The sequence below is a fragment of the Nelumbo nucifera genome, chromosome 4 (genome assembly GCF_055504915.1).
Source record: "Nelumbo nucifera cultivar China Antique chromosome 4, China Antique-T2T, whole genome shotgun sequence".
NCBI classification, from domain to species: domain Eukaryota; kingdom Viridiplantae; phylum Streptophyta; class Magnoliopsida; order Proteales; family Nelumbonaceae; genus Nelumbo; species Nelumbo nucifera.
Window position 1 is genome coordinate 38,750,244 of NC_142652.1, and position 72,089 is coordinate 38,822,332.

At 39.4% G+C, this 72,089-nt stretch overlaps 1 protein-coding gene across 7 annotated transcripts; it reads left to right on the forward strand.

The window, feature by feature from the left end:
- Window positions 1–8,147: 8,147 nt before the first annotated feature.
- LOC104607258 (uncharacterized) lies at window positions 8,148–52,370 on the forward strand. 7 transcript variants are annotated; one of them, XM_088902843.1, is made up of 6 exons: window positions 8,148–8,563; window positions 11,081–12,655; window positions 13,635–13,734; window positions 13,837–15,095; window positions 51,969–52,000; window positions 52,165–52,370. In XM_088902843.1, exons 1-2 carry the CDS (start codon window positions 8,395–8,397, stop codon window positions 11,677–11,679), a joined length of 768 nt encoding a protein of 255 aa, XP_088758969.1. In that variant the 5' UTR covers window positions 8,148–8,394; the 3' UTR covers window positions 11,680–12,655; window positions 13,635–13,734; window positions 13,837–15,095; window positions 51,969–52,000; window positions 52,165–52,370. The 7 variants fall into 7 exon arrangements, 3 of the variants coding, with proteins under 3 accessions (XP_088758969.1, XP_088758968.1, XP_088758970.1); XR_016085316.1 differs by lacking the exon at window positions 13,837–15,095 and adding an exon at window positions 9,899–11,002 and having other exon boundaries at window positions 8,153–8,563; XM_088902842.1 differs by lacking the exon at window positions 13,837–15,095.
- The last annotated feature ends 19,719 nt before the right edge of the window (window positions 52,371–72,089 follow it).

Genomic DNA, 72,089 nt, shown 5'->3' on the forward strand with positions numbered 1-72,089 from the left:
ATGGAAGTGAGGATATGGGAGGAGCTGAGGAGGTAGAGAATGAGAGGGAAGAAGGTAACAAAGGAAGAAGCGGGAAAGGGTGAGTGGGAGAGCGAAAAAGCGTTGGTGGTGGTTGCAAAGGGGAAGAAGAGGATGGAAAGTAAGGCCTAAGAGATGACAGAGGACACAAAGCCTACCAACGCCCTGGGATGCATCTTTTGATGGTTGCTCATTTTGTATCTGGGTCTGTTTTGAAAGATGTGCTTTTATCTTCTTCTTCTTCTTCTTCAGTCATTACTTATTGTCGGGAATCAGATTTCATTTGGCACCCCACCAAGCACCGACGATCAAGCACACGTAACTGATATAATTTCTCCTCATTTCTCACTTTTCTTCTTCGTTGAGTTGAATGCCAGGAAGGGAAGCAGTGGTGTAGCAGCGGTGGTGGTTAGCAGCAGTGGCAGTTGTTACCAAATGGGAAGGAAAAAGTGAAGGTGGTGGCGGCAGAAGGTAGAAGGGCAAACCCAGCAGCGATGGTGGTGGTGATTACAAGCAGCAGTGGTGTGGTGATTACAAGCAGCGATGGTGCAGTAGCAGCGAAGCAGAGAATGAAGATGAAGAAACTCGAGTTTTCTCAGGTTTTTCCATTGGGATTGCATTGTTTTGATGCAACCCAAATTGCACACTTTTGGGATCCCACATCTGACTTTTTTCTCATCCCATCCCCTATTTCTGTTGAAATAAATGAGAGAAAAAATAATATTTTTAGAATATTCTCTTTTTCTCATCCCCATCCCACAAACTAAACGGAGCCTAAGAGTTCAAATCATCAAAATCTTCGGTGCTCAGCTTATTGGTATTGTGTAGGACCTTTAGGTTTCTGCTCAGAAAAATCAAATTTAGAGAGTTTATTAATGAATCATTTCCGGTGATTGGACCTAACAAAAAGCTGCCCAAACCTGATTCAACTCTTTACCTGCAAATGCAATTTACTCTTGTCAAGAGTAATCCTTTGTATCAAGATGGCATTGTAGAAAATCTAGATCATTTGGATGTTCGACACACTTACTTTCCTTAGAAAAAAGGAGGGTCAGTGACTCTTTATCAATTGGAGGTACCTCCCTTGCCTATTTGGTAGTAAAAAATATAATAAGAATAAATAAGTGAAAATGAGACAGTGACGAGAAAGCATATTTCTCATCACCTGAGAAATCGTCAGATGGTGTAACCACCTAAATCAGTTGTTTGACGCTAGAGAGGAAGCATGGAGTCCAAGTTCAGTTCTAGACTTCTGGCTGAGATGAGACGAGGGTGATAAAGAAAACATAGTCGAAGGAGGAGAGCGGGAATGAAGATTTTATGGCCTTTTAGTCTTTTGGCTTGGGAGCTATGAGCTAACGTCCGTTCCGTTCAGTCGGATGAGCCGGAGACAAAATAATACACATTCGGATGAACTATTCTCACAGTTGAACACACCAATACACATTCGGATGAACTAATCCGCTCCCCATTCCGTTAGTTCTAAATATGCAGATCCACCAAAGAGCAGACAAGTGGTAATTTACTATTTTGTGGGGAGCCATCAAGTGGAATCCGGATTTTCTGCACAATCTTTTGAAGACATTTCTGTACATCAAATCAAAGAGCTCTCATACTAAAATTTCACATGTGCGAATTAGAATACGTTTTTTTTATTTTTAATATATTAAAATTTTAAAATAAATAAATAATACGGGTTAGGGTTTTTTTTTCCTATTTCATTCAAATAAAAACAAAAAAATCAAATAATTGAGAATAAGAATTCCGCCTTGACTTCCAATTTCCAAGAATTAAATGCATGAACGCTCTATTACTGAGAACCAACTGGAATCAACGAGGTAAAGTATTCAATTAACCATTCTCTATTGATTTTAGCAACGTGAGAGAGCCATCATCTTAACAAATCTCATGCATGTAGCTAGTGTATTCTATTTTGATGATGAACGCATTGTAATTTATTAATCATCTAAACCCATTACTTCTAAAATAAAATGGGAATCTAGTCAACGAATGGGCTCACTAGCCCAATGGCTGGAAATGGAATCGTCACTACTTCCGAAAAAAATATTAAAATCATTTTGGTTTAATAGTGACTCCGTTAGGCACCCCTCTCCAGGTCCAATAGGCAGGGCCCACATGGGATATCAGCCAACACAAATAACTGTTCTATGAACCAAGGAACAAAACATCACAAAGAATAGGAAGATGTATTCAACATCTTTAAATATTCTACCTAAAAGAATTTTAAACTTCAATGAAGTTTATAGAACCAAAGAGAAGGAATTAATGATAACTAGTAAGGGAAAAACCGAAAACAACCTATTCAATTAAAACAAATAAAGCCTAAGAAAAACTAAATATTAAGAACATAAGAAGAAACAAACTAATTCAACTGAAACCTTTACAACAAGCAACGAATAAGCAAATCTGGGCTGGTACCGAGAGTTACTAGGGCTGAATCAGCCCAGTCTCTCTCCTCCCAGTTGCAGATGCAAAAAATTTATGAATCACACGACAAAACTAAGAAGCGGCAAGAAGTAGAGCAAGAACAGGCGTTACCTAAATTGAGATTTGGCCTGAGAGTGAAATCGATTTCTACAAAGAGAAACCTAGCCGAATTCGATTTATTCGACATCTGAATGAACGATGAGGAGAGCAAACACGAATTAATCAGATATGAAAGGAGACTTGCTTCGAATAGAGAGGACAATTGGGGTAGCTTCTTGTGCTACTTCTAATTCCTCAAACAGATGAGGGAATTGACTTTAGTAGTGAAAACAGGGATGTGCTGCCATGTGAGATCATCATGAGTTCGGTCGCAGTGATAATGGCTGTGATCGACGGCAGTTGTGTGAAACTGAGAAAAGAGAGGGAGACCGACACCGAGACTGGCTGCGCTCTAATATGCCACTGCTGTGATAAATTGTAGGTTGCAGCGGTGATGAAACACCGTTGTTGCCTCTATTCGTTCGCAGGGAAGAAACGGTGAATCGGGGGGTTTTCCGAGAAGAAGAAGAAGAAGAAGAAGAAGAAGAAGAAGAAGAAGAAGGAGAAGAGGAAAGAAGAAAGAGAAGGAGCGCGGGCGGGCGGAAAGACCGCCGCTGCAACTTCGGGCACTTACTATTTAAAGTGAAACAAAGGGGGGAGGAGGAGGAGGAGGAGGAGGAGGAAGAAGAAGAAGAAGAAGAAAGAAAGATAGAGATAGGGAGAGAAAATCCGAAGATGAGGATTGTTTTGGACTCGTCGCCGCTTGTGCTCTGTTCTAGGTTCGGAGGAGAACGAGGGTGAATAGTGTCTATTCTTTTTTGAATTGGAAACTTTAGGTTTAACTTAAATGGCATTTTCGTAATTATGGGGACTCCGGGTGGCATCTTTCAAAGTTTGGTCAAACCGGGGTTCAGGATGAATGGTTGAGATTTTGGGTAAAAATGGAAGGTTGAGATGGGTCTGACTATAAAGGGGGGGGTTTGTCTATGGGCTAGTAAGATTGGCCAAAATGGAATCTTTTTTAATAGAATGGTTAATGAAGGTATTTTTGGCTGAAATTTGGCAAGGTGGGGTTTTTGGGCATTTAGGGTTGATTGGTGGGATCAGATTGACCCAACTAGGCCTGAATTGGGTAGATCTAGAAAGGGTTCGATTTAGTTAATTTGAGGTTTCAAAGTGAAATCTTTGTGTGGTCAAAGGGAAAACAAAGGAAGTTTTGGATGAAATTTCACAGGCTAGGATTTTCAGGTAGTTTGAGGTGATTGGTAAGGCTGGATTGGGCCAACTGGGCCCAGATCGGGTGGACTTGGAATCCGGTCAATCTGGGACCTTAAAATAGAATCTTGGTGCAATTGAAGGGTAAACGAAGGTATTTTGTGGTTGGGATTTCACAAGTGGGTATTTGGGGTGACTGGGATCATGCTCTGTTTGGTAAGAAGGTAAATTTGTTAGTGCAAAAACTAACCCAACTTTACAATTTATATGAACTGTTTTACACTCTACATATTTGCATTCACACTTATTTGCACCGTTTCCAAATGCAGCCTTATGTCACATAACAGTGTTTTCAAAATCAGACCGGAAAAACTGGGAATCAATCATCTGACTAGTTCCATTTCACCCCAAAACCACTTTTGGCCAAAAACCGTTGATTTGGTCAGCAAACTACTGACCCAGGCAGTCAAGCCGTCGAACCATCAACCTGAACAGCCGTTTTTAGACATTCTTTTTTTGATTTTTAGTCAAAACAATTCATCCATTCGGACCAGATGGTCGGACCATTCGACCCAATAACCTGCAGTCTCAGAACAATTCCCTGTTCGATCTGGTTTTAAAAACCTTACCACATGGTGAAAAGTAGAAAATTGAGGGGCAGTAAGAAAAATCAAGGGTGCTTAAAAAAAAACGTCACAATTATGTTGGGATTTCACAAGTGGGTATTCCGAATGCAGCCTTTGGTGTGGGATCGTGCTCATGTTGGGGAATTGTTAAAATTTAAATGGGCCCAACTCAAAAGCCCAAGACAATGCAGTATAAGTTCATCTAATTGGATACACAATTTCCACCCCCTAGCGCTAAGAAGATGAGGGGTAGTGCAGTCCCAAAAGTCCTCCCTCAAAATTCTAGTAAAATTGAAATATCTATGTTCTTAGTCATGGCCATCAGCATTTTTGGGTTCTTCCTACTAGGTTTGCTTGCTAGAAAATAAGCAACTTGATTGCTTTTAGGGATGGCAATTTTCCCCATCCCCGATGGAGACCCGACTTCCCTGACCCGATGGAGTTGGGGATGGGGATTGTTTTGGCAGGGTGGGGATGGAGATGGGGATTAATAGGAATTCCCATTCGGGGTCGAAGTCGGGATGGGGATCGAAGTCTCTGCCCCGCCCTGACCCCAATTATTTATATTATTTATATATGTGTATATATATATATCAAGACATATTTTATAATTTAAAATTTTTATTTATTTTAAGTAAAATTATTTTTCAAAAAAATACTATTGTCTAAAAAAATTTTGGGAAACCCATCTCGTTGAGAATTGGAAATATATGATCTCTGCCCTGAACCTGCCCCATTGCCATTCCTAATTACTTTCCCTATGTGCATTTTTAAACTTGATTCTCCACATGCTCTCTATAGTTTTGAATGTTTTCAATAGTCTTTGATTTTCCACAAAGGATTAATTGCTTTATTGATGCTATTAATGTTTAACTATTCTATAATATTCTTAAATGATAACATGTTAAAGAGATTTTCTTTAGAATATATTACACCATCATTGGAATTATTATTATTTTCATCCTTCTTATCTTTTATCCTTTTTTTTGAAGGCTGTAGTAGGAGTGTTGAACCCCGTACTTTGAACTCTGCAAAACGGAGGATATATTATAATTAATTGGCGCCAAACTTGATGACGGCTTAAAGTCTTTTGTATTTAAACCATTTATCGAAAGTTCTCATTCTTTTTCAGTACTAAACTTGTTTATTCATTAAAGCATGACATTGTCGAGCTCTAATGGCACCGCGCAAGCACCAATGGCATATATGCTAACCCTACTGAGCACTAACGACATTGGGCACTAACCTTAACTAAGAGACCAACTTAGGTTAGGCACGACAGGAATGGTGTTCTAGCCACCCATGGCCCGAGGGAAAAAGTTTAGCTGTTGGAGGTCAACAGTTTATGTTATTGAGAGAATTTCTAGGAATGTCACATTACCCTGAGAAAGGATAAATTAATAATTATATATTAATTTATTTTTATTAAAAACCAAAGCATGGGTTTAAATTGATGAATTGCTCAGAATGTGCCCAACCTAGAAATTGTCTCAACAGTCTATACTATTGAGCCCCAACAGCCAAAGTAAACCCTGGCCCGAGGACAACCAATTCGGACTTCCAAGTACTAGGATCAACGAGATAGGCTGCCCAACTTAGAGCTGTGGACAATTTGCACATGTGAGCTCTTACGCACTTGGATAAAAATGAATTGCTTCACAAACTCTGAAATATGATGACCCGTCACTATGGTTGTGTTTGATTTGAAGGAAAAAGTAGGAAAAAGAAAGAAAAGATAGAAAAACCTTTACAAACCTTAAATAGATTTTCATATCTTTTCTTTACTTTTCCTATTTTTTCCTTCAAACCAAACATATATAAGAAAAATGAAGAAAGTCGGCGGTTTTAAAAGCCACCGGCTCAGGCATGCCTAAGGTGGCGGTGTTTCCTGACCCGCGGGTAGAAGTTTGAAGCAAGAAAAATGAAATGTAAAGCGGCAATTTATTTGATTTAGTGCGCGGTAGTATATTGGGGTTAATCTGGTATAACCAATTCAAATTAGAATCTCAGTTTTATTATTTTTTATTTACTATTAGATTCTTTTCTTCATGAAAGACGGTAGATTTTAACTTTTGCCGTCAAGCCACTACTAAGAGATTTAACTTTTGTTGTCGTCGGAGTTAGGGCCCGTTTGACAAGTTTTTTCAAGATCTTCTTGTAGTTTTGACAGTCAATAGACGTATTGGGCTTTTGACATAAGATCTGGGCAGTCCAAAGATCGTTTGGCAAATGTGCATCTTTCCGTGCATCTTTTCGGGTCTTTTCGCATGAGATTAAAATGCAAAAGATGCAGCTCGAAATGAGCTTCTCACATCTTTTCGGTGCTGTCTTTTGGCGGCTAGATCTTTTGTGTGCTAAATGGGAATAGACCGATTTTTAGTCTTCTTGACTTATAAACAGCCGAAAGACCGTGCAAAAAGATGCACCAAGTGGCGCCTTAATAAACGATCTCTCTCTCACTCTCACTTCGGTCAAGCATTACAACAATATATCTAAGAGAAAATTCCCTATTAGTACCATGTACTTTGGCTCAAGTGACAATTTGATCCCCAAACTTTAAAATATGACAATCCAGTACTCGAACTTTCAATTGTGACAACCCAGTACTCAAACTTTCATTTTGTGACAATCTGGTACCTAGCGTTAACTCAATGTCAATCACATGAGATCAGATGCATTTTAAATAATTTCATAATGCCAAAACTAACTTTTATGATAATATTCAGACCATTTTACCCTTTTCTTTTTTTTTTACCGTATTCCCCTTTCTCTTAATCTAGGTTGAAGCTTGAAGGAACAAGATGAGAGGTGGCATTAACTGATCATTCTTCCTTCTTTAGATTTAAAATAGGCCTAAAAGAGAGATTCCCATGCCTTCTCTCTCATTTGGGCACGAGTCTTTTTGTACCTGAAAAACCACAAAAATGAACAAAATATAATAACTCCACATATTCCTATGATTACAAGAACCCACTTGAATGCTTCCGGTTCGCTAAACAATGATATTGAGAAGTTCATCCCAAAGACCCCATCCACCAATCCAAAGATTGCAACGACCAATGCTGCAGAACTAAGCAGGTCAATCTTTTAGTATGTTCTTAAGTTAAGAACTTAACTGTAATCCTTCGTCGTTGGGACAGGGCTTAATTGATCACTTTCAGGTCAATCTTATGGTAAATCTCTAAACCCCAATTGTATGAGGGGGTGGGGACCAAGCATCAAATATAGGCCCATCAAAACGCGAATAGCAAGAGAGAGAGAGAGAAACCATGTCTTCCAGATTCTTCACCAGTGAGGGAGTCCTATGTCCTAACAGAAGAAGGTTGAGCCAAACTAGGTAAAATCTATTCAAACCTCTTGTCTCTCTCTCTCTAATTGTGGGGCTTTGTTCTTCTGTTCTATCTATGTCGATAGGGTTACTCAAATCAGACACTTTGTCAACACTCTGGTGGAGGAACTTGATAGCTTCTTCCCCGCTCCCCACAAAGCTCGATCTCCCACCGGTGTTGAACTCAAGCTTTTCTAATGGTGAAAAGTTGTCGTCATTGCCCAAAAAGAATAATGTTGTTAATAGTAATTGGTTTGTGATTGATTGGGTTACTTTTGATATGGTATAAATTTATTATACAGGTTTATAAAATAAAACTTTCACATAAAATATTCATTTAGGCCAAAAAGATAATTTTGACAATAGTGTAACATATTAGCTTCTTATTCAGAAAAGTTGGTGTGCATAACTTGAAATGTAAAATTTATAGCTAAATAAACTTTTCGAACGCAAGAAACACTTTACCCATGTAAGTGTGATAGCGCTACACGAAACGAGGCATTACAATCAAGATTTATACATCCTCGATTCTGATTTTATCTGGACCCCATCCACGCCCGATCCGTTGATAATCCTACTATTTTGTTCTGAGATCCGGCCCCATTCCCCCACGCCACGAGAATTCAACATAAATATATGGGAGATATTCCGAATTCTACGTGATCTGAAAGTTTTTATTTGAAGGAGATCCGGACTCTCGCTCATAGTCCGATCTCTCATATGTCTTTAAACACCGCATCCAACCGTACATCACGAATATCTCCTGTGCGTCAGATTTTCCCACCACCCGGATCTCCTGCAAGCAAAAGCTCAGCACACACCGCTCAAGTGGAGGGACAATTCCTCCGTTTGGATGTGGCGCCTGCATTCGCTTCGTCTCAGTCCTACGGTGAGTGTTCTCTCTCATTCGTGACGTTTTCGTTTTTCCTTGAATTGGATGCTTAAATGTCTCCTTAGAGCTCTTGATTGGCTACCATCCGGTGAAGAGTTCAATGCCTTTTATGTCGGTTTTTTCTCCCTCTTTTGCTTTGTCTTTCCCTTCTGGATTTGATCGTTTTTGAAGTTTGGAGCAGAGTGGCTTATCAAAATCTGCTGATTAAATTACTTCATGCGTACAAACACTGAAGGGTCAGTGAGCATGCTTTGTTCTCTGGAACTGTTTTCCATTTGAGGCATTTTGTCGAAAAGAATTGGGCGAGCATATTTGATTTGCTGCCCTCATGTGGTTTTAGGTGTCTCCACTGATTTGATCCTGTAATATAAAGATTATGCTTGCTAGAGTGACCGATTCTTTGGTATAAAAGAAAAGAAAAATATAAAATTGAGGAAAATATTTGAAAATTATTTGTGATTTTGGATTGAGAGCCAAAGGGAAGTTCAGAGCTGGGCAATGTACTTCATTGGCTATGTTGCAGGTTCAGTGCGTGAGCGACCACTCTCCAGTAACTAATTTCTAATTTGGTTTCAATTCCGATTGTTAGTCTAGTAGTATATTGATACATACCTCTTCCCCTTACTGACAGGAGAGGAGGGTTCCTTTGAGCTATAATGCCAAAGCACCTCTCACAGAGGGCAGGTTACCTACTCAACGAGAAGGAGACCAGGGATAATGAAGGATAATTCTAATAATGATCCATTAGGTTCAGGGATTACATATATATAGTCACTCTGAGAGTGTTATATCAGTAATGGTTACAATGATTGCCATGATTGGTCGAATAATAACCACCTAACAGTCTACTGAATCCCATAACCACCCACTTGAGTCACAAATGCCTGTATTAGCTGAGTTGGCATGATCAGATGGTTGCCTCTCGGGTCTTCTGATAAATGACCCATAACATTCCCACCCCCTTAAGTTGAGCCTTGTCCTCAAGGCATATAATAATGTATTTTGGGTTAGTACAGTCTCCTGAGTAGCACATGTTGCTAATGAGCACAGTTGGTAGAGGAACCAGGCAGCAATAGTAGTGCCTCCTTCACCTTTGTTCAATCCAACAATAATACTCTCTTCCTTGTTGATCATCATTTTATGAAACCTTGTTGATACCTTCGTTAAAACCACATGATTAACAGAATGCTTCATCAATAGATATGAGTTGCTTGCTTCTCGCAGGTCCTTCTCAATCGCAAGAGTTAGGATTAATGTTGTTGCTTGCTTCAGATTCATTAATTCCAGTGCTGATTGCCAATCTTCCATCAAATTTGCGTGGTTGTAATGTAGGGCAGTACCAGCACCCATATGAGTTAGCCATCCAGAATCCGCAACTGCCGGTGTCAACAACAATGAGAGACAACACTTCTAGCCCCTACCATGATTGACACCCCATGCACACTGTAATGTTGATGGTTTATATATGGTTGTCCAATGAGATCACCGGCATTCAGAGGTTCATTAATTCTGACTAGAAATAGGAGATCACACTACTTCTCCTGAGGACAACAAAACCTTGGGTTGGCCACCTAATGGACATCTGTTGTTTAAAAGGATAGCCTGAGTATTGGTGGTGTCAACATCTGTCATTGGGTGGCATGCAACAAGATGATCATTCCATGTAGCTTCCTTGAATTGCCAAAAAGGCAAGATCTTTTACTGGAATAAAAGAAGAGTTAGCCTTGGGCTTGTTGACTCCATTCTCATGCAATTTGTTGAAACCCGTTGTCTCTCCTTTAAGCCAATATTTGGTGCTAATAGGTTGGATGGTGAACGACAAAATGTTAGAGTGTCTTAACAATTCAAGAGCTCCCCACTTGATTTCCTTTGCTACGTGGGACTGGAGCCAAAACCAGAATTCTAGAGATGCTGTATAAGCCGCAACCATCACACAAACTGCATCACCAAGAAAGGCTGCACCAGGGTATCCAACTTCAGTCAAACTGCTCACGTTCAATCCTGTTGAGACATGAACTGGGTAGTATTTCCCTTGGTAGAAAAATGCAGCACTATCATACCTCATAAAATCCACAATGCGGGAATTTTGACGAGTAACAATCGCAGTAAGTACGTCACAAAAGAGAGTTTGTATCAGAAGTGGATGCTTTCTTGATAACTGGGATGCTAATTGCGCCCTCGACGTTGTACAGACCATGAGCTTCTTTGACTGCACGACCCAAGCAATGGATAGAGTGGGGTCCTCAGTTTGTGTAGGCTCCAAATTAATTTCTATTCCCACATTGATACTATGCAAAATTGCATAAAAGGGTTTCTCAGAATTCTTAAGAGTGAGCTTCAACATGGTTCAGTAAATTGATTTTTCGAACACACAAGACCTTCCCAAACAAACCCATGCTAAATGGAGTGAAAAGAGTGTTGATATCAGTATCAACGGTAATGGTCTCATGTTTGTTTAAATTGGGTACTAATTTCGGATTATGGTCCAACAGTGTCATGGCATTTTTGTTGTAGGTGATGACTTGGAAGTTGGATTTGTCAACAAAGGCCATGCAACCCAAGGGCTGTATATTGCCACTGCATTGAACTTTGGACAAGATGACAGTGATTTGCTGTTCGGAAATAGATTGATTGGTGTTTTTAATGGATTGGAAGTAACTGAAAGACGTACCAGACTCTCCCAATTGTTTGAAGATGGCATGGAGATGGGTATCAATTGTATCCTTGGCAATAGCTTTGTTCACGGAGTCTACTTGGTGGTGGGATTTGATATTTCTGGCGTCAGGGAAATGAGTTTGGTGGGTGGAATTTACCTTGCCGCCAGAAGCCAGGAATCGGTCTTCTCCGCTTCCCTGTTGTGGTTCTACTATTCTATTTCTTATTTTCCTCGCATCTTCTTCAACAATGAACTGCTTCATCTCATTCTTGTCAGCGACCATGAGGATAGGCTGGTTACCAGGGCCAGGATCTACCTCGAGGAGCAAGAGCTCCATATTGCTTCGAACAGATGGGTTAGAAGGCCTCTGACCAATGATCCGGCTAGTGTCCAAGATTGTATTAAACAAGTTCACAGAGCCCTGGTTCTTGACTTCATCGTTGTTCAACTTCTCTAATGTGTAGGGGAGGAAAGGATCCAGACGAGAAATATGCCAACATCTCTTCTTCATTGAACCCTCTTGAGTCTTCTTGCACACACTATTAATGATTGAAAGGACCTCACGGTAGCTCCCATTCAACACAGTAGAAATCTTGTAGGTGATGTCTCGAAAGGGGATCTCCACATCACAGTAAATGATCAGAGAATAGGGTAGCCGATTGACAAAATGGTTGTTGGGGGTAGTAGGAGATATAGACAAACCCATACGACCAACGAATTGATGTCCGGTGTCATAAACAGTAAAAGGGCCATCTACTATGGAAAAGAAAAAGACATACCAGAGCTTGTAGTTGCCACTAAGGGGTGACGATGCCATCTTCGACAATGGTCTATCATTGGTGATTGAACATATGAGCAGAGTCAAAGGATGCCTTCCCCAGAGAAAGCCAGGCCAGGGAGGGGGTTCATCAATGGAGGCAAGAGAGGAAAGAAACATGAATTTATATGGCTAATCCATGGGTCTTGGGAAACAGGACAAGGCAATTGTTCGAGCTATGGTTGGGAAACAAGATGGGGAAAATAAAGGCAGTGAATTGTTCATGACATTGGTGACCTGGGACTGGTTTACGAGGAAGGTCATTGTCTGTTTGATAGAGGGGGTGATGGAAAGACTGAGGTTCAGTGAGAGGGAGAGGGAAAAGGGGTGAAGGTGAGGTTTGTCGCAGAAGGAACGAATAAACATACCGGAGTTGTTGGACAACATGATGGAGGGATTAGGATTTGGGGTTTGGTGGATCTCGACAGGGGGTATGATAGTCTTCACACCACCGTTTTGGACCTCGGCCACTGTTTCGCCAACCAAGGTTTCTGGATTTGGTGCCAAGCTTGAGTCCTCTGCAACCTTCAGTGCTCTCCCAAGAGGAGAGACTTGTCGGCTATGTTCCTCCAAAGGAAACAAGTAATTGACTCGCTCCCAAATTTGATCGAGAAGGGTAAGAGTCTTCTCCTGCCGTTTCTCCAGCCTGTTCGGGCGCTCTTCTAACCTGTTCATCCTTTCCCTAGGACCAAACTGCTCTGATACCAATTGATACATACCCCTTCCCTTTATTGACAAGAGAGGAGGGTTCCCTTGAGCTATAATGCCAGAGCACTGCCTCACAGAGGGCAGGTTACCTACTCAACGAGAAGGAGACAAGGGATAATGAAGGATAATTCTAATAATGATCCATTAGGTTGAGGGATTACATACATATAGTCACTCTGAGACCGTTATATCTGTAACGGTTACAATGATTGCCATGATTGGTCGAATAATAACTGCCTAACAGTCTACTAAATCCCGTAACCACCCACTTGAGTCACAAATGCCTGTATTAGCTGAGTTGGCATGATCAGATGGTTGCCTCTCGGGTCTTCTGATAAATGACCCTTAACATACATGCTCATGAAGAGCTAACGTGAATGATCCTTGAGGACCTTGAACAAATAGATACTTTGCCATTGAACATTCTTGATCTTGGCAGTGAACTAGTAAATGATAACCTGTTAAAACAAATTGGAGATGGAAAAGGATGGGGGTTCAAGCAGAGAAGATCTGGCATGAGACCCAAATTTGCCAAGAAAAGCATAGGGTAAAAGATAAGTTAAGCCCAAAGATGTTTAATATATACCCCATTTTGGTCTGTCTTGAACTTGATCTTTATCTAATAGGTTAACCGAGTAGTTAGGACGAGACTCTCATGATAATTGTACAGCATCATGGTTCCTCTGAAATTAATGAATAATTTGGTCATGAAATTAGTTAAAAAATGTCAAGATAATAAGCTTAGTACTGTTTCGATAAAGGTCAAGTTGATAAACTTTCATTATGATGAATTTCTTTTAGATAAACTTTCATCATGCATGTCCTGCAAATTCAAAAGCAACAGGTTATTGAATATTGTTAATGTTTACTAACACTTCAAGCTTCAGTTTTTGGAGTTGCAACAATACAGGAAGAACACTAAGTGCATGAGAACTTATGCGACTGAGCAAGGAATGGTGTGATGGAGGCTAAGGTGGTCTTTGGCAGGTAAAGTAGTAGGTCAAAGGGTTTTGGATTTATAACCTATAACTCTGCTGAAGATGTCAACAATGCAATTTCATCCTTGAATTGTGCTTGTTTGAATGACAGACCAATCCGAGTAACAATGGCAGAATCAAGGCCAAGACGTCAATCTTGATATCCATATCTTTTTGTCTCCTGATCTCCTCTGAGAATGAAATGTTTTATTGTCCTCTTTGGAGCTAAATGGGTCAGTTGAAATGTATTAACTACACGACTTTTAGTCCCACAAGCATATCTGGGTGTAATTGCCATCTACCTAGTGGTACTTGCTTCAGCCTTCAGAATCATCCAGCTACCACAACACCCTTGGTTTCTTAAATTTTGTATTCTAATTTCTTAATGGTTTTGAAGTTGGTTTTATGCCATAGAATGAAGAGGAAACAGGAGGAATATAATCATGTAAATGGTTTTGAAAACAGGAGTAAACAGGAGCAAACTATGGTGATTTTTCACCGGTTCGATTGCAGAAATTGTGAGGAACAAGATGAGCTCCCTAGGTATGGTCACCTCATGCACATCGGAGGTGCAAAAGAAGGAAGAGAAAAAAATAGGTAGAAGTAGAAGTGGGGAGAAAGAAAGGGCATTTTGGTAGCTTCAATTTCTCTGTTTCAGGAAAACTAAGAAAGGGAGGTATTTGCTCCTTTTAAAATTTTAGGGGGGTTTTATCAATGTCAAGATATAGTGGAGGTTTATAGGATTGTCGGGAAACCCAGGGGAGGTTTTTATTTTTTTCCCTAGACTTTTTTATGTGTTATTGGGCAGTAGGGTATTTTAGACAGGGTTATATTGTAATTTGATGTCTTTTATATATACCCAGCCAATTGCTAGGTGAGACTAATTGAGTTTTAAGTCTCAAGTCTCAACTGAACAGGGAGCTTGGGTTTTCTCCTCTCTTCTGGCTGTGGTCAGTTTTCTTCTTCTTATTTTCTCTTCTAAACTACTCCTGTAGCTAGTTCTACCAGTTTACATGGTATCAGAGCAGGTTGACGTGGCCTGACTTGTCTTTTTCTACTCTTCCTCTCTCTCTCTCTCTCTCTCTCTCTCTCTCTCTTTCTCTCTCTTACAATCTATCTTCTTCTCTCTTTATTATTTTTCTGATTTTATATATAGAAGACTGAGAATGCAGTCAGGCAGATTGCTATTTTTTTGCGCCATTTGTGATGGTTCTAACCATCACTTTGTGTGTGGTGAATGGTGTGTAATGTGAGACCCTCAATTGGGAAATTTCAAGAGGGCATGGTGATCATATGCATGCAGAAGTTTGTGACTGGGAGATGCATCAACCAGTGAAGATTATAGCAGACTGCAGTTTTGTGAAACAAAAGGTGAGTCAACTTTTTTATTAATGCTGAAAGCAGCCTGATTCTTGATTTGGTGACTGGCCGATTGTGGTAAAGATTAGTTACCAGATTCTTATTACTTATTTGATTGGAAGTAGTGATTGAAATGGTGTCTAAACTTGCTGTGATGGTGTCACCTGACTTCTTACCCATTCAAATGACATCTACTAAACTGAACTAAGGAGAAGCTTAAATACCTAACCGAAAATAAACCCGAATATGTTAACTCTATGATTGGGTGCAAGAGGATGCTTAATAAAGACATGGTTATGGAATTTCATGGAATCTAAAATCAATAACAGCTTGATTTTCATGGATACTTTTAAGCCTATTTGGGAACTGATTAGAAGAATGTGCTCTGGCAGGTGATTAAGGTTGTGGTAGGACCATGGATGTTAGATACTATACCAATTGTGGTTTAGAGGGGCACACCATTGGTTATTGTAGGAATTTTAATGGAGTTCAGATATGCACCCACTGTGGTCACGAGGGGCATATAGTTGAGTTTTGTAGACTATTGAAGAAGTCTACTGTAGAGACTGATTTATGTTTCTTACATTTTCTTTCCTTTTTTGGCTCTTGGGACCACTTTGTTATGTTGTAACTTATGTAAACTCTTTTGTTTTATTCTTTCTTGTAAGATAAGGGCATAACTGTCCTTTCCATAACATTGTATTCTTTCTTATATAAGTTAATTATTTCTGGGCGTGTGATTAAAGAGAGAACACACCCTTTCATTCTTAGCTTTTCTTCTCTGATTTGATCTAAGTTGACATGGTATCAAAGCAGGTTTTTCAACCTGTCCTTGATTGAGATCTCTTTAGGCCTGTGAGATCGACCCATCTACTCAAGTTTTGGATCTCATAGGTTGCTGTACTGATCAGCACATCTCTGCTGCTCTTTCTCCGGAAGATCGCAATCAGAAATAGGGTTTCTTCTTTTTCTCTCAATCAGCTACTCCAAACACTGTGAAACTTCAGATCTGATGTCACCCAGGTCAGATCTATATAGATCTATAATTTAGTTCTGGTTTGGATTCCTTTTGAAGGGTGTTTTGCCCTTTTTCTTGTTCAACAGTCCAGAAAACTTACCTTTTTTGGACTGTTATCAGTTCAAAAACTGTGTGGCTGTTTTGTTTATTGGATTGATTTGGACCTTCGGCTGCTCTACTTTCTTAGTTTCCTTTGCTTACTCATTGCTGAAATGTCCATGGAGAAAAGGAATATTCTACTAGTAAAGTTCAATGGAACAAACTATACCTTATGTAAATTTCATTTCCAGTTCTATGTTGAGGGAAATGGCCTATGGGGATTTGTGGATGGTTCCACCAAACAACCTGATGAATCTGATTCCAATGGGCTGAAACAGTGGAAGATCGACAATGCCAAAGTAGTGTCTTGGCTTCTTGGCTTCGTTGAAACTGAGATTGCTATTCCAATGAGAAGTTATTGAACTGCTAGTGAGATGTTCACCTATATGGAAAAGGTGTACCAACAGTCCAGCATCTCTCGTCAATATCAGATTGAGACAGGGATATTTTCTTACAGTTAGGGTGAGAAGAAAATATAGTATTATGTTGGCTTTGTGAATTTGCGGACATAATATGAATTAGTTCACATGGGTGAAAGCACCTTTGCTTGCTGCATCAAAAATATGAAAGAACACTTTGATAGGAGGAAGGTCATGCATTTTCTAATGCATCTGAGATCTGAATATGAAATTGTAAGGTCCAACATTATCAGTAGGGGAACTCCTCCCACACTTGACACAGTTTTGGGGGAGCTTCTCAGGGAGGAAACTAGATTCATTACTCAATCGATCTTGAGGTCGAAATCTGATTCTGGAACAGAGACAGCCTTTCTGATGAATAAATCCAAGCCCAAGAAGGACTTGTCCCGTGTACAGTGCTATGAATGCAAGGAATATGGACATGTTGTTTCACATTGTTGGAAGAAAATTTCTATACCTACTGCAAACAACATGGACATATTATTCCTGAATGTCCTACTCGGCCAACAAAGGGGAATGGCTCAAGTTCTAAGAAAAGTCAACATAAGGCTTTCCAGACAACAACTGAAGGTGCAGATGCAAGAAGTACAACTTTAGCAGGAATAGATGAAAATTCTAGGACTCTTATAGAAGAAAGAATGCGGCAGCTAGTATCCTCAACTATTTCTTCTGCATTTTCAGCCATCGGTCTTTCGGGTGAGTCATCCTATTATTGTTCCTCTCCTAGTCACTTATGGATCATTGATTCTAGGGCTTCTAACCATATGACAAGGGCACACACTGGTCAGTCCGTTAAACCCAAATCTTTGAATAAACATATTATTATTGCTGATTGAGAAAAATTGGATATTGTTGGTTGCAATGATTTGTCTTTGACTACATCTGTCAATTCTTGCTTTCATCTACATAAAAATTTCTTTGTTCCTAAACTTACAACGAATTTGATCTCAGTCAATCAGCTAGTTGAGGATGGTAGCATTGTTTTCTTTTCCCATGATGACTGTTTGATACAGGACCAGTGCACTGGGACGGTGAAAGGGAAGGGGTGTAGACTGGATCGGCTATTTGCCTTGGAATTTGAAAAGACATTGGGGCCTTCATCCACATCCTATTTTCTTACTACCACCCCTAGTACTGAGGTTATTTGTAGAAATAATGTTTGGCACTTGTGGCATAGGTGTCTTGGTCACCCCTATGCAAATAAACTTGAGTCTTTGTTTCGTGATGGTTATTTGTCTTCTAAAGCTACTTCTTTTAATAATGTTGATAAGGCTTGCATTTCTTGTTGCTTGAGTACGAGCCATGTTTTACCTTTTCCTTCAGTTGTTGAACATGCTTCTGTTCCTTTTAAAATAGTACATAGTGATGTTTGGTTGTCTCCAGTTGTTTTCAGGTTGGGATTTAAATATTTTGTTACATTTATTGATGACTGTACTCACTTTACCTGGATATATTTCTTGAGAAACAAATTTGAAATTTTTTCTACCTTTAAACCTTTCTTAGCAAAAGTCAAAATCCAATTTGATTCAAACATTGGGGTTCTCCATTCAAAATCGGGGGGTGAATACCTTGATGGGGACTTTCAAATTTTCTTGAGAGACAATGGAATTCAATACCGAAGATCTTGTCCTAGCACTCCACAAAAAAAACAGAGTGGTAGAGCGCAAGAACAAACATATCTTGAGCATAGTTCAGACTCTTCTTCATGACTCCCATGCTCCTACTTCATTTTGGGTGGAGGCGGCCAGCACTACTGTGCACCTTATTAACATTTTTCCTTCATCTGTCTTGCATAATACCTCTCATTTTCAAAGCTTGTTTCACCGTTCACCTGATTTTTCTATTCTTTATGTCTTTGGTTGTATATGTTTTGTCCATCTTCCTCCACATGAGCGCACAAAGCTTACTCCCCAATTAGCAATGTGTGCTTTTGTGGGATATAGCCCTGATCATAAGGGCTTCCTTTGCTATGATCTGAAGTCTCGTTGAGTTTGCATATCCCTCAATGTCATCTTTCTTGAGAACATTTCCTTTTTTGCCCACATTGTTAAGTAGCCTACTACTTCCATTTCGATATTGCATTCTTTTGACTTTGCAGGTTCTTTAGATTCACCTTCTATTCCAGAGTTGCTCTATGTCTATTTCAGGAAGAGGCTAGCTGCTCTGTCTCCTATCGCTCTACCCCCTTCATCACCAGAAGCTGATCCATCATCTCTAGCCACGAGTTCTTCTCCTTTTCTTGATCCTGTAAGTACACTTGCACCTATCCATGATCCTTAACCATCTTCTAATCCCCCTTTACGTCGTTTTTCTCGAATTTCTTGCCCTCCTGACCACTATGGTTTTCCTTCAAAAACCATAGCTCCTTCTTTGCTGTTTTGTCTGGCACAGATATTCCTATATCATACCAGAAGTCTATGGCTGTCCCACATTGGAAAGAAGCAATGGATATTGAACTCCAAGCTCTTATTGATAATGATACTTGGGATATGGTTCCTGCCCCTCCAAATGCCTCTCTTATTGGAAGCAGGTGGGTATATTCAGTGAAACTCAAATCTGATGGGTATCTTGATAGATACAAGACACGTTTGGTGGCACAGGGGTATAAGCAGGAGTATGGGATAGATTATGATGAAACATTTTCCCCTATAGCTAAGATGACCATTGTTCGTTTATTGTTGGCTATATCTACAATTAAACAGTGGGAGATTCATCAGATGGGTGTCAAAAATGCTTTCTTGCACGGGGACCTCAAGGAAACTGTTTATATGAAGCCTCCACCGTGATACTATGATAGTTCTCCCCTGGTGTGTCAACTCAAAAAGTCCTTGTATGGTCTTAAACAAGCTCCTAGGGCTTGGTTTGAGAAATTTTGTTCAGTGATCATAGATGCAAGATTCACTCAGAGCACTTCAGATTATTCATTGTTTATATTGAGGCATCCCCAAGGAATTACATTATTACTTCTTTATGTGGATGCATTCTTATTACCGGTGATGACAGTTAGAGTATTTCCTCTTTGAAACAGCTTCTCAGTCAATCTTTCAAGGTGAAGGACCTTGGTCATCTCACTTATTTCTTGGAACTAGAAGTTACTCACTCTCTTTATGGGTATTTTGTTAATCAACACAAGTATGCGATGGACCTTGTGAAATCTGCAAACCTGAGTGATGACAAACAGGTTGACACACCTCTTGAGATGAATCTGAAACTTTTCAAGGATGATGGAGACCCCCTAGCAGATGCCACTCTTTACCGATAGCTTGTCGGTAGTTTGATCTACCTCACCATGACATGTTCAGATATCTCTTATGCTGTCCAAGTGGTTAGTCAGTTTGTCTCTTCTCTTCGACAACCGCACATGACTACAGTTCTTCGCATTATCAGATACATTCGTGGAAGTCGGTTTGTCTCTAGATGCTCCAGACACTAGACGCTCCATTTTCTTTCCTGCATCTCTCATGCGGTTTAGGTTGTAAGTTGGTTTGTCTCTACTACTTGTTAACCCCATTTGACTACTTGGAAGAAAAGTTATTTGTCTCTGGGTGGGAGGATCACCCTAGTTAGGTTCACCCTTGCTAACTTGTTGGTTTACTTTTTGTCAGTTTTTAGGATTCTAGAAGGGGTGAGTAGTTAGCTTGAGAAACTAATGAGGGATTTCCTGTGGGAGCTAGGGAGGAAAAAAAGGACCATAGAGTTAGTTGGGAAGTAGTTAAAATAAGAAGGTTGGAGGCCTAGGTTTGGGGAACATTCAGGAAGGAAATGTAGCTTTGCTAGCTAAATGGCTTTGGAGATTGTCAATTAAGAGGGATAAGCTATGGGTTAAGGTAATCGTTAGCATTCATGGGCTTGTGGCTGGTGGTTGGGATGTTGGAGTATTAACAAGGGCAACTAGAGCCTCTCCTTCGAAGTCCATCCACACTGTCCTACCCTCTTCCCTACAGTTTATCAAGTATAATCCTTGCTTCGGTTATCTTGTTAAATTTTGGGACCATGTTTGGATGGGCAACTCACCACTGAAAGACTAATTCCCTTATATTTATGCTATTTCCAACCGAAAGGATGAGTTTATTGCTTCTTTTCTAGTGCCTTCCAATTCGAGTTCGGGGTTTGGTTGGGACTGGGGGCTTAGAAGGGGATTGAGGGGTTGTGAATTAACTAGTGCTTTGTCCTTGATTCAAGAGCTTGAAAAGGTTTTCTTAGACCCTCCTAGAAGTTATCGCCAAATTTGGACCCTCTCCTCCTCAGGTATCTATACTTGTCCTTCCTTCTTTTTGTCTCTAATTCAACAAAATGATAGCATGGGCATTCCTTTTCTGGTTAAGGAGGTTTGGGGTAAACCAATTCCAACTTGGGTTGGTGGTTTTTGCTGGAAAGTGTTTATGGGAAGGATTAACACTTGTGATATGCTTCAAAGAAAAGACCTAATTGGTGCTTGTCTTTTCATTGGTATCCCCTTTGTAAGGCTTATGGTGAGTCTTCCCTTCACTTATTAATATCCTGTCGCTTTGTTTTAGATATTTGGGTTTGTTTTTTTCCTTGTTTGGGTGTAGGTGGAACCCCTTGCCAAACGCACAAAGCCTGTTTAGCCTTACCTTTGCTTGTTGGAAGTGGAAGAGGGGAAGAGTTTTATGGAGGTGTATGAGAGTAGTAGTTTGTTAAACAATTTGGGGAGAGAGGAATCAAAGAACGTTTACTGATAAGGAGAGAAATAGGGAAACTCTCATTGAAGTCATCACCATTAGAGTGGTTCATTGGGTAAAAACCCTAAATTATTTGAGGGTGTTTCTGTTGTGGACTTGAGGAGGAATTGGAAGTGGCTGACTCCATAGCTTTGAAGGTTGTCACTAAGTCATCTTGGTCTCCCCCATTCAGTGGTTTCACTAAGTTGAATTTTGATGAGTAGTGAAGGAAATCCTGGTCCTTTAGGAATTGAGGGGTTTGAAATGAGGATGGTAGAGTAATTGCTTTACACTTGGGTCCAATAGGGGTGGGAGATTCCTTGAGGGCATAAATTTTAGTGGTTAGGCAAGGTATTGAAAGATCCAAGGAGTTGAATCTAAGCTGATTATTGAAGGGGATTCAAAGTTGGTTTTAAGCTGGCTTCAAAAGGAAGAGTGACTGGTGTCATGGGACTACATTAATGAGAAAAGGAAATTTAAATGGCTGGTTCAAGGAATGATAATTATTCTGAATTGGGTAAAAAGAGATGCCAATAGCTTTGCTGATGCATTAGCAAAACAAGGGGTGGGAGAAGTCATGTTTTTTGGGCTATGTTGTAATGTTGTTCTTATGCTTGGGGAGAGTTAAGAGAGTTTATCTCTCCCTTTCTCTGTACTGCCCTTATTTTTAATGAAAATTCAGTTATTGATAAAAAATCCCCATTTGATTGCTGTACATCGGATGCTATGTTCGTGGCACTTTATCACAGTGACTTCTCTTCGTCCTCTCCTATCCAATTGAGGGCCTATGCTAATGTAGTTGGGCAGGCTGTCCTGATACCCATCACTCCACTATTGGGTGGTGTGTTTTCATGTGTGATTTTCTTATCTCATGGAAATGCAAGAAACAACAAATTGTCTCCAAGTCATCTACGGAAGTTGAATACATGCCAAACTTGGCTATGTGTAGTGAGGTTGTTTGGCTTCAATCACTCTTTAGGGAGCTTGGTCACTCTTTCTCTACACCTATCCCTCTGTATGTAGACAACACTAGTGCTATAAAGATTGCTTCTGACCCTGTCTTTCATGAAAGGATGAAGCATGTTGAGGTGGACTGCCACTTTATTCGAGACTTGTTTCTTGCTGTCTCTATCTCTCTCCCTCATTTCGCCTTATATATGCAAATTGCTTATATCTTCACAAAGGCCATGATGAGATCCAGACATTTATTTCTTGTGAGCAAAATGATGTTAATGAATTCGCATCGGTTAGAGGGGGAGTCTGAAGAGTCTCAATGATGTATTATGTTATTGTAGTCCTTGTACTCTATACTTTGTTTTCTTTCTTGTTGTATTCTTCTTTAGCTCTGTGAGGGATTTTTTGTAAATATGTTGTATTCTTCTTTGGGGTGGGTTTGACTCACCCTTGATTTTCTACTTCAAACTAGTTGTGTGACATATCTAACCTTTTTTTGTTCCTATTGGTTTTTACCTGGAAGTGATAAGGTTTCCCTTGCCAATGGCTCTCTTGCTCCTATTTCTAGAAAGGGAGACATTAGAGCCATTGAGACCCTTACCTTGCTTTTTGTCCTCTATGCACCTAAACTTAATGCCAACCTTCTACCTTCTTTCTGTCAATAGTTTGACTTTTTTTTTGATTAACAACAAAACTTTTATTAAAAAAAAATTGGAAACAAATACAAGGAAGCAAGGGGAGGGGTAAATTCTCTTAACTCTCCCTGAGAACAAAAAACAAACAACAACATGGCCCAAAAAAGACTATCCCTTCCCACCCCTTGTTTTGCAAGTACATTTGCAAAGGAGTTTTCATTTCTCTTAACCCATTGTAGCTATATCTCCAAGTCGTCATCTTCCACAATCAATTTTTTGATATTTAACTCCTTTGCTCTTTTTATCCCTTCTATTACCCCCATAACCTCAGCTCTTATTGACTTTCCTACTCCAATAGGGCATGTATATAGAGCAATAACTTTTCCTTCCTCATCTGTAAATACTCCTATACCTAAAGGGCCCGGGTTACCTTCATTGTGCCCATCAAAATTCATCTTAGTGAATTAGCCACTTCCTTCCAATTCTTGAGAGGTGCTGAATTAGCCATTTCCTTCTAATTATTGAACATATCACCTACTGATATTCCTTCAAAGAGCTTCAAAGACTTGACCAATGAACCACTCTAACAGTTATAGTTCCAATGATGACATCCTTACTTTTATTTTCTAAGAAAATCCTTTGATTCCTATCTTCCCTTCTTCTTTGACTCTCTAATAGAAAGGATGCAAGCAAGCTTTGTACACTTGGGTGGAGGGTCCATCTGCAACCAAATAGAGAGAAACCGATCTCAAATTGCTGAAACAAGAGGGCAGGAGATTAACAAGTGATAGCAACTCTCACCATTAACTTTACAAAGGATGCACAAGTTTGGGGATAAACATCAATTAGGTCTTTTCTTTGGATTAAACCACAAGTGTTACACTTTTCTGGGAAGGCTTTCCAGCAAAAAGCTCCTATGTTTGGGGGGATTGGTTTACCTTAACTTCCTTGACTGGAAAAGGTTGCTCAAGGCCATTAGAGGGTTAAACTAAGGCTTTGAAGAATGAGGAACAAGAAAAAACACTAAAGGGAGAAAGAGTTCGAATCCGGTTATCTCTCCTTGAGGGATCTAACACCACCCCTTCCAAGACTTGAATCAAGGCTGATACATTGTTCAATTTAGAATCTCTAAGACCTCTTTAGAAAAGTGTGAATAGGCTCATTTTTAAACCTTGAGAGGGAATACAAGGATGGGAATTGTTCTTTCAAAGGTAAGTCCCCTGCCTAGATATGCTCTCAAAACACATATGTATGTTTGTTTTTTGTAATATGCGAAGGAGAAGGAATTACAAGAAGCATAATGAGTAATAGCATGTCTAGTGGTGCAAGATCTAACACCCTTATGATGGGCAATCGGAACATCAAGATCACTAACGGTAGGAAGAAGTAAAGAAGGAAGAGGAACAAAACGTAACTGAGAAGAGGGTGGGATAAGATTTAGAGTAGAAGATCAAGACTGTAATCAGTCTTGAATCCTAATAGATTTTAGGTTTACAAAAGCAGAAGAAAAGTGAGAAAAAGGAGAAGGAAGAGAAGAGAAACAGGAGAACACAAGGGGTTGAAAGGAGGGACAGATTCTAACACATCTGCCACCGCCACTCTCTTAGTATGTATAGGTTATGTTCAGTACATAAAGGAAAGGGCAGATCTGCCCTTAGTACTTACATAATAAATAAAGTAAATAAAAACTGAAATAAATAACAACTGAATTAACAAACTGACCCAAACTGACACTACTATAACTGAAACAAATAACTACACATGCTGTCCTACGAACACAGTGAGGACCACTGCTGTGGGTCCCACATCAGTGTTCTCTACACTCCCCCTCAAGTTGGGAGTAGATATCTATCATTCCCAACTTTGATAGGTCTGTCTCTAACTTCTTCCTTGGTACAGCCTTGGTGAGGATATCCGCGAGCTGCATATTAGATGTGATATATGGGAGACACACTTCTTGTGATGTGACCCTCTTTCGCACAAAATGTCGATCAACTTCGATATGTTTAGTTCTTCATGTTGCACTGGGTTGTGGGCTATATTAATAGCTGCTTGATTATCACAATACAACATTAAGGGCTTTTCATAGTCAATACCCAACTCTTCAAGTAGTGATCTCAGTCATAAGATTTCAGCCACTCCGTTAGCCATTGACCTGTATTCCGCTTCAGCACTGGAGCGGGAAACAACACTCTGCTTCTTACTCCTCCAAGAGACAAGGTTACCTCTCACAAGGGCACAATATCCAGAGGTAGACCTTCTGTCATCAACACTCCCAGCCCAATCGGCATCTGTATAGACCTCCACCCTCATGTGATTATTGTATTCTCTCTGCCACAAGAAGATGAGAAGTTCTAGGGGAATGCATGTACTGGCTAACAACACTAACTGCATAACTGATATCTGGCCGAGTGAGGCAGAGATATAGGAGCTTTCCAACCAACCGTTGGAACATAACTTTGTCTTCAAGAGGCTCCCCGCCCTTTGCACTAATCTTGTGATTTTGTTCAATGGGTGTATCAGCAGGCTTAACACCCAACTTTCCAGTTTCCGCCAACAGATCTAGAACATATTTTCTCTGAGAGATAAAAATCCCCTGCTTGGATCTAGCAACCTCAATACCCAAAAAGTACCGTAGTCACCAAGATCTTTCACCTCAAACTCTTGATGAAGGAGCTGTTTGAGGGACTCAATCTCATGGGTATCATTTCCTGTCACCACAATATCATCAAGATATACTGCAACTAGTGTCAGAGAGGACTCCACCCTCTTGATGAATAGTGTATGATCTGACTGGGCCTGTACATAACCGAACTTTTCAAGGGCTAATCTGAACCTATCAGACCAGGCTCTAGGTGACTGTTTCAAACCATACAATGCCTTGTTCAGTCGGAAAACCTTCTTACCTATCTCTGTATCATAGAATCCAGGAGGCAACTGCATGTAGACCTCTTCCTGTAAGTCTCCATTCAGAAAGGCATTTTTAACATCCATCTGGAACAAGGGCCAATAATGATTTACTGCAAGGGATAACAGAACTCGGATAGTGGTCATCTTGGCTACTGGGGCAAAGGTCTCCAAGTAGTCTATACCATAAGTCTGGGTAAACCCTTTTGCGACTAGCCGGGCTTTGTACCTTTCAATAGAGCCATCAGCATTATGCTTCACAGTGAACACCCATCTACATCCCACTGGTTTCTTTCCTTTTGGTGGGTCAACCAGTGCCCAAGTATTATTCTTCAACAGGGCATCCATTTCGACTTGCATTGCATCTTTCCATTCTGGAACTGATAAGGCTTATTGCACTGTTCTTGGAATAGGGACATTGGCAATGAAAGTGAGATAGGACCGGTAAGAGGGAGATAGGCGATCATAGGATAAAAACTGTGAGATGTTGTGAGCTGTAGATGTGGTGCAATGTCGTTTCCCTTTGCAGATGCCAATAGGGAGATCAAGGTCATCCACAGGAGGGGAAATGGTAATAGTGGAAGGTGTCTTAGTAGGCTCTGGATCTGGAGCCGCAGAAGGAACTGGAGCTGGCCGGGACTTCCGATGACTAGGATCAACCTGCCTGCATCGCCTGTGATAAACTTTCAACTCCTGATCCCTCTGAACACCCTCACCACTACAGCCTTCATCACCCAGTGGAATAGGTAAAGGAACAACCCCACTCCCACTGCGCTCCCCTTGAGGAAAGAGACTCAAAACAGCCCCACTCTCACTGCTCTCCCCCTGAGGAAAGAGACTCAAAACAGCCCCACTCTCACTGCTCTCCCCCTGAGGAGAGACCCTAGGATAATAGGATGTCTCCTCAAAGAAGGTGACGTCCATGGAGACAAACCTTTTCCCTGAAACCGGATCATAGCAGCAATAACCCTTTTGAGTTTGTGCATAACCGAGGAAAATGCATTTGGAGGCCTTAGGTTCAAACTTGGAATGATGAGGCCCGAGAAGCTGAACAAAACAGGCACAACCAAAGGTTTTAAGGGGAACAATGAACAACTCCTCGTCTGGGTATAGAAGGGAAAAAGGGGTTTTCATATCAAGAACCCGGGAAGGAACCCGATTAATGAGATATACTGCCGTGAGGATAGCATCACCCCAGAAGCGAATAGGTACATTGGAGGTAAGCATAATGCTTCTAGCCACCTCCAAGATATGCCTATTCTTCCTTTCGACAACGCCGTTCTGCTGTGGTGTATAAGGGCAAGTGCCCTGGTGAATAACTCCATGGCTAAGAAGGTAGGAGGTCAATGGCTTAGCAAAGTATTCCTTTGCATTATCAGATCTAAGGACTTTGATTTTGGCCCCAAACTGAGTAAGAATCATCTGATGGAAGTTTTGAGTCAGAGCAGGAACCTCATCCCGAGAACGCATAAGATAGACCCAAGAAAAGCGGGTATGGTCATCAACAAACAGTAAAAAATATCTGTACCCACCCATAGAAGAGATATGATATGGCCCCCAAACATCAGTATGCACAATAGCAAAAAAGGAATTACTCCTTTAATTACTCAAAGAATAAGAGGTTCTACAATGTTTGGCAAACTCACAACTCTCACACCTCAACTTTAATAACTCAACAGACTCAAATAAAGTAGGAAACAGACTCTTCAAAGACCTGAAAGACAAATGACCTAATCGATTATGCCAAAGCATAACCGGACTCACAAACTGAGAAACAAAAGACTTCTTATCCACTGACTCCTCCCGACGAGAACTCTCTCCAAGCAGATAGATCCCGTTCGTCTCACGACCAGTCCCAATCACCTTCCTCGTCTCCAAGTCCTGAAAAACACATCGGTCAGGGAAAAAGGTTACTGAACAGTTCATGTGTTTGGTAATACTACTGATTGAAAGCAGGTTAGTATCAAGCTTAGGGACATGCAAGACAGAAGATAAAGAGATAGTATCCAATAGCTTGATGTTACCCTTGCCTGAAATGGGAACAAGAGAGCCATCAGCAATGGATACTCTATCTCGGCCAGAGGACAAGTGATAAGAAGTGAACAATGATGGCAAGCTAGTCATATGGTCGGATGCACCTGAATCTATTACCCAGCAATGGTCATTATTACCTGGAGTTGAAGCATGGTAAGCTGAGGCTCGAGTACCTGAATGTGCAAATGCAGATGTGGCAGGAGTTGATGGTGACTGAGATGGCTGAGTTGAACTCCCAACTTCCTTTTCCAACTGTATGAGGACAGCCCAAATAGCGGCTAAAGTCTCTAGGGATGTGCCTGATGAGGGTGTTGAATCAGTGTTCACGGCCACATGAGCATTACCCTTCTTATTTCTTAGTTTTGCTGGGACCAAGTGAGAATGTAGCTTCCAACGATTATCTTTTGTGTGCTTGGGTTTCTTGCAATGTTCACATACTAGGTCCCGTTTATCTTCCTTCTTCTGGTCCCTTTCTGGATCACCCCTTGACTTAGGTTTAATAGCTGTCAGGGCTGGGAAAGGGGGCTGAGGCTGCATCATGATTTTCCTCCTGGTCTCTTCACTATGCACTAGGGAGTATGCTTGAGAAAGGGTCACACTATCTCTTGTCAATATTTGTTGTCGCACAATGTCATATTTTGAATTCAAACCAGCCAGAAACTCAAACACCCTATTTGTCTCAACTTGCTTTCTGTGAGTCTGTGCATCTTTGGGACTCTCCCACTCAAGGGTCTCTAGATGGTCAATCTCATGCCACAAGGATTTCAAGGTAGAGAAGTAGACAGAAACTGGCTTCTCTCCTTGTTTAAGGCTGTTCACCTCACACTTCAGTTCATAGGCTCTGGCAACATTAAGGAGTTGGGAATAGGTTTCTTTCACAACATCCCATATCTCTTTGGCTGTCTTTGCTCACAAGTAATTTCGGCTGATATGTGGCTGCATAGAATTACACACCCATGCCATAACCAAATAGTTCTCTTGAACCCACTTGGTGTATGTTGGGTCCTCCTTGGAAGGTTCTTTCACATCTCCCAAGAGGTAACCCGGTTTTCCCTTCCTCCAATAGCCATCATGGATGATTGAGCCCATTCCAAGTAATTTGACCCATCAAATCTCACAGTTGTAATCTGAAACCCGGTTTCAGATACACTACCATAACTGTTGTTCCCAAAACTACTTTCTCCTTGACCTTTAAACTCCATCTTTGGTCAAGAATCAGTAGCTACAAACTGTTAGAGCCACTACACCAGAAAACAGAGTGAAATCAATGCAGGTCTGATCTAAAATCAATCGGCTATCACAGTATATGCAGGAAACCAACACAAATCTGATCTGAAATCAATCGGCTATCACAGTATATGCAAGAAACCAACACAAATCTGATCTGAAATCAATCGACAAGTACAATACCAAGCAGTCTGTCAAGTTTTTATCCTCTAGGAGAGCAATCTGAGATGCTATTTTCTGAAACCACTGCTGCGGGAGCAAGAATAGGGTTTCAACTGTAGGTCTGAAATAAGTGCTCAACTGCACTCTCCAAGCAGTCCGTACAAGTGGGACCTGTCATAGGGTCAATATGAAACCCTAAAACTGATCACCTCTGAGAGAAGGGGGGTTCGGCCCAACAGTCAAACCCTAGAAACAAACTTAAAATAGTTCCGCCTCTCCTAGATAGGTCCAACCTATCTCGACTGATTGCAGTCTCTGAAACTAAATAAAAAACTTACTTATGGATTTCGGTTCACTGCCTTCCAGGGTTACCTGAACCCTAACCTTCGCTGCTTCTTCTTGATTACCAACTCTCTGCAAGCCGCGACAAGTCCTCAACTGCTACGAACCTCTCCTAGTAATCTCCAAGAATCAGCCACCGAATACTTCTTCATAAGCTTCCAGCCCTAGCTAGTCCTCATGTGGTCGGCTGGACTAGACACACATGAGAAGCCCTAATAGATTTTAGGTTTACAAAAGTAGAAGAAAAGTAGAAGAAAAGTGAGAAAAAGGAGAAGGAAGAGACGAGAAACAGGAGAACACAAGTCGTTGAAAGGAGGGACAGATTCTAACACATCTGCCACCGCTAGACCTGTTCATGGGCCGGGTGGCCCGACGGGCCGGCTCGGCCCGGCCTGACCCCCGGACGGGCTTAAATAGGCTTTTTGAGCCGGGTTCGGGCTTTGCCAAAATAGCCCGGCCCGAGCCCGGCCCCGCCTGACCTATAGTTAAACCTAAGTAAAAACCCTATGCGATGTCCATTTGAATAAATTTTTTGATTTGAGAATGTTGTTGATTCACTTGTAGGCCCATTGTTCATTTAAATAGGGGAAAAAAATCTGAATTAAAATAGATAATGTCTATTTTAATAGGGAAAATTTTGAATTTCTCTTATTAGGTCGGGCTTCGGGCTCGGGCTCGGGCTTCGGGCTTTTTATCAGGGCCGGGCTCGGGCTCGGGCCTAACATTTTTCTGTTAATAAAGAGTCAAAGCCCGGCCCGGCCCGAGCCTGGCCCGGCCCGGCCCATGAACAGGTCTAGCCGCCACCACTCTCTTAGTATTTATAGGTTATGTTCAGTACATAAAGGAAAGGACAGATCTGCCCTTAGTACTTACATGATAAATAAAGTAAATAAAAACTGAAATAAATAACAACTGAATTAACAAACTGACCCAAACTGACACTACTATAACTGAAACAAATAACTACACATGCTGTCCTACGAACACAGTGGGGACCACTGCTGTGGGTCCCACATCAGTGTTTTCTACATTTAGGTTTGCCTTTTGAGAGCCCATTGGCATCAATGCATGATCTCTAGTTGCTTCACACGTTGAGATGCACACTGATCTTTCTAGTTATGGCAATGATAGTAGACTCAAAGTGACTGATCAAAAAAGAAAAAAAAAAATAGTAGACTCAATGTGACTGAGAGTGAGAAACAATAATAGATAAGGGAAATTGAGCTTTCCTCTCATTACTATATGTCCCTCTTTGAGGAGAGGCAAGGAAATATGATTGAAAATCAAGGATACATCCATAGAGATATAGTTGGACTCCCCCGCCGAATGTGCAAAGTCTGTTTGTTTCTTTTTTTCAGGTGGCCAGTGAAAAGGGGAAGAATTATGTGGAGAAGTATAAGGGCTGCAGTATATTGGACGATTTGGGTAGAAAAGAACTTGAGAATTTTTGCTGATAAGGAAAGAGGGTTACATTCCATCTTGGAGGTGATTAATGTTAGAGTGGTGCATTGGCTTAAGTCTTTGGACCTGTTTAATGACTTTTCAAATGATGATTTGTTAATGAATTGGAAGGAAGTTGCAAGGTCTACACCTACTGTTTATTCTGTACATGTTTAGGCCCCTCCTCCCAGTGGGTTTATTAAGTTGAATTTTGACGGGAGTAGTGTGGGGAACCCAAGGCCCTTGGGTATTGGGGGAGTATTAAGGAATGAGGATGGGAATGTGATTGCTCTCTTCTCTAGCCCAATAGGTGAGGGTGACTCTTTTCGAGCTGAGATTTTGGTGGCTTTGGAAGGTGTACAAAGGTTCAAAGACTTGAACATTAAGAAACTCGTTATAAAGGGAGATTCTAAGTTAGTGGTGGGCTGGTTGAAGGAAGAGGCAACTGGCTTTTGGCATTACAGCAATGAAAGGAGGAAATTTAAATGGTTGACTAGGGATATTGAAGTCAAGCTGAATTGGGTCAAAGGAAGTGCAAATTCTGTTGCGGATGGGTTAGCTAAGAAAGGGGTAAATTGGGATTTTTTATTTTGGGTTCTTGTGTAATTTGTTTTGTACTTCTTTTGGTGGGGAGTTAAGAGAGTTTATCTCCCCCCATCTTGTTGTACCGCTTCTTATTTTTTAATGAAAGATATTCTGTTATTGATTGAATAAAGAAAAAAGAAAAAGAAATAGGATCATAACACTTATGCCCCTTTTGAGATGTGGATAACCAAAGAAGACGTATGGGATGAACTTGGGATCAAATTTATCATGGGAAGGAGATAAATCATGAACAAAGCACTTAGACCTAAAGACACAGAGAAGAATAGGGAAGAGAGGAGACTTAGGGAGCAAGATCTGATGAGGGGCCCTATAATGGAGAATCCTTGTAGGCATACAATTATTCAGGTATGCCATAATTAGAATTGCATCACCCAAAATTTCTTTTGGTACATTCATCTGCAACAACAAACCCTGAGCTATCTCCAGAAAATGCCTATTCTTTCTAAGTGACATTGTTTTGTTAAGGTGTCATAGGACAAGAACTTTGATGTAGTGTTTCATTCTCAGTAAGGAATTGAGTTAATCTCTAGTAAAATATTCTTTTACATTGCTTGACTGGAAAACTTGAATTTTCATGTGAAATTTAGTATATACTATACAATGAAAATCCCTTATAACTTGTGGCACTTCTTCTATTAGCATTTTTTGATACACTCCACCCCATTAGAGTTTTTATTTTTTATTTTTTGAGTCTTTGTGTTAGAAAATTATGCTCTTCTGTTACTTATTTTTAAAGATATTCTACGATGTTAACTCATTTCATATGTAGGACATTGCAAAGATGACATAGATACAGACTTAAACAAGGTAGGAAAAAGTCACTTCAAAGACTCAAAGGACTAGTGACCCAAACCGCAATGCCATATGTAAATCTAACTGGTTTGATTTTGACTCTCAACCTGACTCATGAGACCAACAGAAGAGAACACCTTTGGAGCAGCTCCGTCCTCCAAGATGTAAATGCAATCAATCATATGACATGTACCAATCATTCTCCTATAAGTTAAAAATCTTGAAAAACACAAGAATTGGAAAGAAAGGTTACACGATAGTTTTGGGATTTAGTAATATTATAGATGGAAAACAATATAATAGGCAATTTAGGAAAATGGAAACATGAGATAAGGCAATTCCACCAGGAAGAGATATAGTTCCTTGACTAGCAATGGAAGAGCAGGAATATCTGTTGGCCTCATTTTACCCCTTCCAGACAAAAGTTGATATTAGGAGAAAAGTTTAGGTTTACTGGTCATATGGTTTGAAACTCCAGAATCAATGATTCTAGAATCACTAGGAACTGAAGTAAATGAACAGTAAGCTAGTGACCTGGTTATGTGAGCTGGTGGCAAATGAAGTAGAAGGGATGGTAGATGTTCCCTCTAATAACGAAGAGTGCTCCAACTTATTATATATGGAACTGAGTAAATCCTCCCTAGGTACCAAATTCTGGGTGGGTTAAGTAGACATTTGACTAGGTTGATCATTATGGTCTCTGATGTGCTGGCTGCCACATTAGCAGAATTAGTTTTCTTCCCTTGCTTCCTTTGAAAATTTTTTGGCTTCCTTACCAAGTGCCAACAATTTTCCTTTGTACCTCCTGCACTTGGTACATCACAACTTATTCAAAGTGCAAGGATAAAGGAATATTATCAAGATATTATTCAAGAAAGAAAGAATGTGAAGTTCAAAAGAAAGAATGCAAAGTGCAAGAGATGAAACAAGAATAGTAAAAGACGAATAAGAGAGGGGAAGTGAAGAGAAGAGAGGAGTTGTGCAATCAGATTGTGGGCTTATTAGACTTACCTTTATCAAGTAAATCTTTCAAATATCATAATATTCTCTCTTGCTTCCAGGTAGGGTCCACATGGCTTGTGCGTACTGGTTGACACCATTGACTATATAGGAGATATTTGGCTGGGCCAAGCATGGGTGTAATAGTTCTCTGGCTAGCCTTTGACACATGCCCTGGTAATTGATGGTTAAGATCAATTGGGGTATTTCCTTGGTTTAACTAATTTTCTAGTCTCCTTCAAAAGATCCAAGACATATTAAATTTGAGAGATATTATACCTTTCTCAGACCTTGCAACTTTAATTCCTAAGAAATACCTTAGAGTCCCAAGGCCTTTGATTTCAAGTTCAGCATTTGGAATTTCTTTAGATTGAACAACTAGATTGTTTCTACCTATCACTATAATGTTGACAATCAAAGCAATGATTGGCCTTCCCTCTTGCTTAATGAAAAGGGTGTATGATTGGCATGGGGGTAGAGGTAAAAAAAACCTATTCTCTGGCATGCTCCTTGAAATCTTTAAATCAGGTCTTGTGCAATTGCATAGTCTATAGAAAGGCTTTTTGAATCCGAAAAACTTCTGTAACCCATTCAAGAAGGCACTTTTCATGTCCAATTGATGCAATGGCCAATTTTAGGATGCTCTAAGTAGGACTAGTTGAGCTTAGTAACAAGAGGTATTAATCTTTAGCAGATTAGGGTCATTCCAAACACCTTTTATTAGAAAACAATGGTGAGGATTGCCAATTGATACTTTGAAAGCAGAGGAAAGTGATATTCACAACCACACCCTTTTTTTTCCTTGGAGAAACATCTGCTCCTGTTCCCTCACCACCTTCACCACCCAAACTGTGTAAAATTAGAATTAGCCTCTTCACCCTCAAATTCCTATATACTCTTCTAAACTTTTAGCCCAGGACAAATCCAGCGGAGACAATACACCAAAGAAGTTTGGGACATTTGAATCATAGGACTGTCTCATCCCATGAAGATCCTACCATAATTTGACTTTAGAACTATTATCAGCGAGGATACAATAAAAAATAATGAAAAGAAAGTATAGAGAGAGAGAGAGAGAGAGGTGTTGGAAGTTGAACTCTCTTCAGGCAGTGCTGGAATGTAAAAAGACATTTGTGTCCTTCCACACAAATTACATAATATATTACTTTTCTAACACTCCCCTCAAGTTGAGACATAGATGCCAATTGTGCCCAACTTGTCACACAAGTCATTGTGCTACAAGTGAGGAAGTCCCTTGGTGAAGATGTCTACAAGTTCTTCTAAGCTAACATAGGGAGTGCACACTTCTCCACTTATACAAGTTTCTCTCTAATAAAATGCTTGTCCACCTCAATGGGTTTTGTCCTGTCATGGAGAACTGGGTTGGTCACAATATTGATGGCAGCCTTGTTATCACAATAGAGTGACATGGGATTGTTAACTATAAGACCCAATTTACCTAACTGGTTCTTTATCCAAATAATTTCAACAACTCCGTGGGACATAGCTCTATACTCTGCTTCTACATTGGACCTAGCCATTACACTCTACTTTTTACTCCTCCAGTGACTAGGTTTCCTCCCACAAAGGTACAATAACCACTGGTAGATTTTCTATCATCTACTCCACCTACCCAGTCAGCATCTGTATACACAAACTTTTAAATGCCTGTGCTTATGGAATAACAAACCAGCCCCTAGAAACTTCTTGAGATATCTAAGAATCCTCTCAATGGCCTCAAAGTGTGTGGTCCTAGGGTTATGCATATACTAACTGAGGACATCAACAACATAAGCAATGTTGGGTCTAGTCATGGATAGATACAAAAGGCTTTCCTATGAGACTCTGGAATTGGTTCACATCTTTTATAGCCTCCCCCTGACTATCACCCAATCTATGATTAGGGTCAATAGGTGAATCAATTGGCTTCACTCCTAACTTGCCAGTGTCCTCTAATAGATCTAGGGCATACTTCCTTTGAGAAATGAAGATTCCCTTTTGTGAGTAGGAAACTTTAATACCAAGGAAATAGTGTAAGGGATCTAGATCTTTCACCTCAAACTTAGTAGCTAAAACACTTTCAACTTCTGGATTTCAGTTTTCCAATCAATTATGATCACTATGTCATCAACATACACTATCAAGGCTGTAATTTTTCCTTCACCCTTCTTTACAAATAATGTATGGTAAGATTGACATTGTTTAAACCCCATTTGCTGTACGACCAAATGGAACCTATTGAACTAGGCTTGCGGTAACTGTTTCAACCCATACAAGGATTTCTTCAACTGGCACACCTTTTGCTCACTACCTTTAGCACTAAAGCCAAGAGGCTAGAGTCATGTCCACCTCCTCTAAATTACCACTCAAGAAGGCATTCTTGATGTCCAGTTGGTGAAGATCCAAGTTGAAGTTAGTTGCAAGTGAAAGGACTCTAATAGAGTTCATCTTGGCTACAGGGGGCAAAGGTCTCTGCATAGTTCACTCCACACACCTGTGTTAACTATGGTTCAAAGTATTGATATGCCTCTGCGTATCGATATTTTGAACCATGCGGAAATGTGTTTTTTTTTTTTATTTTTTTTTCAAAATTTGGTTTTTGGGGAGTTTTTAACCTATATTTTAATTAGAAAATAGTGGGGTCCCGATACGGGGTGTATCGTATCGATTTTTTGAACCTTGGTGTGAACCCTTTTGATACCACTCTGGCTTTGTATCTCTTAATTGTACCATTTTTTCTTTTGGAAAAGGTAAAGTAATTTATTCATCAAAGAAATATTACAACAATGCCCGAGCCATAAAGGCTGCCTGGGCCTACACCAGACTACAAACTCATCCAAGACTGAGAACAAAACAAAAGTTGCAAATTCTGATGTTTAAATTCCTCTGTCACCAACACCCAATAAAATAACTTGCCTGCAGCTCTCTGCACTATTTCATCTGGGCTTTTAGCTTTACAACAGAAAATTCTGTTATTTCTCTCAGTCCAAATGGACTAAAGCACAACTGCTGGAATGGTGTTCCAAACCAACTTTCCTTTCTTGCCGAGGCCCTTAGTACTCCAACAGTTCAGCAGCTCCTTCACTGAATTTGGCATTACCCACTAATCTCCAAGGCCTTAAGAAAGTGTCCCCAGACATGAGAAGAAATTGGGCAATGGATACACAGGTGCTCAGTAGTTTCTGCAAGAGTGCCACACAAGCCACACGAAAGATCCAAAATCTGAATACTATCAATTCATGAGAAGGTGAAAGAGCAAGAGAAGTGATAGAGGTTCAGATCTGTTAGGGTTGATCAATCTGATTGAACCAACCTAGAAAAGTGAGATTTATATTAAACTTGGGTGAATGGACAAGGTTGTCCTTACAAAGAGAATAAAAAAGATGTACACTAAAGTACACGCCTAATACAATACAAGAAAGAATAATAGAATACAGTAGAACTACAAAACTACCCTTCAGTTTTTCTACACTCCCCCTCAAACTGATGCTGGGGTATAAGCATTGGTTTGTCAACAAGAAAGTTATGTCGGGCTTTGGTCATAGCTTTGGTGAAGAGATCCGCAAATTGTAGACCCGATGATACATGTGGGAGAGAGATGTGACCCGCATGGAGAAGATCACAAATGAAGTGACAATCCACCTCAATATGTTTAGTGCGCTTGTGAAATACAGGATTAGTTGCAATCTTGATTGCACTCATGTTGTCAACAAACGGAGGAATAGCGGATGAGTGATCAATATTCATGTTATGAAGTAGTGCCTTAAGTCAGAATATTTCACTGCATATTGAAGACATGGCTCTGTACTCCGCTTCAGTGGATGACTTGGAAACTGTTTGTTGTTTCTTGCATTTCCAAGAAATCAAAGAATCACCAAGGGATATACATCATTCAGTAGTAGAGTGATGAGTGTCAGGACAACTTGCCTGGTTAGCATCTGCATAAACTCGGAGCTGTGTGGATGAAGAAGATGAAAAAAATAAGCCATGTGATAGTGTACCCTGTGCATAACGAATAATCCGGAGAACTGCAGAATAGTGGGGCTGACGTGCAGCAGAAACAAATTGACTCACAATCTGGACCGCATAGGAAATGTCTGGTCTAGTCATATGGTTAGGTAGATAAAACTACCTACAAGTTGTCGATACAGGGTAGCATTAGGAAGGAGATCACCCTCATCCTTACTCAACTTATAGTTAAGCTCCAGAGGTGTATCAACATGTTTGGAGTCAATCAAGCGAGCAATAGTCACCAAATCAGAAGCATATTTCTGTTGGTTGACAAAGTAACCACGATGACATCTTTGAATTTCAAGTCCAAGAAAGTATGCCACAGGCCCAAGATCTTTCATTTTGAAGGAGTTACTAAGAAGAAGTTTGAGCTTGCTAATACCATCCACATCATCTCTAGTAATAAGGATGTCATCAACATAGACCAAAAGAAGAGTCAATCCCTGAGCTCGCTTGAGAGTGAAGAGAGAGTATTCTGACACACTCTGCTGAAAACCAGCCTCCAACACTATTGTACGGAAGTGATCAAACCAAGCTCGTGGAGCTTGTCTAAGGCCGTATAGGGATTTCTTCAGTTTACACACCAACTGAGGATTGTCACAATAGCCGGGAGGTGGTTTCATATAAACTGTCTCTTGTAACTCTCCACGGAGGAAGGCATTCTTGACATCCATTTGATGAACTATCCACTGTTTGAGAGCAGTAATGGCTAGTAGCAAGTGAATAGTTGTCATTTTGGCCACAGGTGCAAAAGTTTCATCATAGTCAATTCCATACTCTTGCTTGTAGCCTTGAGCTACTAGACGGGCCTTATATCTGCCCAAAGTACCATTAGATTTGAGTTTCATGGTGTGAACCCACTGGCTACCAATGATGGAGGCATATGGGGGAGGAGAGACAAGATCCCATGTATCATTCTCCAATAAAGCCTGAACCTTTGAATCCATAGCATCTTTCCAATGCTCAACTGCTACGGCCTGGCTGTAAGACTTAGGAATATTTGTGGATGACAAAACAATTGAGAAGGAGCTGACTTGAAAAGAAGCCATAGCGATCAGATGGACGAGAAATACGAGATGACCGACACAAAGGAATAGATGAAGGTAAATCCTCGGGAGGAGAATCTGTACTTCCAGTAGTGTTGGATGGAGAGTAATGACCAGCCATTGTTGTTTGAAGTGGAGGAGGCATAGGCAATGGGCGAACTGGATACTTCTTGAAATACGCCTAAAGAAGCTGAAGAGAAGGAGAATCACCTATAGAACCAAAGTTATGAAGAATAGAAATGGATGGTGCAGGCAATTTACAAGTATCTCAAAGAATGAAAGGTTCTCAAGAAAGATGACAATTGCGAGAAATGTGCAATCGACGGACTTTGGGATCATAACAGAGAAACCCCTTTTGTTCTGTACTATATCTCATGAAATCACACATAGCTGATTGAGTTGTTAGCTTGGTGCGTTCATGGGGAGGGAGATGGACAAAACAAACACATCCGAATACATGAAGTATGGATAGGTTTGGTGGACGATGAAATAAGGACTGATGGGGAGAAGAATTTTCAAGAATTGGTGTAGGAAGACTATTGATGAGATGAACAACAGTGCGAGTTGCATCCACCTAGAAGGTAAGGGGAGCATGGGAGTCTTGTATCAAGGATCTCACCATACTAGCAATGTGACGGTTCTTGCGCTCTGATACTCCATTCTATTGAGGAGTACTAGGACAAGATCTCTGGGACTGAATACCATGTTGTTTAAGATAGGTTTGAAACTCACCATCCTCACCATCATAGTACTCTCCCCCTGAGTTTGACCTCAAAATATTTATGGTGCTTTTAAACTGGGTCATTACCCATGTGTAACATGTACAATCATCAATGAATAACACAAAGTACTTATAACCCAAGCGTGAAATAACTGGAGACGACCAAACATCACTATGAATAAGATAAAAAAGTGTAAATGCATGATCAGTAGAAGATGGAAAAGGTAAAACATGACTTTTACTATAGCAGCAAGTTAAACAAGATTTATCAACATTTTTAACTGAAGAAGTATTCATAGGCAAGCAACCAGAGGAAAATAAATAATCCAAATTTTTAGCATGAGTGTGACCCAAACGTCTATGCCATAAGTGCCACACATTATTATAGGAAGAAATAGAAGAACTAGGTGTAACGGAAAGTAAACAAGAATCAGGTGAAGATCTCTTTGTCTTGAATTCCAGAGCAAATAGCCTCCCAAGTCTACGCCCCTTCCCCTTCAGCTCCCTAGTGTGCTGGTCCTGAATAAAACAACCATCATGAGTAAATAAGACATCATTACCATCATCAACAAGTTGCCCAGTAGAGATTAGACTAGTAGTCAGTTTGGGCACAAAGAAAGTTTTGGGCAGATGTAAGGGTTTGGTCTTAGTAGTGGATAAATATAAATCATTACAACCATATATAGGTAGAGAATCACCATTAGCAGTAATAATATGGTTGTCAAAGGTGTGAGGTTTAGGGGAACTGACCGAAGGAGGCCCTAGTCATATGATTTGAGGCCCCGGAATCAATAATCCACATGTGACAAGGAGATGAACATAAATAAGCAGACTTACCAGCCAGTCTAAAAGCAAAAAAAGCAAAAGAAATAGCTGAAGACATGAGCTCACGAATCTTTTCCTCAGTCAAAGTTCCCTAAGCATCTGGCTTGTGAGCTAATGATGAGGAGGCAGTATCAGTAGAAACAGATTCGGTTGAGGCCTGACAAGCCTCATGTTGTCCTTTCTTGGGAGGCCTAGTCGGGCATTCCACAATAATATGTCCTTGCTGTTTGCAGTAGGAACAAAAGTTTTTCTCATTGCAGTGGGATGCCACGTGGCTGTATTCTTTGCATTCGTAACACTACAACTTCGAGAAGTCTTTCTTACTCTTCTGTTTGGTAGCCAAAAACACTGTATCAATCCCATGTTCCTTCTTCTGATCTAGTGCAGATGAGGTAAGAAGATGAGTTTCCTCCCTTAACAATTCTCCAAGGATTGCATCAAATTTAGTCACTGGTTCTCTATTGAGAACATTAGAGCATAGAGTTTCATAATCGGGCTTGTGGTTCATCAAAAAGTGCATGATCTTTCTCTTATTGAGATGCTTCTTCATAGTCTTCACACAACAGTTTGTAGACAGATCCCCAAAGTGAGCCAGTTTGTATTCAGTCTAGAGATTTACAAATCCTGCATAGTATTCAGTCTAGAGATCCCCAAAGTGAGCCAGTTTATATTCAGTCTAGAGATTTACGAATCCTGCATAGTATTCCTGAATCCGCTTCTCCCCTTGAACATAGGAGAAGATATCAATTTCAATCTAATATTACCTAGACATATTCGATTGCTGATATACCTTTTCAAGGTATTCGAACATGTCATGGACAGATTTGAGACCTCTCATTGGAATACTGACATCCATTGAGATAGACCCAAGTATCCATGAAGTAACTTGAGCATTCTCAGTTTACTATTTCAGCACTTTGACATCACTGGCGTCAGGCATGGGAGTGGAACCATCAATATAACCCCACATGCCTTTCCCTTCAACAAAATACTGAAAATGGAACTTCCAGAGAGCATAGTTGCTCCCATCGAACTTAACAGAAATAAATTCATTCTTTTCCAGAGCCATAATGAAAAGGAAACACAGTAAAGACTAATCAAATCAAGCAGTAAAGTAGTAATCAGACTATGAGAGACAAAGAAACTGATAATAGAAACCTCTTACAGTCACCAGAAATTGTCCGAGTTCCAGCAAATGAAGAACACTTGATTCACAGTCCAGTAAAGGAAAGTCTGGATGCAGCCACCCAGAGGAGATGTATAGATCTCTCTCAAAACTTCTCGGATCAAGATGAAAAGTTCCGAATATGATGAGAGAGCCTAGGCGGCACTTCCTTTCAATTCTTATTGCAAACTGATGTCATACGAGAGAGATCTAATGAAATCTCTCTCCCTAGATGCGCAAAACATAGAGAACAGATCTCTGGAGAGATCAAAACAATCTAGAGCCAATCGGCAATGATTAAAGTTCTCAAACCGATCAAAAAGGAAGAGGAAAGGATTAGAGAGCAGCCTGCTCTGATACCATATCAGTTCGTGAGAAGGTGAAAGAGCAAGAGAAGTGACAGAGGTTCAAATCTGTTAGGGTTGATCAATCTGATCGAACCAACCCAGGAAATTGATATTTATACTAGGGTAAATGGACAAGATTGTCCTTACAAAGAGAATAAAAAAGCTGTACACTAAAATACATGCCTAATATAGTACAAGAAAGAATAATAGAATACAGTAGAATTACAAAACTACCCTTCAGTTCTTCTACAAATACCTCGTTTCTCCAGATTAACTCTAGTCAGACATTTATCAAGAACCACTGTCCAAACCAAAAAATTAATCTTAGAGGGGCTAGTTGAATTCCAAATCTGCCTGGCGGGGAAATTCTCCTGACCTGCACTAAGCAGCTTGAGAACCATAAATTTAACAGAGAAACAACCATCTGCATTCCATTTCCAGCTCCATTCATCCTCCAGACTTAAATCAATCTTTTGATTTTGAAGCAAACCCAACAGTGCCACATACTCTTCCACCTCCCAATCAAACAAGCTTCTCCTGCAAAGGGGGTTCCAAATAATGGAATCACCTGAAGCATTAAAATTCTCAGCTATAGAAGAATCCTGATTTACAGAGATTTGGAACAGAAGAGGGAAAGCTTCTTCAAAAGACACTTCTGAACACTAGAGATCCTTCCAAAATTTAATTCTTTCCCCATTTCCCACCTTAAATCTGATCCCTTCCCAGAAGTTAGGAAGGTTCTTCAAAATACCTGCCCATAGGAAACTTGCCCCTCTTGAATGGGGACACTTGGATCTCCAATCACTCCACTCCACCCCATACTTTGCCGCAATAAGGTTTCTCCACCATGCATTTCTTTCAGTGGCAAGCCTCCATAACCATTTACTAAGAAGGGCAGAATTAAATTTCTCCAAATTCCTTATTCCCAGCTCACCAGCTTCCTTTGGGAGACACACTTACTCCCGTTTTACCATATGATCTTCTTTTCCTCTTCCCATCCCCTCCATAAAAAATTCCTCTGGATTTGCTCCAGCCTATTTGCTATTTTTATTGGGATGGGGAATAGAGAGAGGAAGTAAGTAGGAAGATTAGAAAGAGTACTCTTGATCAGTGTCACTCTGTCCCCAAATGAAAGATATTTTGCCTTCCAAGAAGCCAATTTTCTCTCCATTCTCTCAATAATTGCAATCCAAGTCGCAGAAGAAGAATATTTGGCCTCGAGAGGCAGCCCTAAATACTTGATTGGGAGATAAGCAGTTTGGCAAGCCATCACTTCTGCACATTCTTCTAAATTTGGAGCAAGACCCACTGGGATGATCTGACTCTTACTCAAGTTAATTTTGAGTCCAGACACCACTTTAAACCAACTAAGAATCCAAAGCACTAATTCCAACTGAATCGGGGATGCATCAACAAAACATAAGGTATCGTCTGCAAACTGGAGGATATTAATTTTTTCCTTTCCTGGAGAGATTGCAAAACCTTCCCAATACCCATTATCTGCAGCCTTCTTATTGAAAAGAGTTAGGACTTCCATGGTACAAATAAACAACAAGGGGTAAAGAGGATCTCCCTGCCTCAAACCTCTAGAACTACCAAAAAACCCCGTCGATTGGCCATTAATTAGGATAAAAAATTTTGGGGTCTTAACACACTCTGATCCAGTTTCTCCATTTCTGCCCAAAATTCATTTTCTCCAGTACCAGGTCCAGGAAATTCTAGTTAACATGATCATAAGCTTTCTCAATATCAAGTTTAAAAATAACACCCGGGGTACTCTCTCTTCTTCTAGAGTCTAACAACTCATTTGCAATGAGTATTGAATCAACCATCTGTCTTCCCAGAACAAACGCACTTCAGTTACTAGAAATTACACTGCCTAGCACACCTTTCATTCTTTCTACCAAGACTTAAGCCAAGATTTTAGAGAAATTGTGCAGGAGACTGATAGGTCTAAAATCCTTAATATTTACAGCCCCCTCAATCTTTGGAATGAGAGTAATAAATGTAGCATTCAAACTTCTTTGCAGAAATGCATTTATATGGAACGCCTGGAACACCTTCAACAGGTCTTTCTTCACAATATCCCAACATTTTACATAAAAAAGGTTTGTAAACCCATCCGTCCCCAGCGATTTATCACATTCTAACTTCTTGATTGCTGCCTTTATTTCCTCTTCTGTAAAGGGTCTCTCAAGCCAAAATTTCTGATCTTCATCCAACTGCTTGAAAGGAAGATCAGAAGGAAATGGCCTATGGGTCCAGCTTTCTCTATAGAGATTTTTATAGAAGGAGGCGACTACTGACTTAATCTCTGAACATAATTCTCTACTCCTATCCTCCCACACCAGCTTGTTGATTGAAGAAGCTCTTGCATGGGCATTTGCCATTTTGTGAAAAATTTCGTATTTTTATCACCCTCCTTTAGCCAAGTGGTTTTGGTTCTTTGTCTCCATTTCATTTCTTCCTTTACAACCAACTTGTCATATCTGATTTTTGCAGTAGTTCTTTTTAATCTCAACTCTTCAGTTAAGGGATCCACCTCTTCAGCTTTGTCAATCTCTTCAATGGTGCTCAATAAAGCTTTCTTTTTAGTACCCGAATTCAATTTACTCTCCAAGCTCCACATTTTTAACTTTCCTTTGATGGCACCTAATTTTTTTTGCCAAAATAAAAAAGCTAGAACCCTCCACCTGAAGCTCATTCCACAGATTTGATTAAGGGGATAAGCTTGTTCTCCTCAAACCAGGCATTTTCAAGTTTAAAAGGCGTTCTGATTCTCTCCCGATGACCACAAACAAGCTGAATAGGACTGGTCAGAAACCGGTCTAGGGAAAGTGACCTGCCTAAAATCAGGAAAGAAATCATCCCAATTTGAGGAAACCAAAAATCTATCCAGCCTCACCAGGGTGGGGTTTTCTTGATTATTAGTCCAGGTGAATTTGTTACCCTGAATAGGGACATCCATTAGTTCCATATTGTTGATAAAATCAGCAAACAAATTCATCGACCCCGTTCTTCTACCCCTTGTATTTTTCTCTTCCACCGATACAGTCGCATTAAAATCTCTGCCAATGACCCAAGGATGAATCAGTGAACCTCTCATATCTGCTAACTCCTCCTAGAAAGCCGCCCTAAGGTTTGAAACTATTGGCCCATAAACATTTGTGATTTGGATAACTATGCCATCATGTAACTTCATAATTAAAGAAATTGAGAAATTTCCAATTTTTCTGGAAACAAGGCTACAAAAAGAAGGATCCCAAAGACTCAGAAGACTTCCAACACTCCCAGAAGCTGCCAATGCCTTCCACCTAACCTGACCTTCCCCCCAAGTACTTTGGACAATAGCAGGATCTAAACTCTCCAACTTTGTTTCTTGGAGCAAGACGATCTTCGAGTTCGACAACTTCAGGGAATCACACATCACCAATCTTCTCCTTCCCAAACCCAAACCTCTAACATTCAAAGATAAAATTTTAAACTCCATGAAAAACTTATCAGAATCCAATTACCCCCACCTCAAACCTTCTTAGACCCCCTTGCTTCCCCTTCACTACTCCCCACCTTATCATTCAACCCCCACGTAAGCCTCATCATTTCTCTATGTCTCTTTGAGTTAGTACCTCCTTTTTTTGCTGCCATTTTTTCCCTTTCCATAAGAACTCTTTGTTCAACCCCTTCAAAAAACTTAACTATTTCAGCTTTCATCCCCTCCATCGAAATCCCCAGGAAGTTTCCCAACCCCAAGAGCTTTGACGTCACCCAGGGAGAAAGATTAGTAGCAATATTACTATACTTACCTTCCTGGCCTTCCAAAGAATTTGTCTTGTCCTTGTTTCCCTTTAGGTGAGCTTCTTCACTCCTCTTCGTCAACTCAGGGCTTCTCCCACTTCTCTTCGGCTCTTTGAATTGGTTGAGACGATCTGCCCCACTTTCACTTTGCACATCTGACCCCATCATTGCAATAGGAGTCACCACCAACAGATTGTCTTCCACAGGAACCAAAGAAAGAAGTTGATTTTGTTGCCGCTTGTGTTCAAACTCTGGCGGACTCTCCAAAGCAAGAGGATACAAGGGAAGAGGCGAAGCAGCCTGAACAACACCTTTGAACTCGGAGTCCGATGACAAAGAATCCGGCTCAGCTGATGTTTTGAGCCCTGTCATCTCCGATTGTTTAGGAGGTTGGCTAACCCAGGTCAGCTCCAAACAAACCGGGCTGTTGAGATACCGTCTTCCTATGGGCCACCTTGGTTCACTAGTGGACTTAGAAATTTTGTTTCTCCTGAATGCTTGCATGGATCGGGACCATCGGGTATTTGGGTTATTTGGGTTCAATTGACATGGGTCCAGGTCCTGGACCCATCTCGGAAAACCCTCTCTTTCACGTTCCCCAACTTCTGACCCTTGTCAAGCCACCCTCCCCTTGTTCGGTGTGTTCTCCTCCATGGGTGCATCTCTTTAATACATTGTTTAACTAAAGTTTTTAAATCCTCAACCATCGAATTTCCCCCACTACTTCCCAGTTTTAACTTTTGCACACGAACCTCGAAGCTATCCCTTGAGATAAGATCCAAACCCTCCATAGGTTTTAAGTTTTAAGATTGGACGGTCCAGATTTGCATCAAAGGTCTCTTCTTCCCCTCCAATCTCTGGCGACCTCATCGGCAGCATGTTACAGGCCTAAATACCTCTAAGGGAATCTTGAGGCAGCGAACTTTCTCCAACATCTTCTAAAACCACCATCTTTGAGGTCTCCAAAACCGTCCTCTCTTTTTGAACTTGATTGTTCGTTTGATTGTCCTTCTTCCATCTTCGGACTGACGGAAAAGTTTTAGGCCAAATGCTAATTGAGAAAAGAGACTCCCCAACCACAATCTCGACCTTCTCAGGAACGGGGTCTTTCTTTCTCACCTTCATACGAATCCACTCACAACTAGCCAGCTCCTCTAGAGAATCTTCAGTTTCCAAAAAACCACCACATGCATCCCCAATTGTTTTGGTTACACTCGGACACCAGAGAATCAGAGGAAGACCAAACACCCTAACCCAGATAGTTTCCGAGCGATCAATATCCTCACTTGATTCCAGATAGAGGTATCCTACACTAGCTCCCCACTAATCAAGAAGAAGATGATTTCTCCCCATTTGCCATGGACCATTGTCGAGGATCCACTCTGTATTGGATCTCGAAGGAAAAATGAAAAGGAAAAGGTCATCTACCAACTTCTTTACCCTCACTCCCCCCACTTTCTTCCAAGATCTACTTACCCAGTTTTCCACTTCTCGGACCCCTACTCTCCACCAGAATCTTCCCACCATGCAATCATGAAAGAACCTTCTTCTTGCTTCAACACCTTGGACCTCTGCCAGTACCACCTACTTTTCCTCCACCTTTTTGAGTTCTGAATGCCTGAAATCAGGCCATGCACCGGCCGACACCTCCTCCCTGAAATATCTGAGAGGATCTTCTATGAAACATCTTCATACAATAACATTCATCAAATCCACACCATTGCAAACTTTATGATGCTCATCCTTGCAGTAGTATTCTGGGCAGTGTATGGTTTCTGCTTGTACTTACCTTTGTCCTACATTCCTTTTTGCAATCATCATCTCTCAATTGTACCATCAACCTTATGCTTTACTATGAACACCCATTAACATCCCACTGGTTCTTTTCCTTCAGGAAGATCTACTAACTCGCAAGTGCCATTGTTGTGTAAGGCATTAAGTTCTTCCTTCATTGCATCTGTCCATTCAAGTATAGATAAATCTTTTGCCACATTCTTAGGAATAGGGGTATTGTCAATAGAGGTAACAAAGGCATCGAATGAAGGTGAGACATGATCATAGGAGACAAAATGAGAGATAGGATGATTAGTATAAGGTCTAACACCCTTTCTCTTAGCAATGGGAATATCTAGATCATTAATAGTAGAAGGATCAGACATATCAATAGGAATAGGAACAAGAGTATCTGACTGAGAAGGATTTGCCTCTAGAGAAGCTAATGGTGTTGGTAATATAGCTTTAGGTTATTCCACGGCTCTTGAACTTTACTAGCCCTTATGGCGGTGGAGGAACACATGGAATAGAGGAGGATTGGGAAGAGGAGGAAGCTGAACCTGAATGTGAGTCTCCTCAACCCTACTCTCCCTTGAGGAGAAACAGGGAAGGAGTAGAAATCTGCTGAATCAAAAATTCGCAAAGAAAAGAAGAGTTTCTTGTGGAAGAAGAGAACGGGAAGAGAAGAAGTAGAGAAAGAAAGAGAGAGCAAATCAGATCTGTCCGCCCTGTCCCATTGGTATTTATACTTTAAGTAAAAAATAAGTACAATAACTAATATGCCCTTATAGGGCGGCTAACACATAAAACTGCATAAAAAACTTAAAGACATCACTCCAAAGGGTCCCAATAAGATTGCCATGGTCTCCACTTACTATCTAAACAAATAATAAACAAAAACAACTAACTAATCTGCACAAAATCCTCAACACTCCCCCTCAAGTTGTGAGTAAATGTTACACATTCCCAACTTGCGTAGGTCATGTTCAAGCTTGTTCTTTGCAATCCCTTTGGTGAAGACATCAACTAATTGTAACTCAGAGGAGACATTAAGGCATGTAGACTTCTCAAGTTGTCACCCTTTCACTTATGAAGTGTCTATCAACCTCAATGTGCTTTGTCCTGTCATGCTGAACTGGATTGTTGGCAATATTGATTGCAGCTTGGTTATCACAGTATAACATAATGGGCTCCTCTGCATCTACCCCAATCTCATTCAGCAAGGACCTAACGCAAAGTAATTCTGAAACACCATGGGCCATAGACAAGTGAAAAACTGAAACTTCTCACAGCATTCGACCACTTAGTTTTAAAAATTTTCATGGTACACGACCAAGAGGAAGAAAAAAAAACTCCTAGATCAGTCATAGATCACTTTCTTGAACCCAGTCTGTAGAAGACAACAAGGAGAGGAAGAAGAAGATGAGTGATCTGTTCTCAGGCCCAGAAGTTGCACTCTGATACCATGTTATCAGCGAGGAAACAATAAAAAATAATGAAAAGAGAGAAAGGAGAGAGAGAGAAAGAGGAGAAGAGAAGTGTTAGAAGTCAAACTCTCTTCAGGCGGCACCAGTGTAAATGGCTTTAATTACTTTCAAAAGGGCATTAAATGCTCATAAAAGAAGTGTAAATGGCTAATTTCTTTCAAAGGGTACTTCAGGTTTATTGGTTCTAGGTTTGGACCATTTGGAAGAATGCTGTACTAGCTTCTAAATACTGAATGCCGAAAGCACTGCTCTTCTCAAGGAAAACAGCACAAGCACTAACCTAAAAGTGACAAGTTCCTATCTATTACTGTCAAAAGTGCTAGGCTTTATCTTCTTTTCTCTTGCACACTGCAACTTTCCTTACTAATAAACTTCCTTCTACATGTGTTATCAGGATTGTGTCTCCATCAGAGCTGTTATTTGGGTTAAATAGGATTATAATCTCATCATGGTTCTGGAGGTTTTCCCTATATGGAACCGTACCACAAACATCGATTTGATTTCCAGCTTGACTAGTCAAGTGTTTATGTATTGGGTTGAAAAGTAGTGACAGCTTATCTTCAAAGTAACAAGTTCTAGATCCAGAAAGAAGAATGTAAAATTTATTGTAATTAATATTTACAATATACTTAAAGGGGAAGGTTTCGAAATCGATTCATAATAGTAGAAACAGGGGAGTGTTGGTCTTGGTTTTAGAAAGTTTGGGAATGGCGTGATTTCTTCGGTTCTGATCCCAGTGCAAGGATGTTCAACCCTTCAGCTCATTCGCTGCAGCATGTAGCTGAGGCTTTTCTGGAAAAGTGGATTTGGGGCACAACAAGGTCTAATATGGAGGGACTGTCAGTTCATGTCGGTGTTGGTGAAAGTGGTTTTTGTCTTTTTGATGTTGATGCTTGGAACTGAGGAAGTAAAGGTCTCTGATTTTGAAGAGGAGTCTTCACTGGTAGATGAAGGTGAGATGGGTAGCAACTGTGGCAACTCTGTTGAGGTTGATTGTGTTATTTCCTCTTCCAGAGTTGGCAATGATGTGGTGAAACTCTCAGAAGAGTGTGATTTGTTCGATTTGGGTTCCCATAATCTTGAAGTGGAAGATAGAAGGCTTGATGGTGGGAGATTTGATTGTCCAATAACTGGGGTTGAAAATGATGGGGAAGCAAATGATGAGAGGCTGGAGAGGAATACTCAAGGTAATTCTGATAGGAAGAATGATTTTTCTGAGTTTGCGAAAGATGGTGTTTCGTTGGGGTTGAAGGGAAGGGAAGGGGTTTTGAATTCTCTAGATAGTTTTGTTGGCTGTAGAAAAATGGGAGGCTTGAGGGGGTTGAATTGAAGGGCTATGAGAGTTTAAGGGAGTTTGAAGCTTCACTTTTGTTCAAATATGGATGCAGTGAGACAAGGGGATGCGGGATTAATGGAAGGTGTTGGTCTTGAAGGAGGGCTGGATCATGGTGATGGAAACATTGAAGAGAATGTGAACATTAAAGCCTACAGATGAAACAAATATAGAAGCAAGCCTTCACAGGATGTTATTGAGCTTGAAGATGTTAATACTGAAAAGGATGTTTCAGATGCTGAGGAAGTAATCTTAGATGAGATTTATTTAGTTGAGGGAATACTTGATTTGGAAAAGGTGGCAAAGGTAGAGGTGGAGGTAAGGCTTTGGGTTGACCTATTATTGGAGGGGAGGATTATGCTAGAAAAAATGTTCAAAAATTTGGAAGAAAGATATCCGATGCCTATCGTAAATGTTGGAGATTTGAGTTTGGGTTCCGTAGAGACGGTTGTCAACTCAAGGTTAGATTGTGACCAAAAGAAGTCAAGTTTTCTCAAAGGTGGGGTTGGTTGTAACGGAGAGAAAGAGGTGGTTTCAATTCAGTTTTTTGAGAGGAATGCGGTTTTGGAGCTGGTAAGAGTCAATAGTGATCAAAAGGGCCAGAGGGGTGTGAAGAACCTAGCTGTAAGACATTTCAACAATCAGATATTCCTTAGTACAGTCCAGTTTTCAAAAGTGTTTGCAAGGTTAAAAGGGGGTTTGTTTGGAATTGGGCTGCCTACAAAGGCGAAAAAAATCAAGTAAAGCCTGTGGGAAGAAGTAAACAAGTACCTTTTTATTTATTTTTTCAGAGTTTGAAGTGTTGGCTCATTTTTTTTGGTGTTGTTGTAGGGCTTTGGTCGTGTCATGTTCAGTTCGGGGGGGGGGGGGGTAGTTCTGTTTGTTTTTCTATGTTTAAAGGGGTTGGGGCTGGTTGTTGGAGGTGAAGATTGCTTATTTTTTTCTCGGGTGACTGCTGGTCACCTTCCTTTGTATTCTATTTTTATTTTTTCTAATGAATTCTTTTTTCTTTTATTATAAAAAAAATCATCATCGTCCAACCCTTATCCCAACTATATGCCAACTGGTTGGTAACCAAGTTGAGTGCTGTTTTGTTGTTGTGGAGACCCTAGATCTAATCCCATATCCACCACGGGGGGGGGGGGGGGGGTAGGGAAAGGGGATGGGTACCCCCCTCCCCTGTTTGCTCCCATCAAAAGATAATAACATAAAACAAAAAACCCCAACTATATGGGGTTGGCTACATGAATCCTGTTTCATGATTCCCTTCTGTTTAATGTCATCCATTGGTACATTTATGAGCTCTTCAATCATTTCTTACTACTTCGAGCCATGCCCCTTTTGGTCTACTCCTAGCCCTTCAAGCTCCTTGTAACAAATCACTTCTTATGTGTGCTGTTGATGGTCTACTATACAAATGACCAAACCATCTTAGTTTGCTTTCTCTTATATCACCTATTTGGAGCTACTCCTAAGTTCCTTCTAATGACTTCATTTCTGATCCTATTCTTTCTAGTTTTTTTCCACTCATCCATCTTAGCATACACATTTACAATATATTTTTCTTATCAAAAGAAAAAATAAAAAACAATCTTAACAATATATGTAAATTCTGTGTAAAACATTAAGAAGACCATAAATTCAGTTTTATCATCACTAAATGCGACTCCACAAGCATATCAATTTTTTATCTATAAAAAAAGCCTACTGGTATTTTTGTGTTTTATTAGAAGCATCATAGTGGAGATTGATATGCATTGCTATGGTATTGGAGGTCCTTTTGCATGCATTTGGGGGTTAATGAAAATCAGACAGCATATGAGTCTTCTGTAAAGCTTATGATCTAATTAAGGGAAGAAGGTTAAATCCTCTGTTGTTTGGCTATTATGGATCTTGTTTAATAGTTAAAGTATGTTTACCTATCATCTCTCTCTCTCTCTCTCTCTCTCTCCCCTTTTGATCAAATTTACCTATCCTTTATTTTTCCAAGATGAGATGAATACTATCAGAGAATAAGGTGTTTTTTCTCTTGATCAATACTAAATTATGTATTTTTTTCACTGTAGTTGAATGATGGATGAAACCGAACTAAAGAAAGGTAGGAAGCACTGCCCTTTTTAGCTTTATCCATTTTCAAATATGAGCTGATGGGTTATGGGCAATTTGCTAATAAATTGTTTATCATTTAAAATAATTGGGATGTCAACGCTTTTTGTCAAGGCAAGGGTGTTTAATTGAGTCAAAATGATTGAATCACTGCAGGATCTTTTGGAAATTCAACTCACGAATACCGTGGCATTTTAACAGCGTAGTTATATGGAAAGAGGATCTAAATGAAGGGTATATTGTGATGCAGATGGGTCAAGATGCCGCATTATTGATAAAAGCTGTATTAAACTTGTTACTAGTTATTATGATGTTGAAAGCATTTCTTACAACCCTTATCATGCTGTTATTATTAAACTTTTTATCTAGGGGTGAGCAAGAAAAACCAAAAAACTGAACCGAACCAAAAAACCGACCAAAACCGAATAAAAAATTTGATAAATTGAACCAAACCGGTTTGGTTTCGCAATATGGAAAACCAGTGGTTAACAGAACTGACTGGTATACATATATATTTTTTTTATATTTTATATATATTTATGTATATTATATATATATATATATTTCATATATATTTTATATATTATAAATTAATAAATATGCGTTATATATAAATATATATTTATAATATATGATATATTATTTATTATTTAAAATATAATGTTTTATATGTATTTCTATTTTTATTATATATTTATATGTTTTTTTATAATATATATTATAAATATAAAAAACTGACAAACCAAACCGACGGTTAATTGAACCGGTTAACCGACCTTGAGCACCCCAATTTCTATCCTGCTTTGCTTTCAATAACGGGGTTCATATCTAGTGTCAAATTTCTCCTGTAGTCATTTTGGCTGGTTCTTTCTTTTGTAAAGGGACTAAATCACTTTGTTAAAGATCCAGAGGCACCTTTAGATGCCCTAGAGCTGGATTAGATTTGAGGACTAGCCATGATATGGACTCCAGATGAGTAGTGGTTAATGGGCCATGATAGTGAAAGAGCAAGGTTTGCCAGGTGAGCAACCCAACTGATAGGACAGGTATGGTGCTCATTTGGAAATTCCGTGACATAAATGCCACCCATAGGGCATACCGGCAAAGTAATGGACTCAAGGTTACAGGATGCGTAATTTCTGAGGTATTTATTGTAAAGCACTGGCCCAACTCCTACATTGCGGCTGCTTCTGAATCCCAACTTGAGTTGGTATTCAAGCTCTTTACCCTCTGTATGCTTCCTTACCTTTCAATCTGAATAGGATTTTTACTTTCACAAGATAAATTAAAAAGCTAGTTTCCCACATGCACGTACTATTACTTGTTAATGGTTAACTGAGAAGACTTTGTAGATTAAAATCTGATTATTGGGTGGTTTTGGATGCTTGGTGAACACGTCTATAGACAGTCCATGAACTGTGTTATGTGAAGAGTTTTATACGACTAGTTTGTTGAATTGATTGAACAAATTTTCATTTTGGCAAGACATACCTAATCCTGTGTCTTGAGACAAACACATGATCCTAATTATCCATGCAAATAACAAACGTTATCCACAATCTTCTGATATTTTGAAGTTAATGGCTCATCAAAGAGGCGGTCCGTTGATTAGGTCTAACTAACTGATTGTCTATACCAATAGAAAATATCATGTGATACCTTTGGTTAAATGATGCAAGACCGTTGCTTATCCTGCTCAAGAAACAGATAATGGACTTGGATTTTGAATTCCCACAACACCCTAATGGGTGCCTTTGATTTTAAGCTTTGCTGTTTTTTCTTGGTAGTGGTCCACATCTTCATATTACTTTTGGCATACAATGGGTAAAATGAATCAGAGAGAGAGAGAGAGAGAGAGAGAGAGAGGGGGGGTACCCACCCAATTATTTGAAACGCCCCTCTGGAAATACCCCCTCCATAAGGTGTGAAACGCATCTAGATGTGTTTCATCTTTTCAGAACATCCTTGAGAGGTAGCTATGTATGCCATTTATGGTTATCCACTGCATTGGTTGCTTTACGATTGCAACAGTCTACTTCATGGGATCAAGAAAGATTAAAACCCACTTTGCCATGAATACTACATATGCTTCTTCCATATAAATGGTGCATAACTGGACCACCAAAGGTTACTATCATCGCTTTCCTTTTGTTTTTTTCCTTTCTCCTTTTACATTTCTGTCATTGTTGCAGGTTATTAATGAGTTTTGATACTATACTGCCTGTAAATCCAAATAAGTCTGTAGAAACAAGAGTGGGGACCCCAATGCTGGTCTTACTTCAGGGGACAAGTGATCACTCTTAAGACTGTCTACTCTTGATCATTCATCTAACCAAATTGATGGGTATCAGAATGTTGATCATGGTCTTTATCAATCAGAAACCAAGTTGCTTGCTAATTGAAAAGGACGTCTCCACTGAGGGGGTTGCCATGAAACCAGGAATTGTTGTTTAGCTTTGAATGTTACATGCAAGCAATTGTTTGCTATTGCACTGCCATCTGACCTCTCGATGCTAAGAAAAGTCCAGAGGAACCTACAGAACTGCCGTTCCATAAATAGCTGGGCAAGCAGAGGTTACCCGTGATCCAACGCTCGTCCCTTGCACGTTCACGCTGCGGTGGCAAAGCACAGATGGGTGGAGTCATGGAGGAAGAAGATAGACCATAACTTAGATTAACAGAAGGGTCTAATTGCAGTGAGTCTTGGTGATTGATTGTAATGATTCAAAACTAAATGTTGCAGGAGATGGAACTAAGAGAAAAGAGATGGTATCAATCATTGTTCTCACAGCTTGACCAAACTGTTGTGAAGGGAAATTTAATTGGAACCATATTGACAGTTTACCTGTAGGGCTCATTCAATTTGTGGGAGAAAGGGTTGAAACTAGTGCTGTGGTATGGTGTTATTGAGTGAAGATGGAGATACAGATGGTTTGTACAAATGGGATTCAAATTGGTTACAGTGCTCGTATGTTGTAGCTGACAATCTTTTTTGACTTTCTTAAAATACCCTTTGGTGTGGTCCTCAAAGGATGTCTTGGTTTAGTCTGGAAGCAGAAAGGAGTACCAAAGAGAATAGAGTTGTCACTGGTGGAGCCAAACACTTGGCCGTTTATGTGTTTCGAAAAAAGTGGGGTGTTGCCTTTTACTAGATAAAGCCACCTTGGTTACGTGGATTTACACACTTTTACCCATTTTGTTTAAGACGAGTGAGAGGGACACGAGCTGTTAGACAAGACAAATCAGCTAATGGGTGCAGTCCGAGCCCGTCCAACCCCTTTGGATGATTGTTCATTCTCACTGAGATAGAGCATTGACAACTGAATTCATGTTCTCTCATTGTCACACATGGTCATACGCGCACGCCCAATTGACCCATCTCTCTCTCCCTCTGGTTGAATAGTATTGAGGACCAGTTCTTTGCGTGGCAGCCACCAGGACTGTCCTAATGTCCAGTTTCAATTAGTCATAAGATACCCCCAAATTTCATGGCCTGCAATGATCTTAACTTACCTCTCAGAATGGTCTTAATAAGACAAACTATTAACGTGGAATCATTTTGGTCAGACCTGGAATTCTGAGCTATCTAAGCTTGTCCACTACCTGATTTCAAGATAGGCCAAGGTTAATTTCTTGTTAAGTGTGGGATAAGGGACATAAGCTGATTCCCCTAGTTTCTTGCCATGAGTAATTATCATGAGGCTATATATGAATGGCATCCTAGGCAGTTCAAAACAATGTATATATGTGTTTACTTTACCTTGTTAGGGTTAGGGGAGTAAACAACCTTAGTTGTTATTGCTTATTGGATGCAAAACATATATGTATGTATGAATGTAGTTTCCCATTCTTCATGGGCTTCATTGGAGGTCCAAATGATCTAGATTAAAATGATATGGTCAAGCCCATGAGTTGACAGACACTCATGAATCAATTTCTATGGCTTGGAGATATGGAAAGCTTCCCTCAGCTAAAACTTTGGGTTCCCTTTCCCTAGCCTTAATAGTCCTACTGTCCAATATGGAACTCACCAAAAACATTATTAGGAACCAAATCAGTATAGAATACCCACCAAATCAAATTTACTTCTTTTTCATTGCTCCAAATATGAAAAATAGAATACCCAGTGTATAGTCAAAGTAATTGAAATTAATTGCTTTGTATTTTAATCAAATAGGCCACCTGCAATTGGGGTTGTATGGTTGGATTTCCAGATTCATTGCAAATTCATAATTAAATTGCACCTGTCATGAAGTATGTAATACATACTACATAGATATGGTATTAACAGTTTGGGCCCTACAATGTGCTTAAGTTCAATTCTGGTGGAGTTCACTCATTGAAGTATGTACGCTTGTTGTTGTCTAGGTATAAATGGCAGATTTATATGTATGGCAAGCTAGTTACCATTAATTATGGAAAGCAATAGCCCCAAACTTGCACCAAATGGTCCTAAATATTTAAATAAACAACTAACAAAGTGATTAGGATCATTAAATTTCAGCATCCATCCAATATAATTCAACCAATTAGGCAACTATAGTCAGCCAATTACTGCTAACTCTGGTCAATGATCCATCCATAAAATTTCCACCATTAGCAAAATAGATCAGAGACATAAACAACAGTTGTATGTATACCTGTCAAAAAATATAAAATATACTATATTCACTGACCAAACTGATCTTGATACCCCTTTGCTTTTTTTTTGTTTTAATCCGAGACATCATCTATGAACAATAGAATAGCATATATTTTACTTCTTTTATATGTTTTTTTTTTTCCTTTTCCAGTTCAACACACCTGAAATAAGAACAAAGAAAAACAATGTTCAGAATCTGAAGAGGAACTCCTAGATTATTATCAGTTAATCAAAAGAACATGTCAAGCAGCATCTCATAACCACCTGAATACCAATGTTAGAATTAATTAAACCAACAAAAGAGCTGTTGGGCTATTTATGAATGAATCAAAAAGACCAACTGACTGTCTAATAACTACTAGAAATTAAATAATATCTGCATGGGAACCTAGCTTCTATGAGTTCCACCTGGAGATCTTCTCAGATGGAAAAATAACCCAATTGAATATGGGAGCCCCACCTGATCAATTGGATTCATTTAGATGGAAAGTCAATGGATTGGATATTATTTCTCAGCGTTTGATCAAATTGGCATTGGTCCAGAAGATGATCACAGAAAGTACTCGTCAAAAAGGTGGTTGAGTTCACATCAACATTAATAATGTGAAGTCACATGTACAATTTGATCACCATCCTTTAGGGAATCCTAAGCCACCCGCAAAAAAATTAAATAAATAAATAAAAATACAGGGAAAAAATAAATCAATTTCTCACGAGACAATAAGAAGAAGAGAAATCGAAAGTGGTAGTAGGGATTACTAATAAAGCCATAATCAAACAAAATTAAAATAAACTAAAAGAATAGAGGAAGAAGCAAAAAGGTTATTATAGTTGGTTTGTGGAATGTAGTGTTTGTAGTTTGACAGACTGTAGGGGTCCATCTGAGCTGTGACTCTCATTGTAAATTCCAAATCTTCGCTACTGCTCCCGCGCTTTAAATGCCGGGCAGACAGGACGGGCAGCGACGTTCGTGGAGGACATTGTCAGGTCAGCCCCCTCTCTCTCTCACCGGGCAGAGAGAGAGAGAGGAGAGAGAAAGAGAGGTGGCAAGTGGGAAGTGGGAACTAGAAACTAGGAAAGAAGAGGAAGAGAAGGTGAGGAGAGAGAGAGAGGAGAGCGTGGGGGGTTGGCTTCGCTTTGCCTTTTTTCAAAGCTTTTCCCTGTTTGGTTTATCTCACTTTCTCTCTCTATCTCTCACCACCGATGTGATGTGAAAGCTCAGTGGCTCTCACTTCCTTCCGACTTTGAGTATTGACCGTTGCCCGGTGGTCACAGCCTCGGGCAGAGTGGTACAAAACAATAACTCAAAACCCAACCAAATAAAAGCAAAGCAAAACCACCATTCCAGGATTATGCCCATCATAAGGCCATCATAGCCTGAGAGACCCTCTGCATCCTTTGGTGTCAGGACCCAAAAGCTTTTAAATTCTCTCTCTCTCTCCTCTTCTTCAATCATAAAGCAATGGATTACAAAATGATTTCCTCTCACCTTCTCTCTCATCTTTCTTTTCATTGCTGCCAAAAAAGTCCTGTATCTCTCTGCCTCCTAATTAATACCTTCTTTTCGATCAATGGGCCATCTAGGACATCCCCCCTCTCTCTCTCTCTCTCTAGTTTTTTGAAAATATAATACCACAATATAGCAGCTATATAGCTGGATCCACTCAAGCTTTTCTCTTTCTAACGTCAACTTCAAAGGTGTACAACTTTATGCCACGTGTCACTGTCCCATTGGGCAGTGAGAGGACCTTATTTCCACAATGGATTGCAGCTGGTCCATCTTCCCACCTCCCTTGTTTCTACTGGGTCTAAGAATTAGAAAGAAAATTAGCAGCTGAAAAAGGAAGTATGGACGGTTGGGCACCTTTAATTCCTTGAACCCATTGCATTCACCATATCCACCTTGCAAAGACGTGGACTACGGCTCTCCCTTTTATTCCTTGAGTCTTCTGTTGCGATAAACAAGGACAATCCTACTCTTTTTTCCTTTGTGTCTTCTTCTACCACTACCACTAAGTACCTTTCTTTAAAGTTAAATTAGTAAAGATTTATAAGGCCTAAAACTAACCTCCACTTACTACTACAACTGCTTATTTATTTTGGTTGTGGAATTTATTTATTGATTCCAAGGAGCAGACCCACAGAGCATAATGTCACCAGAGCAATAAACTCATCTTGATGAAATTCATAAACCCTAGGCCTAGGGGCGCCTCTCCTCAGACTATCGATGTCATTATTAAAAGCAACCCATTTTGAGGTGGGTGGGATACTGTGATTTTCTTATTTGGCACCGACCAACTGTGTATTCAAAAGTCAAGTAGCTTCTTGTCTTGTGTGGTTATTAGGTATGTGGTGTTATTAAGTTCCCCTTGGATTTTTAAGACCTTGAATGGACCACACACACACACAAACAGAGAGAGAGAGAGAGAGAGAGTTCCTTTAATTTGTTACAATATGGCATCTATGCCTTCTTTTTCTACCATTTCACTGAGACCCATAAAGCACTTAAGAACGTTTTGTTAAATAAAATATTTCTTGGTAGCCCATGACCACCCCCTTCTTTTGTAAAGTAACCAATGTCAAAAGCAGCTAAGTTAACATTGTACAAAAGGATGCATGGTTGACGCTTTCAACAGATCCATTTCATTCAATCTCTGTGTGGAACTGTCTCCCTTTCGGCCTTCACACAAACACAGGTCCCACCCACCAACCCATGAGTCCTGGGTTACCCAATTGAGCTAGAAAAAAACAGTTGAGAAACAACCTTAATTTGGGAATAATCCAAAGACGATTAGGGCTTGATTAGATATATAGTAGTAAGTAATGCAGTGGCGCTGGCGTAGAGACTAGAGAAGAGAGCTTGTTTAAATTTCAGAGGCCACATGAATATCAATAAAGTCATAAAGAAAAGAATGTGGGTGTAGGCCTCGGCCCTCGGTTGCAGAAAGTAGACTCTACGTAACAGTCAATGGTGGGTACTGACACTCGGTCACGGAAAAGAAAACAAAGTGAATGAATGATGGTGTAATCATCATTAAATTATTTTATCGCAAGGGACATGTCTGTCCCTCTATGTTCTTGCAGTTAAATTATGCCTGTCACGCTGTCTCACGCATTCAATTCTCCCTCCTGTATTTATTTTTACCTTCTCTCTCTCTCCCCTTTCCAGCTTTCAATTCATCCTCTTCTCTTCTTCCATCAAAGAGAGAGAGAGAGAGAGATAGACTTGTTCAGAGAGAGAGAGAGAGAGGAGAGAGAGGATTTCGAGTTTCGAGGCCCTTTGTCGTCGGACAACAACACACCATCGATCACAAGAAACGCTCAGAGCTCGTTTCCCGGGCAAGTTTGGAATCTTCCACCGTTTGCGTTGCTGTTTGCATTAACAACACACATGCTAAGGGTGTTAACGTATTGGATGAAATTTCTACTACATTTGATCACAGTATATCATCATGGATTCCATTGTCCTTCACCGTCCGATCCGAACAGTCATTTTCATGATCATCGGAGCTGACCCAACTAAGATATATAGAAGCATGTGTCAACCACTCCTCCCCTGTAGGCTCTGTAAACAATTACTTATCCCCCACATGTCATGTTGCACCATCATGGTTCGATCAAATCAGTCGTTTTCTTGATCACCAGAGGATGACCTAGATGGTAAAATCTTGTGTGGGACCCTATCCATGCATGGTCCCCACATGGGTTTCGTTCAAAGATCAGTCCCTGTTCCATAATTCCCAGATTGGTTTGCTTCTGAAGCATATATATAGGGTATATAGTAGAGCTCATCTTTTTTACCACCTGTGTTTGTGTTTCCAGTCACCGGAGTGGTTGACCTAAGAAATTATTACAAAACAAGGAAAAAACATGGGTTTTGCTTTTTCTTTTGGATCAGACCTTGAGATTTGTGGTGCTTAATTGAAAGCAAATTGGGAATTGTTGATCATTTAATAAGGAAGATAAATTAACACCATAATTTGAAAAAAAAAAGTGGGAAAATTTGAGCCACGTGAACCAACTTCCTGGTCACGGGTATTACCGACATCCCTGCCCTCCTCTTCTGATTCGCTGATTATGCTTCTAAATCTGCCTATAAAACGTTAAACTCCACCTCTCTCTGTCTCTCTCTCTCTCTCTCTTATTTCTCTCTCTATAAATATTAAAGATGGGTTCATAGGAAGGAGAGATATAATGTAGGATGTGACCGTCGAGTTACTCATCTCAACTAAATTATATATTTGTGTTCTGTTTGCATTGGTTGGATGATTCACAACCATCACCATCTGCAATCTGGAGATACCCCAGATTTGTGGTTGCGTCCAAATATATGTATATACTCAGTCTATGTAATAGACACCCTACAAATTTGCTTTCTTCTCTGCAAATTCTTCACCTGAGACTTGCAGTTCCTAGGTTAGGTTTAGAGACTCACCACTAATGGTCTATTCACACTTGTTATTAATTCCTTCATACCCTTTTAAGTTATTGCTTCTCCTCCACAAACTACTATAAAGTCACTGTTGCTACATATATGACATAAATGTGTACGGCATTGGCCGACCTCTCTCCCTACTCACAACTGAAAACCATTGCTTCTCTGGATGTTTAATTATTTTGGAACCCAAAGATATTATTGGGAGTAACACTCAAAGATTTTCTTTTCTTCTGATACATCCTCTATATCAATATCCCAAATACGTGGTGTATATAACATAATTGTATTTCTATCATTGATCTTAATATTTTAGAAATTAATGTATATTCATATTAATGCCAAAATATACTTTAACACCAATGTTTACATGGCTTAAAATTATGTTGGTGAAATTTTGGAAAGTTCGGTTTTGGACACAAGCATTGACATGACAAGAAAGATATTTGGGTGGATTTATTCGGCCAAAATTTTGAAATTTTGTTTGGAATTTGGATATTTTGCCCACTTATTTATTTGGTTTGAAATTTCAGATATAATATTATATATAATAAGAAGGAATATAAATAAATTTGAAAATACTGAAAAACAATTAATAGAAGATTAAAATTTGGTGAAAGATATCAAAACTTAGAAATTTTTGAACAATGTTTTAAAAAATGATTTGGAACCGAAACTGTATTGGTCACTGGTTTCTGGGTCAACGGTTTAACTGCCTGAATCAACGATTCATTGACCAATTCCACGGTTTTTTACCAGAGATCGAGTTTGGGGTAAAATAGAACTGATTGCCTGGATGGTTTCTGGGCCGAACGATTCGACTGTCTAGATCAACGGCGATTCAAAAACCTGGTTCTGAAATGACTGCAAGTTTTTATTCTGGAATTTTCAAATGATGACATGTTAAACATAATAATGCCCGTTCCTACCAAAAAGAGGAAAAACAAGTTAAAAAACAATGCATGTAATTACTTTTCTTTTTGCCGTGCCATGTATAATTTTTGTTTAAATAAAGTCCCAGTTGAAGTCTAAATTCTACAAACCCAATCATGCATAGTTGAAATATGATATTGTCCTAGCATGTATTTATTGACTGTTCTCTCCAAGGTCAGATGAATAGAAATGAATGCATAAGATGGAAAGAAACCGTCATTCACTCAATCCAAGACCACTGGAAGAAAACTCCAAACCTGTAGAAATGAATGGACATGATAGAAAAGAAACTATAGGACTAACACTTGTATTAAAGGAGAGCAATTAATTCAACAGTATAGTTTGTGGCACCAAAACCACAGTACGTAAGGTTGTAAATCTTACACAGTGGGGCAGTAAATGTTGCAGAGGACCATTGCACACACGATGGAAGGTTACAGATTTTGTGTTGTTTGCAAACATTATGAAGCTAGCCCAACATTAATTTACAGATTACAGGGCAGGTGTTCAATAATCACATACTATTGTGATTTTGTGGTACTGATATCCTGAAACATGAATTGAATGGGTGTTGCATAAGGGATTTGGTGCAATTTCTCATATTTGAGGGAATGAAGTGTTGGGAGGAGTTAGGTTTGAATGGTACTAATTATGGGATCTGATTCAGGAACAAAATCGGCTGGCTTCTAATTGGGTGATTAGACTACTTAGGACATGGTGGGGAGTCTCTGATTTTGAATAAAATAGATTTTCAAAACTGAAAAGTAATTAAGAATACCGACTGTGGATCAGTAATGGTTGGACCTGATCGAATGACCTTGGTCCTCTCTAGCTCTAGGTAGTTCCAAATTTCAACCTATGTTGATCAGATAGCATCTTCAGACAACCGCCATATCTAATGGCTATACATATGTGAAAGGAAAAATAAATTAAGGGACCCTGATGAGATGCTCAAGCTGGAATCCTGGTATATGTGCTCCTCGAACAGCCCAGAAAGTTGCCTTTATCATCACCAACCAAGAAGAAAATAAAATAAAATAAAATAAAGGCACACAGTTGTTTTTTCTAGGCTTTAATTTTCTTTCTCCTGTGTTGGCTTAATATCAATCTATGTCATTGATTGATGTGGCATGTCAGACAGCAATAGATAGAACCCAATTGATGAATCAGTCTTCTTCCTTTCCTGTGTTAATGAATTGACATTAAATCCAATTTTCAAAGCGAGCAATCACACAGAATGCAGGCGAAACTCTATAATAAGAAAACACAAAAACCAAATGGATTGCACAAGAGAAGAAATATATATCTTTCTCTCTCTTTCTTTCTTCCTTTTTTTTTTTTTTGGGTGCTTCTGTGTCTGTATTTTTATGTGTTTCACCACCAAATGGCAGACGTGGTCATCAATCTAGACCATGCACATGTTGGATTACGTAGTGGTTGGAGTGCAGCCCAGCAGTGGGACCACCTGCCAGTTCGTCCATTGCGGAGCTTCCTTTGTACATCCAAAAGTAATTAGTGCACTTACTACCTGATTGTTGAGATTCAATGCATGACATCTTGGTCTCTATTCCTCCTTCATATCTGTTACATAAATCACAGATTTCAACATTGAAAACGTTCAAAATAAGGTTTGATTAAAATATGTCTGTATCCTGTTTAGCAAGTAGGGACTACATATGGAGAGTTTCTAATTTCTTGGTCAACTTAATTTGGCTATATTATATATGAAATTGCCACTGAAATTGTAGGGGTAGTTAGTGGAATTATTCATTGGTGATTGTAGTTGTAGAGGAGAGATATTATGTTTACAGTGGATTAATATTAAAATATTTTGAAGGTCACTTTCTATCTGGTGGGTAGGACCCACAAAAGAAAAAGCTAATTTACAGTTTCATGCCATTCATGTCATGGGGGGGTTGATGGGATTGAAGAGGAAGGAACAGAGAAGCAAAAAGTAGATTAGAAGTAATGGAGATCATAAATTATCTCCCTCTCCCCAACCAAACAAGAAAAGGGTAATTCTCAGATGAGGAGAAGGGAGGAGAAGTTTGAAGCACATACAATATCTACAGATTGATTGACATTGGAGAGTGTGAAGATCCTCCTTGTGGGGAGGAGCCTGATTTCTAAGCAATCACTTTTCTGAGTATTACAGAAAGAAAAGAAAAATTAATAGAAAAAGTGGGTTGTTTCTAAATCTCAATAAGGTGGGTTTTATAATGCTTTTCTGTGAAATGGGGCAACCTTACTTTTCCATTCAAAAGAAAAAGATAGGGGAACGAAAATATTCCTCCATGCAGAAAGAGAGAGAAAGTGTTACGGAAAAGGGTTTTACTTTGCTTTGCATGCATAATGCATTATGGCCACCTTTGATGAGAAAGAAAGCATTACACAGTCCAAGTCACTGCAACAAAGCAAAAGACGGACCTTCCTAAAAGGTCCATTGTGTTTAATTTGGGAATCACCAAAGGCAATTACACTACTCCCTCTCTCTCTCTCTCTCATATACACATCATTGATTGGATCAACCCACCAAACGACTTACGCTCTAGGCAGAGGAGATGAGATTCTTCCAGGAAACAAAGCGGGCTTTCTGCAAATTTTCACATATTTTATTAGAAGACATGAAACAACTGGAACCAAAAACTAAAGCTCATATATTCACTAGCATATTGAGAGAGAGAGAGAGAGAGACAGAGGCCATGTTGGTGAGACAATAGATGTTGGGTTGGGCCCAGCAAGAATGTTGCAGTTCCCAATTCATACTAAGAGAGAGAGAGAGAGAGTCAAAAGGTGGGCAGAATCAATGGAGCTTTTCATTCTCCAATATATTCTTTCGAGATGTGTTTATTTGAAGTTTTTTTTTTTTTTTTTTTAATTATAAACACCTACCAGAGGAATAATATAAGGGGTCTTGGTTTTAGGAGGTGTTATATATAAAGGGATTAGAATATTGATTAAAGAAGTCACAGTGTCAGAAATCTGCACACCTTCCCCAACTAATAAAATAAAAGATTCATACCCATCTGATTAAATCTCCAAGTTTGTCTGGAGAGATCTGATTGATGGGCATGTGTCTTCTCTCAGGGAGAGCCGAGAGGTGTGTTCAGGCTTAAGAGAGATTAATCTGTAGAGTATTATTATACATATTAATCAAGCTTAATTTGATAATTAATTTTGGTTAGATTAGAGAGAGTAGGTCATGTGACGACATCTTTGTCTCACATGGCTTCCGGGAATCTAGCTTCTCAATCTTGAGATTAACTCGCTGTTAGAAAACACCCGTCCTTCCTGCTGGTACTCAACCACCATCTCGACCTCATCACATTCCTTTCTTCAGACTCACTCACACACTCTCTCTCTCTCTCTCCAAGTAAGAAACCAATTGGAATCCCGACAGTTTGACTAGTTCCACCATCATTACATCAATTATTAGTAGAAACTAGAAAGTCCACACATGAGGGGAGGGGAGTCGTGGATTGTTGTAAGTGGCCACTACATGGCCGTACATATATGCACACCCACATTCTAAGTTCACCTCTGCTGCTCGCTTTATCCATTCCATTCAGTCATCCTTTTTCATTTACTTTTGTCTTTTATCTTTTTTCTTATATCTCATGTACTCACAGCCATCAGCTTTCAGCTTTGCATGTGATTGAGGAAATACACAAAAGAAGCCACTTTCAGCTTAATTTGCTCAGCCCTCAGGGGTTTCTTTTTTTTTCTTTTATTGTTAAACAAAAGGTCTACTGATCTACTTATTTATTCTAGGGTTTTTCTTTTCATTTCCTCCATCCCTCTCTTTCTCTCTCCCTGATCTCTCTTTCTTTTAGTTTGAAAGGAAAAGGAAAAAAACACTCTCATCATCAGTCATTATTCATTCTGCTTGTTTATTGGTGCATGGAGAGCTCTAATAATGAAATACCAATGTGAAAACATTGACTATTCTTTAAAGGAATGGACTGCTAATTAATTAACCTCATCACTTTGCCTAGGCTGAATACTATTGGCTACAAATGGTAATGAGCTTAACAGTAAGCCAATATATAAATAATTAAATGATTAAATGAATCAATAAGTAAATTTGGGCCAGAACTAGGGACCATTGTGGGATGGGCCCAAGTTGTTTGGGTCTTTAATAGCTATTCAGGTCGCATTTGCCATTCTTCCAATTAATTGATTAATTCTAATGACTTTTCTGACTTTGAAAATCATAATCAAGTTTTGTAGGTGAAAATCATTGGAACTGATTTTTTGGGTCTCAAAACTAATTCTAAGAAGTGATTAATGATTATATATATATATGTATATATATATAGTTTAGCTTTAAAATTGATGGAGAGCATCTTTTTCCTCCTGCAGTTAGTTGCTAATTATAGAAAATTAAATTCTTGTAGTAACGTCCACAGTTCTTAGTCTCAGATTTTTTTTTTTTTTTTTTTTTTAATGAAGTCATAGGCTTCCCCTTCTATATAGGCCACCCCAGGCGGCCAGAGTTGCAGGGCAATATGCTCATGAATGTGTATTTTTTTTCTTGCATAGAAATCCTATATTTTCCTTTCTTTCCTTGTTTGGGTGGGATTGGAATTGTGCCATCTTTGTTCATATTTGAAAGTGATCCAATGTCTCATACTTATTCCAAAATTTGGAAGGTCTTCACAGTGCAAGCTGTCTATTCGCAAACTGATGTAAATTGTTTGGATATGTTGACTTCTGCTTCTATGATTGTTCCTTTGTTTTCTCTTTTGTTTCGATACTGTTACAAAGTTTTCAAACCGTTTGTCATCTTGCCCTTTCTTAGTCTACTAGTGAATGACCCTGTGGTGATTAGTACGGGGAGACTTATAGCTAGGGTACATGTTTCAATTTGTTTGAGACCCACTTTCCAAGTGGTAAACCTTGAAGTATTTTAGGCTGAGTTTTCTTATTTGATTTACCACACTAAATTTACTTTGATATGTAATTAAATAACCCATTTTATATAGAAGAATGGGATCCACAGCAATATAACATCTTCAAGGCCTTTAGGCCGTGTTTGGTTTGAAAGGGAAGGCAGGGAAAGGAAGGGAATGACCTACCTTTTCTTTCAAACCAAACACAACCTTATGCTTCGTTGAGTTTCTTATTTGACTTGGTAAGAAAATAAAATTGGATTAGCTAGGTTCGTTATTAAAGGATATGTTTTAACGTTCTAAATTGTATTAGGAATCAACAGGAATGGATGTCGAGATTTGAGAGATAGAGTGGGACCCACCCCTCTACATATGTTTATTTATATATTTTTTCGAATTAAAATTTGTTTACCCTTTTTATGAGTGGGAGGCTTGCCACATTTTCCGAGAGATTTTTTTTGTCTAGGGACATATAATTAACCACTGAATTTGCAATAAACCTCTATTAATTAATGCACCAATAATACTATGTGAATGTGAAATACCAAATTCCATGATTCCATCCTTCATCAAGATAAATCAAGATTTATATGTGAAATTATAGAGGATGCTATCAAAAAACGAGTTTTTTTGCAACTGATCTTTTGATTCTTTGACCTGCAGACATATTAGAACGACCATGAAAAGACTCAGTGCAAGAAAAAATGGGCATTTATTTTTGAGCATCCTAGCTTATTTGTTTGGGAAAAGAAAAAAAATTAAAAAGAGTTAATAAACTCATTGTTTACCATTATCACCAAATTGTAAGGCTTCATATATGGCTGTCAGAGACTTGAATTGTAGTTTATCTAATGTATCATGGCATTTACATGGGTTATATCTTAATTTTTTATTCATGGGTAACAATATCTAATATATTCTGTCCAACATACAGGTTTTATTGATAGAAATTTTTATGGCAATGGAAGTATAATTAATTAATAAAAAGAAGTTTTCATTTATGTATGTTAAAAGTGTTCAGTAATTATATGGTACTGAAACTTGTTCCACAGTACCAGTACTGCCAGATTGTTAAAGCACTGTAAATCTTTCATAACATGGGTGGTACATATTTCATCCCAAGACAACTGCAGAGTCAGGCTGTAAATCTAGCAAACATATGGGGTGCAGTACTTATAATATTCATGTGCAACATTTACAGTTTACAGTGCTTTGCAGTACTGATACCCTGAAACATATTTCTGTACCATAGAATTTGCAATAAATATTGGAATATAAAATAGAGCATTGCTATGCTTTTAATTGCTTTTACAAAATAGCTAACCTTTGTTGCTCAATTGGTGAAACTAGTAGACATGGATTGATTGCCACATCTTGGTACTTTGATAGTGATGAGAGGTTCTCTTCCTTGACATCATGCTTAGAGCTCTATCACTAAAGAATGAGCTGTAAAGTTTTCAAGAGCATTAAAAACTTACAGCTAACCAGATGGGGTCTTTTCCTAACCTTGAACTTGGTCTTAGGCATTTTTTTGGGAGATATATGGAGTTCAAAAAGTGTTGAATATTGAGATATCAAATAAGTTTTTTTTTTCTCTCTCTACTAAAAGATATTTCATTCCCCACAGAAGTTTCTAAGATGTTCTTTGTTATAGATCATGCTAAGATTTTATCCGAGCTTTGATATACCTAAGATTTTCTCTCTCTAGCACTATGGCTATGTTGTCCTAAACATGCAAACATAAGTAGGCCTCTAATAACTAATAATATGGTGGAAATAAATGAATTTTAAATGCCATGGAAAATCCATTTGTAACTTCTATGTATTACAGTACCTTCCAAATGCATCCCCATCTACAATAAATTTAAAGAAAATTAATCCCTTTGTGCTTTCTAAAATACTAAAATGAATTTCAAGGTGGAAAATGCAGTCAAATAGAGAGGAAAGAAAAGTGAAAAAGGGTTACAAAATGCTCTTATGCTATCATGAGACATTGCTTCTATTTAGGAGCATCTGTGTCAAGGGGGCACCTAAGCTCTGATGCATACTTGTTAAAGCATTTTGTACCAATAATCATGTATGGTAATTGCAGTTAGAAATTAACATGTTTATGTGCTTGATGAACTTATTTTCTAACTGAATGCTTTGCTCTCATTGTACAAACCTAATAACTATTAATCTTCACATATTCTATACTATGTTAGATTGAGTAGTGTGATTAATTTTGATTTTATTTATATAATGACATTGCCTTTCACTTGTGCTTTCACTATCCACATATATATGTCCTTTCATTATTTAGTTTCCCTTGCTCCCTTTATTTTTTGTCGATGTTGGGGGAGAAATGTGTTGATGAAAAAAAAAATGATATTGGTGATGCCAAAAAGGAGAGAAATGTAATGATGAGAAATATGATATTAATAATGATATGATATGTGAATACCTCCCAAACAAAGGTGGATGCATCACCTCCATTAGTCTAGGGGAGCTCTGAAAAGGTTAACTCAATAGATGATGTATCACCTACATAAGAAAATGGGAGACAACAAGAAGGCATTTCATGTATTTCCTTCTTGTGTTGTTCATTTTCCTATTGTTGCATTCATGTGCTTCATTGATAATATCCTTTGGTTATTCCATCTGTTCTTAAAGTGGTCATATCTATATTTGTTTTATTTGGTAGAAAAATGATAAGGAGAGTTTAAATTTGTACTTTTGATGTGTGCTTATTATTGTTATCATTTTCTACCAATGGTTTGTTATCATCAAAAAAAGAGAAGACTGTTGACCTTATGTATTTTGATAATAATAGACTCATTGACAGTACAAAAGTGTGCAACTGCAAAGAAACATTAATACTCAATTGAGATCAAAAGAATTGAAAAACAATTATTTATCTGAGGCAAAAGAGAGTAGTTAATGATGGAATAAGGATTCTCCAAAGAAGAAGAAAGAAGAAAAACAACACATCAAGCTCTAACTACTTTATTTGCTTGTTTTTTTAGGACTTGAAGTAACTAGGTGCAAGATATACTATATTGACTTAAATAAGACTAAATTCGGTTGACCAAATCTTTGACACCAATGGCTATGAGTAAGTTTGGTTCCTAGGTGTTCCCAAAGCCATTCATGGACTAAGATATGAAAAACCTAAGTTTCGAAGCTTAAGGGAATGGTTCCTAAACCTTTGGAATCAAAATTTCTTAAGGTCTCTAATGCTATGAATAGTGAGTAGTTGACTATCCAGAATCAGTAGTTTACCACTCTTCACAGACTACTTGTTGTAAATAGTGAGTAGTCGATTACCCAAAATGAGTAATCTACTTTAAAAAGCACGAATGGCCTCAAGAATATTTCTGGAATTTTTTAAGGACAAAATTTACTCCTCTATATTTAAATTTATTGGTAAAAAATGAGGACAAATAGGGTAATCGGTTCTTGATATTAAATGAGTTGAAAAGAGGTAATTTAAAGATATTCATTGCATTTAATTCTCTCTCATTAAATCCAAAATTTGAGCTGTTAACTTGCATTTATGTTCATTGAATCATATATTTAAGTCATTTTTGTTTCTTCTCATAATTAAGTTCTATTAATTAAATCCAAACCTAATAAATTAATAATTTCAATAACATAAAAGCTTATACTTTTAAAATCTACCTAGCAAAAATAGTGTTTCCATCTAGGTGGTGATAAGAAATTAAATAAGAAATGTTTTTATTAATGATGGAAATGGAATGCAAAAATTAAAATCAATTGGAAATAAAAATATTTTCCTATTATTTCTAATTAAATCCTATATTTAAGATATATTTTTCTCATCATTAAATTCTTGTAATTAAACCCACAATATTAATTTTAATAATATAAAAATAAATATTTTGAAAAGTAATTTGAAAACAAAACCATTTTCTTCCCTCCCGATGGTGGGTAAGCAATTCGATCATTTGGGGTCAAATGGATTTGTTCAGGTCATTGTTGAGCTAGTCCTAAGAGACACGTGGCCGCCCAGTCATTGCCCGGCCACGTCGGCATAGCTCAGCCGAACTATGCTATTATTGTGGCCCCCATCTTATCCTTTTAGCCACACCAGTTACACATCACACGGATGAGTACAACTACAGATAAAGAGGAGTAAGACGACTCCGCTGGGGAATGGGACTCCATCCCGAATACCCCGATGATTAACCTCATCCTGACAACCTTGGAAGCCCAATCCGACCAGGACTCGAATCTTCGGCTATAAAATGGTACTCCATGCTCAAGGTAAGTGGTTCGACTTCTGACACTCGTACTGCTACTTAACTCGGACCAGCATCCTTATAGCCTGGCCCGACCATCTACCACCTCTTACTAACTTGAGGGTCAGAGTACTTACCCGGGGATAACTCCTCGAGCCTCTGACTTCTCCTTTCTTGATCATAGGTCTTCAAGCATGGCCTCGTCCTTGTAGCTTGGCTCCGCCCTGCCAGCAAGGACTATTTGGTTGCTCTCCTCAGTTCATGCACCACCTCGGATTGAACAACAACAGATTGGCGCCATTAGTGGGAAATGCACAAAAACCCTTTCCTGTCCTTCCTCACCGCACAATCAAGAAAGCGATCAAGATGCCCAAGAACTAGCCCGAATGACCAACAAGCCAATCCCTATCTCGGGAGTCTCGACATCACAGCCCTCCACATCAAGAAATTCCACAACCTCCAACCACGATTGATCCTGTGTAGTTTCGAGCAATGCAAGAGAAGGTCGACAAGATCTTCAAAATGATGTAGAACCTAGGATCTGCGGCACCGCCCAACAAGACCGTCCCCCCCATGCCCCGATGTGTACGAAAGATGATCCTCGCCTCAAGGACCCCAAAGCGCGCCGAGCGAACAAGGGTGTAACGTGATCCAACCAAGAAAGCAAGACACAACAAGAAAGTCGGACCCTCCGCCCGCTCTCACAGCAGGACGCACCAAACCATACAGATCCCCGCTAAGGAAAGGCTTGGTAGACGAATGCCACCTCACGTGGTCTCCGTTGCCGAGTCCAGCTTTGTGAAAGACTGCACTGCGCGCCCCAAGAAGGAAAGGGCAACGAGACGAGGTGAGAACACAGTGCAGCCAACCTGTCGAAGACCTCATCTAGGTGCCGCTCAACGAAGAAGACTACAAGAGGACTGTCCAGGTTGGCTCTC

Bases quoted from the DNA above. Each gene is read 5' to 3' on its own strand.
- LOC104607258 (XM_088902843.1), top strand. From the start codon at position 8,395: ATGTCTTTAAACACCGCATCCAACCGTACATCACGAATATCTCCTGTG. The intron at 8,564-11,080 runs GTGAGTGTTCTC...TTTTTGTTGTAG, and splicing joins CGCTTCGTCTCAGTCCTACG to GTGATGACTTGGAAGTTGGA.